The sequence below is a fragment of the Oncorhynchus kisutch genome, linkage group LG12 (genome assembly GCF_002021735.2).
Source record: "Oncorhynchus kisutch isolate 150728-3 linkage group LG12, Okis_V2, whole genome shotgun sequence".
Lineage (NCBI taxonomy): Eukaryota > Metazoa > Chordata > Actinopteri > Salmoniformes > Salmonidae > Oncorhynchus > Oncorhynchus kisutch.
Genome location: NC_034185.2, coordinates 24,473,435 through 24,545,523, shown reverse-complemented (window position 1 = coordinate 24,545,523; position 72,089 = coordinate 24,473,435). Strand labels below are relative to the sequence as shown.

The 72,089-nt window shown below is 42.0% G+C and overlaps 2 protein-coding genes across 4 annotated transcripts in view; both read left to right on the top strand.

Moving 5' to 3' along the window:
• cited2 (Cbp/p300-interacting transactivator, with Glu/Asp-rich carboxy-terminal domain, 2) overlaps nucleotides 1–4,070 on the top strand; it is a 9,654-nt gene extending 5,584 nt beyond the window's left edge. The window contains exons 1-2 of one of the 2 annotated variants that reach the window (XM_020496543.2): nucleotides 763–1,138; nucleotides 1,424–4,070. In XM_020496543.2, the coding sequence (XP_020352132.1) occupies nucleotides 1,432–2,172 (741 nt within the window). In that variant the 5' untranslated portion in view covers nucleotides 763–1,138; nucleotides 1,424–1,431 and the 3' untranslated portion in view covers nucleotides 2,173–4,070. Of the gene's footprint in view, nucleotides 1–762; nucleotides 1,139–1,423 lie in introns of those variants that run through there. The other variant, XM_031837181.1, reaches the window with a different exon arrangement.
• Nucleotides 4,071–16,306: 12,236 nt separating this feature from the next.
• txlnba (taxilin beta a) lies at nucleotides 16,307–49,606 on the top strand. Of its 2 annotated transcripts, none has more exons than XM_020496541.2 (10): nucleotides 16,307–16,435; nucleotides 25,084–25,419; nucleotides 27,185–27,276; nucleotides 27,906–28,076; nucleotides 34,660–34,854; nucleotides 45,283–45,402; nucleotides 45,717–45,791; nucleotides 47,944–48,036; nucleotides 48,247–48,342; nucleotides 48,425–49,606. In XM_020496541.2, exons 2-10 carry the CDS (start codon nucleotides 25,098–25,100, stop codon nucleotides 49,256–49,258), a joined length of 1,998 nt encoding a protein of 665 aa, XP_020352130.1. In that variant the 5' UTR covers nucleotides 16,307–16,435; nucleotides 25,084–25,097; the 3' UTR covers nucleotides 49,259–49,606. The 2 variants fall into 2 exon arrangements, with proteins under 2 accessions (XP_020352130.1, XP_020352131.1); XM_020496542.2 differs by lacking the exon at nucleotides 16,307–16,435 and adding an exon at nucleotides 21,761–21,808.
• The last annotated feature ends 22,483 nt before the right edge of the window (nucleotides 49,607–72,089 follow it).

The window sequence follows — 72,089 nt, the reverse complement described above, 5'->3', positions numbered from 1 at the left end:
ATGAGCTGTCCTCCACTCAGCAGCCGCATGTGCTTTGTACCCTCAGGAGAAGCAACAGGATATGTTTTTGTGCACAGCAGTGAGCATAGTCAGGTTTGAGGCAAAAACAGTACATTGGTTGAGGTGATCAGGTTTGTTTACAGAGCACTGAGCATGAGTTTGGCTGATCAAAACATCGGTGACAACCGCTAGGAGCAGGGCGCACGTACCGCACGCCTGCAGAGGCGTTTGGATATTCATAAAACATGGAACCAGTAAAGGCTCCAAAAGCATTGGATTGTTTCCACTGTTACAACTGTATTCATGTCTCTCAACATGTCAGAAATGTCAAATACTGATTTAAAAACGCTTATTAATACAAATTAAATCTACACTGTTAAAGTGTTGTATTCTGTATACTTATAGCCTACCTTAACAGAGCATCTCATTGTCATTCTTAACATTATGATTCAGGATAGTTGATTCTGTAATTATAATTATGAAGGTTGATAAACTCGTGGATAACACATCCACGCGTATCCTAATTATATAGTTTTATGAATTGGTACATGTATAGATCCTGAACAGTTTTAGGAGTCAATAGATAGCCTAATAATCTGTCCATTTGGTCATTTTCTCACCTCTTTGCGCAAAATTGGGGAACAGCTTCTATGCATGTTGAACTTTCCAAAGCTGTGAAAAGTGAGTTCATGTTTTCCCACTCTTGCCTAAAACAGAAATAGCTGCAATGAGGTAATGTGCCTCGATGTTTCTGCTGTGAACGCGGGAGGCGATTGGTGCGGGAGGGTGGCGAAGGCTCTGCTCCACATTTTTTGCGATCCTGAATCCAGACTTTCGTCTCGTCAGATTCAAGATTTGGCTCGCTCCGCCCATGACTGGTTGTATAGTATATCAGCACTGGGCGAGGGCGCTTGAAACAGTTTTTTATTTTTTTCTGAGTTTAGGTTGAAAGTACGCTATCTTGGTTTTCAGAATGCACAGTGTTCACTGAGTTGGGACTACATATCTCATAAACTGGACTGATATAGCTACTCGTGTTGTGCTGACAGCGGAACCACATCCAAGGGATCCAGTCAAGTTTTGTGTATGGACAACAGCCTAGGAGTGACCTGCGGGAAATTTATACACTGAAAAAAAAGTAATTACAATATCACGGAGACATTTGATACAACCTTGAAGCTATGTTATTATTGTGAACCAGTCTGCAGTTACATTTTATACATAGTGTTTAATATTAATGTTTTGCATGGGAAGTATGCTTCTAAATACTTTCTCATTTGATCATTTGAAGGCTTTAACAGCCAGACTATTTACTGGGTGATAATCCTTTCCACTTTCATTGTGCGTAATTTATTGGATAAGCTAATGATGTTTGTCTTATCCTGTCGATGCAAATGTAATTTTATTTTTTTATTTGTGACAGCTTGGGGAATGGTAGACCGCATGATGGCAATGAACCATGGACGATTCCCTGAAGCTATTAATGGTCTCCACCATCACCACCCAGCACGCAGAATGGGCATGGGGCAGTTCTCGAACCCATTACACCATCAGCAACAACAACAGCAGCAGCAGCAGCAACAGCAACAGCAGCATGGCTACACTACTGGTATTATGGGAGATCATTTGCACTACGGAGGGGGAAATGTAACATCTAACCACGGAATTAGACATTCTGTGGGTTCGGGGAATGTAAATGTAAACGCTGGACACCCAAACGGCAACATGCCTCCCGGTGCGCGCTATAGCTCTCAATTTGTGGGACCCACCGCCGCCGTCCCCACTCAAGGACAGCTCGCGGCAAGTATGCAGTTACAAAAGCTCAACACGCAATACTACAGCCACCATACACATCCCTCTCATCATCATTATATGCATGAGTTGCATCCTGCGAGTCATCAACTTAACGGGACAGGACAACAGTTCAGAGATGGCAACGCGAAACACAGCACGTCCAGTTTGCCTCCACAGGCGCACCATTTGCCTGCTGCAATACTGCCCCCCAACGTCATTGACACGGACTTTATTGATGAGGAGGTCTTGATGTCTCTGGTCATTGAGATGGGCCTGGACCGAATAAAGGAGCTACCCGAGCTGTGGTTAGGACAGAACGAGTTTGATTTCATGACAGACTTCGTATGTAAGCAACAGCCAAGCCGAGTGAGTTGTTAAATCTCAGCAAGTGGACTTATACAGTCACCTACTCAAACAGACTTTAAAGCATTCCTGTTTGTCTCTTAAACTCAAGCATTCGAGAGAGCTCTGCAATATACCAATGGAGAACCATTCAAACATGTAGGCTATACTAGATAAATTCCTCTAATATTTGGAAGGTAATAGGCTTACACTGCAGACATCATGGAAATCAGTTTGTTTGAGTAGGAATACACTACAATCTCAATCGAGTCTGTCAGAAGGAAAATCCTCAAATCCATGAAATGCATCATTGCCTAATTTAACAACTGAACATGGGAAATCAAGAAAACCTACCCGAGTAGAGCTGTCTGCTTATTTGAATAGTCCTCAAAGAAAATAGAGATGTACAATGGTGTGCTTGGTATATTTATTTTCCTGCCTCATTCAAACATTTTGGATGACAGAAGATGTTGAATTATTATGAATTGCAAATGAACCATATTCTAAATGATCTAAGTGGTTAAGAAACATGCTTCTAGACAAGTGCTGTGTCATTGTTCCCTACAATAATATACTGTAAAATTTTGTTGCGATATACTTATCAGATATCTGTAATGTAAAATGATTTGTCTATCATGGAAGAGAACTGCAACTTGTGTTTTTTTCTCTTCTCCCCTGCAAATGTCTTTCTAACATTGCTTGTATCCCAGCCAGGATGCGTTGTGAGTGAACTTGGCTGTCTTGGTTATTGTAAAGGTTAATTGTAGGAGAGATGTGGATCCTTCAATAACAGGGGGAGTGATGTGTTGAGGTGTGGGTATTGTCCACATGCTTAAATGGGACCTGTCTGGTAGAAAGAGTGAGACAAAATATTGTCTTTGGAAAAAGGATACTCCTTAACTGAATACCCGGCCCCCTCCCCCCTTCTCTTTCCTTTGTGGACAATAAATGGTGTGGAATGTTATCAAGGTAGAGAGTATAATTTCACAGGATGTTTTCTTCCTCATCAGTTCTGAGAATTGACACCACTGTGCTTATTTAGTGTATGCGATACATGGCAATACTACTGTGTTGAAGCTTTCCAGGAAAGTTGGACAGTATTTTTGTAATTTATTCTATTTTAATTTGCAAACATGAATAAAGCAGCTGAAGTGCATTACTGAAGTGAACATGGTGTGATTGTGGGTGTTGGCATCCGTTCCATGTGTTTTCAATTTGTGGGGTTTGTTGTTGCATACTTTTGCATAGTGGCAGGACAAAAAACAACTATCCTTTTACATTCAGAATTCAGTTTGGTTCACATGGGCCCAAAGTTGTAGTTAGGGAAAGGGGGATACCTAGTCAGTTGTGCAACTGAATGCATTCAACTGAAATGTGCCTTCTGCATTTAACCAAACTCCTCTGAATCAGAGAAGTGCGGGGGGCTGCCTTAATCGACATCCACGTCTTCGGTGCCCGGTTAGTGTTGTTGTGAGGAAATACTACACTCTTAGGTTCTAGATAACACCTTTTTTTCTAAGAGTCTAGTTCTGAGACTAACCACTAATGATGCATACAGCCTAAAAATACCCAACCACCTAACAATTCTAGTACTTATTACATAGGTATTACAAAGAAGTCTAGTGATTTGCATCCCTGTGATTGAAACTATGCATGCATAGACATACAGTGCAATGAGAGTTTCACTTTGTCCTTGAAACTAAGATAACACACCTGTGTTATTTATTATTTACAATGATACGACTGCAGATTTTGGACAATGATCTAATGTGATACTGTTTTTAGTTATGCTTGATATGCCATGTAAGAAGGCACTGCCATTGAATGCTGATTGTAAAAGGTCGGTCTTATTGTCAAGCTAGTTAATAAGTACACTCCTATTGTTTTCACCAAACTGTAAATAAGATTTTTTTTAATTAAAAGATTTAACACTTTCCTTGGATGACAATGAACTATGAAATGACATTTAGACTTTTCAGTCCATAATACCTGTTTCTATGGATCCTTAATGGTGCGAGAGAGAGAGGAACCAAACACATACAAACGTCCTCCAGTGATTTTTAAACTTTCACTGTTGAAAAGCGATATAAATACACTAAAGCACACACACACTACAGGGTAAAAAAATATATATTTTGAGCAAAATGGTATTTTAGACACAACTGCAAACTTCAAGGAGTTGGTTTGATGGGAAGTGCTTGAGGAACCATTTAGGAGCAACAGAGAACCCCCCCCCCCCCACTTGTGCTATGTCATGACTTACCTGGACCACCTATTGAGATGTGCCTTTTGTTAAGTAAATCAGGTGTTAAATGAGGTGAAAATGAGACTGGAGTGCCACTAGGAAGTACTCAATGAGATTATGGAATGATCCCTGAGATGTTACGCTGCAGGCGTCTAACCTTTACCATGCTAATGTTCGGTGGCTTCATCTGTTGAGCTCTCTCTCACTGTCTGACGAGACCTGAACCGTTTCTCAGCTAAGGCAATTATACTACTGACTGTTCACTCCTAATTTATGTATCTATTACAGGGAGTTAATTTGAAGAGAATTTTAAACATGTCTTAAATCAATAATTGAGACTAATAAAAGTGCAGGGAGATGAGTCCCAGGTGAGATTTTTACTGAATATTGAAGTGGAGACTCATTCATCCCAGAGGCAATCTACCCTGTATTGTCCTTGAGTTTTTTTCCCCATTTCCAAATCAGTCATCCCTTTCATAACAAAGAAAGGATTAGATTCAGAGGACACACTTTTAAAAGAAGCTTGAATTGTTAGCAGGGAAAGACTGAATATTTGAAGGGTTATCAGTAAATTGCAATAATTCCTGAAATTGGTGTCATTGACTATAAAAAACTAAATTGACACATCAATACACTAGGTTAGCAATAGAGACACTTGTCTTTGTGAAGTGTGCTGTGCAATCCCTTTAATTATACTGAACAAAAATGTAAACACAACATGCAACAATTTCAAAGATTTTACTGAGTTACAGTTCATAGAAGGAAATCAGTCAATTTAAATCAATTCATTAGGCCCTAATATATGGATTTCACAGGGGCGCAGCCATGGCTGCAGCCAATCAGAGGGATTTTTTCCCCAAAAAAGGGCTTTAATACAAACAGAAATACTCCTCAGCAACCCCCCCACCCCCACCCCACACCCCTCCTTAGATGATCCTTCAGGTGAAGAAGCCAGATGTGGAGGTCCTGGGCTGGCGTGGTTACACATGACCTGTTGTTGTGAGGTCGGTTGGATGTACTGCCAATGACGTTGGATGCGGCTTATGGTTGAGAAATGAACATTAAATTATCTGGCAACAGCTCTGTTAGACATTCCTGCAGTCAGCATGCCAATTGCATGCTCACTGAAAACTGTAGACATCTGTGGCATTGTGCTGTGTGACAAAACTGGACATTTTAGAGTGTCCTTTTATTGACCCCCAGCACAAGGTGCACCTGTGTAATGATCATGATGTTTAAAGTATTCTGACCTCTTGACTTTTTCCACATTTTGTTACGTTACAGCCTTATTCTAAAATTGATTAAATCGTTTTTAGCAAATGTATTACTAATGAAAAACTGAAATATTACATTTACATAAGTATTCAGACCCTTTACTCAGTACTTTGTTGAAGCACCTTTGGCAGCAATTACAGCCTTGAGTATTCTTGGGTAGGACACTACAAGCTTGGCACACCTGTATTTGGTGAGTTTCTCCCATTCTTCTCTGCAGATCTGCTCAAGCTCTGTCAGGTTGGATGGGCAGATATTTTCAGTTCTCTCCAGAGATGTTCGATCGGGTTCAAGTCTGAGCTCTGGCTGGGCCACTCAAGGACATTCAGAGACTTGTCCCGAAGCCACTCCTGCATTGTCTTGGCTGTGTGCTTAGGGTTGTTGTGCTGTTGGAAGGTGAACATTTACCCCAGTCTGAGGTGCATTTTCATCAAGGATCTCTCTGTACTTTGCTCCATTCATCTTTCTCTCAATCCTGACTCGTCTCCCCGTCCCTGCAGCTGAAAAACATCCCCAAAGCTTGATGCTGCCACCAACATTCTTTACTGTAAGGATGGTTCCAGGTTTCCTCCAGACATGACGCTTGGCATTCAGGCCAAATAGTTCAATCTTGGTTTCAACAAACCAGAGAATCTTGTTTCTCATGGTCTGAGAGTCTTTATGTGCCTTTTACTGAGGAGTGGCTTCCATCTGGCCACTCTACCATAAAGGCCTGATTGGTGGAGTGCTCCAGAGATGGTTGTCCTTCTGGAAGGTCCTCCCACCTCCACAGAGGGACTCTAGAGCTCTGTCAGAGTGTCCTTTGGGTTCTTGGTCACCTCCCGGACTAAGGTCCTTCTCCCCTGATTGCTCAATTTGGCCGGGCGGCCAGCTCTAGGAAGAGTCTCCCACTCTGCAGAAATGGAATTTGAACTTCTTCCATTTAAGAATGATGGAGGCCACTGCGTTCTTGGGGAGCTTCAATGCTGCAGACATTTTTTGGTATACTTCTCCAGATCTGTGCTTCGACAAAAATCTTGTCTCAGAGCTCTATGGACAATTCCTTCGACCTCATGGCTTGGTTTTTGCTCTGACATGCACTGTCAACTGTGGGACCTTAAATAGACAGGTGTGTGCCTTTCCACATCATGTCCAATCAATTGAATTTACCAAAGGTGGACTCTAATCAAGTCGTAGAAACATCTGAAGAATGATCAATGAAAACAGGATGCACCTGAGCTCAGTTTTGAGTCTCATAGCAAAGGGTCTGAATACTTATCTAAATAAGATATATCTGTTTTTTATATTAATACATTTGCAAAAAATTCTAAAAACCTGTTTTCACTTTGTCATTATGGGGTATTGTGTGTAGATTGATGGGAATTTTATGTTATTTGATCCATTTTAGAATAAGGCTGTAAAGTAACAAAACGTGGAAAAAGTCAAGGGGACTGAAAACATTTTCCGAATGCACTGTATATTAATTTCACTCAGACAAAATTATATGCTCTATTGGCTCCCAACATTCCAGATGTACCTCAATATACCTCAGCTTCAGCCCGACCATGATTCTTCATATAGACACAGATCTGTCTTAGGGACAGTTGGCAGGGATGTATTACAGTGAAGAGGAGTATCATTATGCCAAAAACCATAGCTATTGCTCTGCTGGTCAGTCTGTGTGCCATTAACACCTTGTCGAGTGTGCAAACAATTTGATGAATGATTTGTATGTTTACAATTTCTAGTAGAAGGAATACAATTACCTGTCCTTAAAAAAGGTTAAATGCTTTGTGATTAATTTTGCTCACAGGCGTGCACAGATTTTTTGTTGAAGACTTAATCCCAACATTTAAAGAACCAATCTGTACTTTCAACACCCTAACCCTGCCACTGTTTGGAAATTGATGGATTATGCTGGGTACAAATAGAATTAAAGGCAACCCAGAGGGATCTGCACTATCTAAGGTACTCTCTCTCGCCCTGGAGGCATAGTGCTCAGGAGGAGCACTATGCCTCTTCTTCTTTCCATCCCAAGGTGAGAGAGAGTACCTTGGATAGTGCAGATCCCTCTGGGTTGCCTTTAATTCTATTTGTACCCAGCACCAGCAATATTTAATGTATTGTATCTCCACTGGTCTTAGATGTGGCAAATATGTACATGCTTTTTCATCTTTGGGATTTTTATACTGTGTATCTCTCTTGGATCAATGTCAATCTACATTCTGTTTCTGAGGCATCATGTTGGAGAGGAGTCACGTTGCAGTGGAGTTATACATTCAAAATACACATGTAGAACTGCATAACAGGGCCACTTTCATCTTGCACATACAAGATACACTGTCAAGGAAGTCAGTGGAGTGTATCTCTCCAACTTATCTTTCTTTAATGACATGTTCAGGTTCAGGTTCTCTGGAGTGTTAAAGCAGGAGAGTGTCTTGGTTCCCAATGAATCTGATATGAGAGGAGGAGGAGAGGAGCAGCTAGGGCCTGTAATGCTGTAGGAGACAGAAACAGAATGTAGATTGACATTGATCAAGAGAGATACACAGTATAAAATCCCCAAAGATGAAAAAGCATGTACATATTTGCCACATCTAAGACCAGTGGAGATACAATACATGAAATACCAGATCAAACATATAGTCAGCTTTCATGGTCAGATCATCTGATTGTTGGTCTACAGTATGTTTGATTTAAACAAGCAATTGCTTTCTGTCCCAAAGTTTTTCTGAAATCACACCACAAAGCTTTCTTTGCGCTTCACTTACAAATTCACTGCACATACTGCAGGACTCCAACTCAACTCCATGAAAAGGAAAGAGTCACCTTGGGTCAAATTAAAGCAATGCTTTAGATCTCTGTTGCTTATGTAACATGCACTCAGGGTATCCTACCTTTTATAACAGCTACTGCAGCACTGGAATATGAGTTGGCAAGACGGAGCAGGTCCACAGTTGACTACGGAATGTTTGATTGTGCCAATTATACTGGTGCCTAGCAGTAAGTAATCTTGTCATATAGTGTCAGTCGGAGCAAAGCGAAGATGAAAGGAACCTTCTGAAAAGTACATGGAAGACATAATAGATTTTGTTAATGAATAAACTAACCACAGATACTTAATAGTTTCTCGTCTATTACAGAGACTTTTGGCATAAATAAATAATGTATAATATTTATTTATAGCATATTCATTTGTTTCTGGGCTCCCTATACATTGAATCAGTTTAATATAACAAACGCCTTTGATCAATCTGACAGAAAGATGGTTAAGTGTGATGTTAAATCTATACTGAACAAAAATATAAATGCAACATGCAACAATTTCAACAATTTTACAGAGTTACAGTTCACAAGGAAATCAGTCAATTGAAATAAATATATTAGGCCTTAATCTATGGGCCGGGGAGCCAGGCCCAGACAAGCAGAATGAGTTTTTCCACAAAAAAGGGCTTTATAACAGACAGAAATACTCCGCAATTTCATCAGCTGTTTGGGTGACTGGTCTCAGACAATCCTGCTGGTGAAGAAGCCGGAATCAGAGGTCCTGGTCTGCGGTTGTGAGGCCAGTGTCTAACGACATTAGAGGCAGCTTATGGTAGAGAAATTAACATTACATTCTCTGGCAACAGCTGTGGTGGACATTCCTGATGTCAGCATGCCAATTGCACACTCCCTCAACTTGAAACATCTGTGGCATTGTGTTGTGTGACAAAACGGCACATTTTAAAGTGGACGTTTATTGTCCCTAGTGCACCTGTGGAATGATCATGTGTAACAATATTGCTTCCGTCCCTCTCCTCGCCCCTACCTGGGCTCCTCTGCACACATCGACAACAGTCACCCTCGAAGCATCGTTACTTATCGCTCCACAAAAGCCACGGACCTTGCAGAGCAAGGGAAACAACTACTTCAAGGTCTCAGAGCGAGTGATGTCACTGATTGAAACACTATTAGCACCCACCCCGCTAACTAGTTAGTCATTTCACACTGGTTACACATGCTGTTAATCAGCTATTTGATATTCCACCCCTGTCAGGTGGATGGATTATCTTGGCAAAGGAGAAATGCTCATTAACAGCGATGTAAACAAATTTGTGCACAACATTTGAGAGAAATAAGCTTTTTTGTGCACATGGGCAATTTCTGGGATCTTTTTTTCAGCTTATGAAACATGGGACCAACACTTTACATATTGAATTATACTTTTGTTCAGTATAGATGAAAAGCTACAACCAAGGTTAATTTGCTGTCTACCAATACATCATCCAATACATCTTTTCTTTGAGGTGGAGGACATTATAAACAATTGAGCTGTAAGCACTCATTGATATAATTAAGCCTTGAGCGCAATGTAAAAATCTCTCTCTCTCTCTCTTTCTCTCTCTCTCTGTGTGTTGTAATTAGTGAGACATTTATAAAGTACTCAATCCATGGAGGACATTGAGAGTTATATTTCCCATTATACAGACTGATGGCCTCCCTAAGATCAGTATTGCTATAGCAATTATCTCGCATTAGCAAGTACATGTGAATGCTGGCTAGGTAGATTTTCTGATGCTCTCTGCTGATGGCTACAGTGCATTCAGAAAGTATTCAGATCCTTCCACATTTTGTTAAGTTACAGCCTTATTCTAAAATGGATTAAATAGCTTTTTGTCCCTCATCAATCTACACACGATACCCCATAATGACAAAGCAAAAACAGGTTTTTAGAAATCTTTGCTAATAAAAAAAAATCTGAAATATCACATTTTCATAAGTATTCAGACCCTTTACTCAGTACATTGTTGAAGCTTCTTTGGCAGAAATTACAGCCTTGAGTCATCTTGGGTATGATGGAGGTGTCATAACTTTCCCTCCTAAGTGAGGATCAGACTCGACTCCACCACCAGCCCCGACTCCACCACCAGAGAGGAAGGGGGGGAAGTTGGCCAGTTTTATGACTGTCGTAAATACCTTGCAGGAACTCTCTCTCCCACTCTGCAGGAATGGAATTTTAAAATCCCTTTGTTACAACAGAGAGAGACTTTGCAGTACTGTAACATCAAAAGGTTGAACTTTGAGACAATATTCCCAACACAAAGAATGTGGGAATTGGTCGGGAGGGAGTTAAAGAACAATTATGTCAGATCAGTTGTTGTTGTGTGATATTATTAAGGACGGTATAACCAAATAACGGTAACTCTATAAATGTATATGTCCCAGTTACATCTAAATGTTGTGGAACTTATATGATTAAATATGAAACTATTTGTGAGAAGATGAAATGTGATTTTAGCCTTCTAAATGAGATAATTGTTTTTCATGTAAAGTTTTACCCAGTCAGTAAGCACGCACATGTGAGCACAGACCTTGTGGCAGCGTGATGGAACCGCCCTCCAAGACAAGGGCATAAAAGGACAGCTAACAAAATTTACATTAGACCAGAGAACGTGAGGACCATTCACATGTAGAAATGGTTGGAATCTCTACAGACCAGTATACGGACGGTAAGCCGGACGTTTAAAATGGTTAGACTCTACATTAGACAAGCGTGCCCGATGAAAGGTACGAATGGTTAGAAACTCTGAAACTTTCAACAGAGAAGAACATTTCTACCAGACCAGACAGCGTGAAGAGGTGGCTACACTGCTGAGAAATGGTTTAAAACTAAAGACCAGTCGAACTACAGCGCGAGCGGGATATGGCAAAATGGTTTGAAACTACAATACCAGAAAATGGTAAGACCCTCTGAAACTCTCTCTCAAAGAAGAAGAAGGCTACACAGGAACATTCAGTCTGCAGCTGTTAGCCTAGGAAACTCGAACTAAGACGAGAGACAAAGAACAATTTCCTCTCACCATTATAGGTATCTCTAGGGTATCTATTCTAAACAAACAGAGTGAAGGACGAGTCCCGCTGAATACCACGTGGAACACCTCTGGAAGATCTCTTCTAACAGAAACTCATAGACCAACCTACTACAACTACAAAGGACATGGTGACCTCTGGTGGACAACCAGAGACTTACACAACCAGAGAATTTCTGTTGACTGACTCCACAGACTGATCGGGCATTTTCAACAGAGAGAGACGACAAAGACGTACAAGCATAAATATGTGTTGCAATCCTAAATCCAAATGAGCGGTTGTTAGGGTGCTAAATATCCACATTTACGATGAGCATATTATACAACTGCATGTATGATAGCTGAATTCCTTTGTCTCTCCTCCTCCTGCACTTTTGTCCCCCACCCCCTTTCGTTGTGTAACCAGACATCATATTGGGTTAGTCCACTAGGGACTTTTCATTGCATTATGTTAATATTTAATACTATACTGGGTGTGTGTTTATGTATTCCTGTGTGATTATTTCATTAGTTAGTAAATAAACAATTAAGCCAATTTGTGGAAGCTGATTCATCATGGAGACTAGGGTTCATGCAGATTTATAGGAATATTACAACATTCAGACTGAAATAGGAGCAAATGATTGATGGATGACGGGAGAGTATATCGAGATATTCTAATATTTTTGTTAATTCGGGAAACGGTAACTCGTTAAAAAAAACTTTCCCCGTGGTGCCGCAGATTACTACTTAATTAATTGTTATATGATTAATTTAATCTCGTAATAATTGAATGTGGTATGTAATTATTCAATGAATAGCCATCATCGCATTAATGATAGCAACGTCACGACAGAGGCCACTTGCCTAGTTAAATAAAGGTTGAAGAAAATAAATAAATAAATGACGCTACAAGCTTGGCAAGCTTGGTATTTGGGGAGTTTCTCCCATTCTTCTCTGCTGATCCGCTCAAGCTCTGTCAGGTTGGATGGAGAGCATCACTGCACAGATATGTTCAGGTCTCCCCAGAGATGTTCGATCGGGTTCAAGTCCGGGCTCTCTACAACATAAAATCCATGTTTACGTGTGTATAATGCATATGTTATTGTGTGTTTGTATGCATGTGTCTGTGCCTATGTTTGTGTTGCTTCACAGTACCCGCTGTTCCATAAGGTGTATTTTTATATTCTTTTTAAATCTAATTGCACTGCTTGAATGAGTTACTTGATGTGGAATAGAGTTCCATGTAGTCATGGTTCTATATAGTTCTGTGCGCCTACCATAGTCTGTTTAGGACTTGGGGACTGTGAAGAGACCTCTGTTGGTATGTATTGTGGGGTATGCATGGGTGTCTGAGCTGTGTGCCAGTAGTTCAAACAGACAGCTCGGTGCATTCAACATGTCAAAACCTCTCACAAATACAAGTAGTGATGAAGTCAATCTCTCCTCCACTTTGAGCCAGGAGAGACTGACATGCATATTATTAATGTTAGCACTCTAAGGGCCAGCTGTGCTGCCCTGTTCTGAGCCAATTGCAATTTTCCTAAGTCTCTCTTTGTGGCACCTGGCCACACAACTGAACAGTAGTCCAGGTGCAACAAAACTAGGGCCTGTAGGGCCTGCCTTTTTGATAGTGCTGTTAAGAAGGCAGAACAGCGCTTTATTCTGGACAGACTTCTCCCCATCTTAACTACTATTGTATCAATATGTTTTGACCATGACAGTTTACAATCCAGGGTTACTCCTTACAATATTTAGTTCAGGTTTAGGGTTTAGTGAATGATTTGTCCCAAATACAATGATTTTAGTTTTTGAAATATTTAGGACTAACTTATTCCTTGCCACTCATTCTGAAACTAACCGCAGCTCTTTGTTAAGTGTTTGCAGTCACTTCACTTGTTGTAGTAGCTGACGTGTATAGTGTTGAGTCATCCGCATACATATACACACTGGCTTTACTCAAAGCCAGTGTGGCATATCGTTAGTAAAAACTGAAAAAAGTAAGGGTCCTAGACAGCTACCCTGGAGAATTCTTGATTCTACCTGGATTGTGTTGGATGGGTTTCCATTAAAGAACACCCTCTGTGTTACTGTTCTTAGTAAAAGGGGCTTTACATTTGCTTCCTCCAGAATTGAAGTCTGTTTGTTAAGCATAGCCACCTCATTCCTGTAGTCCTCCGCTAGCAAACAACTGCCGCATTGGAACTCCGGATTGTCAATATTGTCACGGACAAGTACGTAAAAAACACTGCGTCTACAGCGCTGGAAACGTTTGTTAGTTATTCCAGGTGAAGCGGGTTCCATTGCAACCTAGTTAGCTAGCTAGCTGGCTAGTTGCTAGCACGTGTTGACACAGGTATCTGAGTTCTTGAGTTCCAAAGTTTTCAGTGTTGAGTTTGTGTCTCCCCACAGCAGATTTTGTACCTTTGTTCTCCATTAGATCCGGAGTTCCGTTGTTTTCCACACGTCTTCATTCATAGCTAAATTAAACTTTCAAGAACAATGCAATGCTTCTGAATACTTTCCAAATGCACTGTATATTTAATTTGTGGTCCTTTAGCAGATGCTCTTATCCAGAGCGACTTACACTTACTGCATTCATCTTAAGATAGCTAGGCGGGACAACCACATGTCAGTCATAGGAAGTAAGTGTTCCCTCAATAAAGTAGTTATCAGCAAAGTCAGAGCTAGTAGGGGGGAAACATTCAAGTGGGAGTGTGAGTTCACGAAAGGCTTTAAAAATATATATGTTGGGTTGGGGTGCAGGGTTTGAGCATAGCCTGAACGTAGGGTACTAGCGAAGTAGGATACTGTGCAGTACAACAGACAAGCCATGGCTTTCACTATCAACCTCAACATACTGTCAAACTGCTGAGATAGTGCCCCATCCCCCCACCCCAATCCTGGCCACCTCAATCATGTTCTGAATAATTAGATTTAGGATTCTAATCCCAGTCCAGCAGTAGGATTCAACATATTCTTCTGCTCAGTCAATCCACATCAATCAGATTAATCTGAGTTGCCATTTAGCCAGTCTTTGAATTTGACCATATAGAGGATTCGGGGTCAGTAGCTACATACAGTTTATTTTAAATATACAGGTCAGTGCTGGCCTATGAAATAGATGGTGCAGAGGCAAAGCTTCCACATGAAATCCATGAAATGAAATAATTAACATTTATGACTTGGCAAGAAGTAGAAGTAGTGTTGCAGCTGGTGGTAAATCAGGGCGCCAACGCAGTTACAAAATGCACTCTGGAGCAGTTAAATGCTCATCATCGGGAGTCATTCCATAAAAGTTTTTAATTAAAAAGAGGTCATTTAGATGGCCCAGTGCCATTTTGGCTGCCTCCTGTAAATGTTGATAGCTGATGTCCATCATATATTCCATTGGATTAAATGTATACACATTTTTATGAGTCCTACAAACAGCTCTATTAAATACTTCTATTTAACATGAGACATGGCCGTTTTTACAGTGGTCGAAACACAACATAAGCTTTAACTAGGGCCAGGGGAGGAGGTTATCATGACCACATGATACACTACATGACCACAATTATGTGCTCATCGAACATCTCATTCCAAAATCATGTGCATTAAAAATCAAGATGCTGGAACATTGCTGCGGGGAATTACTTCCATTCAGCCACAAGATCATTAGTTAGGTCGGCCACCGATGTTGGGTGATTAGGCCTGGCTCGCAGTCGCTGTTCTGATTCATCCCAAAGGTGTTCGATGGGTTTGAGGTTAGGGCTCTGTGCAGGCCAGTCAAGTTCTTCCACAGCAATCTTGACAAACCATTTCTGTATGGACCTCGCTTTGTACATGGGGGTATTCTCATGCTGAAACAAGAAAGGGCCTTCCCCAAACTGTTGTCACAAAGTTGGAAGCACAGAATTGTCTAGAATGTCATTGTTTGCTGGAGCGTTAAGATTTCCCTTCACTGGAACTAAGGGGCCTAGCCGAACCATGAAAAACAGACCCAGACCAGTATTCCTCCTCCACCAAACGTTATAGTTGGCACTATGCATTCGGGCAGGTATCATTCTCCTGTCATCTGCCAAACCCATATTCATTGGTCAGACGGTGAAGCGTGATTCATCATTCCAGAGAATGCATTTCTAATGCAGTCCAATGGCGGTTGCTTGGCCATGTAAACCTATTTCATGAAGCTCCCGACGAACAGCTCTTGTGCTGACTTTGCTTCCAGAGGCAGTTTGGAACTCGGTAGTGAGTGTTGCAACCGAGGACAGACAATTCAGTACTCGGCTGTCCCCTTCTGTGAACTTGTGTGGCCTACCACTTCACGTCTATGCCGTTGTTGCTCCTAGGTGTTCCACTTCACAATAATAGCACTTATAGTTGACTGGGGTAGCTCTAGCAAGGCGAAATTTGACAAACTAACTTGTTAGAAAGGTGGCACCCTATGACGGTGCCATGTTGAAAGTCACTGAGCTCTTCAGTAAGGCCATTCTATTGCCAATGTTTGTCTATGGTGATTGCGTGGCTGTGTGCTCGATGTTAAACACCTATCAGCAATGAGTGTGGCTGAAATAGCCGAATCCACTCATTTGAAGGCGTGTCCAAATACTTTTGTATATATAGAAAAACTGGGCCCTACTTATGAGCCATCTAGGTGACATGGTAAGGAAAAACTCTAAACAAGAGCTATAATAACCAGACAATCCAAACTTGCATGGTAAAACTGCACCAAACCTTTCTTTAAAAACAGCCCCTGGAGATTCCAGGAAGGACAGGCAAGGGTGGGCCTTTGAGCTGCCCTCCAGCAAAGCCTGATCAGAAAGGCTATTATTGTGGCCCCTCATACGCTGACAGCTTCTCCACTTGATGTGAGCAGAGTTGAGTTGCAGGAAGTTATTTTGAGGGACTTGCCTATCACAGCTGTTGCCTCAGTCACCAGAGTCCTGTTGGACCCTCTTCACTTTTCTCTTTCAATCCCCTGGACCTGGTAAGTGGATTTCCCAAACACTTTTACACACTGTTCAGGTACAGAAATTCTATGTAACTTTTCTTTGAGCTATGTCTATCTGCCCTGTTTAGTTCTGATGATTAGTAAAACACTGCTTCATGATGTGTGGTGACAAAGTTGATGAGTTGTCTTTGGCTTTACCTTCGGATCATAGTGACAAATGTGTTGTGCTCGTGTGACCTGTGTAACCTATGTAGTGTAAGCTAACTATTCTGTATCATTATGGTGAATTGAGTTGGTGGTGAAGTATTCTCCTGTGTTAGTTTGGTCTGAAGTCACACTGAATTATTCAGTGTTTTTTGATTTGTGTTGTTTATTCAACATTATCAGAGGAGGTTATGATCTATTCGAAATCATCAACTGAAACACATTCTCTTTAAAAATATATATGTCATCTCATCAGATGTATTATCAGCTAACAAAGAATGAATGTAGACATTTAGAACATAATGTCAACGGTGTTTTTCACACTTCTACATTAAAAGTGCCGTCATCGACATCAACAGATACGTGGCTGGAATAACAAATAGCTTGACCATATTTAGAGGCTCCTAAAATAGAGTGAGGCCTCAGAACAGGTGCCGTGTGCCTGCCCGCTGGAAGTAGGGAGGGTGGGAGAGGGAAAGGGGCTGCAGGGGGGGGGGGGGGGGGGGGACTAGGGCTAATTTTATCCTGATAAGCAGGGAGCAGTCATGTAGCAATAGAGCTGAGGGATAAACAACCTCTGGATGCTTTAAATTAATTCTGTATTAAATCAAATAGAGAAGTGGGAAGGGAGGCTGCTGGGCCTGAGGTCTATTTGTGACAGGGCAGATTTAAATCCTCACATTGGTATTGTTTCCTGACTCCTGACAGGCTATTGGGTTATGTGCTATTTTTCACCACCCACAGTGATTTGTTCCACATGCATCAGACTGAAAGTTACTTTACTGAGAATTAATACTATACCTAGTATTCAGTCTAAGAGAAGCTTAAACATCAGATTAAATATTACAAAATTAAAATGTACATTACAAAATGTACATTTTTTAGTTTTCTTTCAGAAAATGTTCATCTTTTAGATTAACAAAGAGATATTGCAGTTTGGAGATTTTGTTTTAGATTTAGGCAAGTGGTACACAGGTCACCATTGCTGTTGATTCTAAGCAATATTGTGCTGCTATTTTTATTGACTTGGCCAAAGCTTTACATATGGTAAACCATTCCATTCTTCTAAGGAGTATTGGTGTCTCTGAGGGGTCTTTGGCCTGGTTTGCTAACTACCTCTCTCAAAGAGTGCAGTGTATAAAGTCAGAACATCTGCTGTCTCAGTCATAGCCTGTCACCAATGGAGTACCCCAAGGCTCAATCCTAGGCCCCACGCTCTTCTCAATTTACATCAACAACATAGCTCTGAACCTTGTTCAGAGAACCTTGTTCTGAACACCTCCAAAACAAAGCTTATGTGGTTTGGTAAGAAGAATGCCCCTCTTCCCACCGGTGTGATTACTACCGCTGAGGGTTTAGAGCTTATACAAATACTTGGGAGTATGGCTAGACGGTACACTGTCCTTCTCTAAGCACACATCAAAACTGCAGGCTAAGGTTAAATCTAGACTTGGTTTCCTCTATGGTAATCGCTCCTCTTTTACCCCAGCTGCCAAACTAACCCTGATTTAGATGACCATCCTACCCATACTAGATTACTGAGACATAGTTGATAGATTGGCAGGTAAAGGTGCTCTCGAGCGGCTAGATGTTCTTTACCATTCGACCATCAGATTTGCCACCAATGCTGCTTATAGGACACATCATACCAGTCGCAAAAGACCCACTGTATACCCATCGCAAGACCCACTGGTTGATGCCTATTCTAAAACCCTCTAGGGCCTCACTCCCCCCTATATGAGATACCTACTGCAGCCCTCATCCTCCACATAAAACACCCGTTCTGCCAGTCACATTCTGTTAAAGGTCCCCAAGGCACACACATCCCTGGGTTGCTCCTCTTTTCAGTTCGCTGCAGCTAGCGACTGGAACAAGCTGCAAAAAACACTAAAACTGGACTCAATCATGGACACTCTTACTGACAGTTGTGGCTGCTTCGCGTGATGTATTGTTGTCTGTGCCCAATAATGTTTGTACCATGTTTTGTGCTGATGCCATTTCTTGCTACCATGTTGTTGTCATGTTGTGTTGCTACCATGCTGTGTTGTCATGTGTTGCTGCCGTGCTATGTTGTTGTCTTAGGTCTCTCTTTATGTAGCTTTATGTAGTGTTGTGATGTGTGTTTTGTCCTATAAAAAAATATATATATCTCTGCCCCCGTCCCCGCAGGAGGCTTTTGCCTTTTGATAGGACATCATTGGGCAGCAGGGTAGCCTAGTGGTTAGAGCGTTGGACTACTGGAAGGTTGCAAGTTCAAATCCCCGAGCTGATAATGGGTGTTTTATGTGGAGGATGAGGGCCGCAGTAGGTATCTCAGATAGGGGGGAGTGAGGCCCTAGAGGGTTTTAGAATAGGCATCAACCAGTGGGTCTTGCGACGGGTATACAGTGGGTCTTGCGACTGGTATGATGTGTCCTATAAGGAGCATTGGTGGCAAATCTGATGGCCGAATGGTAAAGAACATCTAGCCGCTTGAGAGCACCTTTACCTGCCAAATCTGTCGTTCTGCCCCTGAACAGGCAGTTAACCCACTAGGCCTTCATTGAAAATAAGAATTTGTTCTTAACTGACTTGCCTAGTTAAATAAAGGTAAAAAAATATATATACATATATAAAATTGTAAATAAGAACTTGTTCTTAACTGAATTGCCTAGTTAAATAAAGGTAAAAAAATATATATACATATATAAAATTGTAAATAAGAACTTGTTCTTAACTGACTTGCCTAGTTAAATAAAGGTAAAAAAATATATATACATATATAAAATTGTAAATAAGAACTTGTTCTTAACTGACTTGCCTAGTTAAATAAAGGTAAAAAAATATATATACATATATAAAATTGTAAATAAGAACTTGTTCTTAACTGAATTGCCTAGTTAAATAAAGGTAAAAAAAATATATATACATATATAAAATTGTAAATAAGAACTTGTTCTTAACTGAATTGCCTAGTTAAATAAAAGTTCTATAAAAAATGTCATAAAAAAACACAGATAGTGGTCACCCACACCCGCCTACAATTGCTAATAACCCATCAGCAACCGCTCGACTATATGTGTTCAAGTGAAAATCTGAGGCCCACACCCATGCCGGACCTGCAAATATAGAAAATGTGCACAGTCAAGGGGTGCAGAATTTGTTGTTGCTGCCTGATTTAGAAATGTTTCTGCTTATAATTTCTGACATTTTGGTTGGCTATTTGATAGTCAACTTGTCTATAATTATATATATAGCTTATCTTTTGTCATTATATGTTGCCATAGAATGAATTCTTCAATCTAGTTGACTTAGGTAAAGTTTTCTCTGTCATCGTTCGCGGATGAGTTTGTAAGCTAAAAGAATGCTGTGAAAACCACCCAACATGTTTCTGATAAGGTTTCAGTTTAGCTTTGATGCATATTTCACATGGTTGAAATCAGCTTTTATGATAAAGACAGCACCAACTGGGCAATGCATTCTCTCATGATGCAGAAATAAAGAAATCATATTCCTCCACTCCTGTTCCCAAGTCCAAATGTAGCCTACATTTGGTGCATCATTTTACTGCAAGAAATGCTAAATTCTGCATGAGTTATTATTACATTACATTTCCTTACATAAACCATACCAAACCATCTTTGGTATGGTGTCCCAATATTATTTGAATTGGGGAAGTGTGATCATAATCATTAGGATATTTTAGCGATCCTCAGTAGATGACATCCTAAATGTCCCCAGCCTTAAGATGTGATGTAAACAGCAAACTTGCACTTTTGATATGCGTTTTTAGGCTATGGATGAGAAAGTTAACTTGTTCCAAACATTTAGCTCTGTTGTATGCTGCTTTGCGATCTATTAACAGCAAGGGCTGCATTAAATAGGCTCAATATTTCGTTATGATGCATTTGGCAATTATCAATTTATTCGCATTAAACGTGAAAGTGTATACATGTACGCCCTTTATATATACAGTTGAAGTCGGAAGTTTACATACACCTTAGCAAAAAATACATTTAAACTCACATTTGAACTTCACAATTCCTGACATTTAATCCTAGTAAATATTCCCTGTTTTAGGTCTCTTAAGAATATGAAATGTCAGAATAATAATTGAGAGAATGATTTATTTCAGCTTTAATTTCTTTCATCACATTCCCAGTGGGTCAGAAGTTTACATACACTCAATTAGTATTTGGTAGCATTACCTTTAAATTGTTTAACTTGGGTCAAACATTTCGGGTAGCCTTCCACAAGCTTCCCACAATAAGTTGGGTGAATTTTGGCCCATTCCTCCTGACAGAGCTGGTGGAACTGAGTCAGGTTTGTAGGCCTCCTTGCTCGCGCACGCTTTTTCAGTTCTGCCCACAATTTTCTATAGGATTGAGGTCAGGGCTTTGTGATGGCATCTCCAATACCTTGACTTTGTTGTCCTTAAGCCATTTTGCCACAACTTTGGAAGTATGCTTGGGGTCATTGTCCATTTGGAAGACTAATTTGCGACCAAGCTTTAACTTCCTGACTGATGTTTTGAGATGTTGCCTCAATATATCCACATCATTTTCCTACATCATAATTCCATCTATTTTGTGAAGTGCACCAGTCCCTCCTGCAGCAAAGCACCCCCCCACAGCATGAGGCTGCCACCCCTGTGCTTCACGGTTGGAATGGTGTTCTTCGGCTTGCAAGCCTCCCACTTTTTCCTCCAAACATAATGATGGACATTATGGCCAAACTATTTTATTTTTGTTTCATCAGACCAGAGGACATTTCTCCAAAAAGTACGATCTTTGTCCCATGTGCAGTTGCAAACAGTAGTCTGGCTTTTCTATGGCGGTTTTGGAGCAGTGGCTTCTTCCTTGCTGAGCGGCCTTTCAGGTTATGTCGATATAGGACTCGTTTTACTGTGGATAGAGATACTTTTGTACCTGTTTCCTCAAGCATCTTCACAAGGTCCTTTGCTGTTGTTCTAGGATTGATTTGCACTTTTCGCACCAAAGTACATTCAACTCTAGGAGACAGAACACGTCTCCTTCCTGCACTGTATGACGGCTGCGTGGTCCCATGGTGTTTATACTTGCGTACTATTGTTTGTACAGATGAACGTGGTACCTTCAGGTGTTTGGAAATTGCTCCCAAGGATGAACCAGACTTGTGGAGGTCTACACTTGGCTGATTTCTTTTGATTTTCCCATGATGTCAAGCAAAGAGGCACTGAGTTTGAAGGTAGGCCTTAAAATACATCCACAGGTACACCTCTAATTGAGTCAAATGATGTCAATTAGCCTATCAGAAGCTTCTAAACCCATGACATAATTTTTTTACATTTTCCAAGCTGTTTAAACGTACATTCAACTTAGTGTATGTAAACTTCTGACCCAATGGAATTGTGATAAATAATGTGAAATAATGAAATAATGAAATAATAGTGAAATAATCTGTCTGTAAATAATTGTTGGAAAAATACTTGTGTCATGCACAAAATAGATGTCCTAACCGACTTGCCAAAACTATAGTTTGTTAACAAGAAATTTGTGGAGTGGTTTTAATGACTCCAACCTAAGTGTATGTCAACTTCCGACATCAACTGTAGGCTATGCACTTCATTAAATTGATCGATGTCATGCCTGCTCCCGCTCCCCCTTCCTGGCACTCGAGGGTGCCAGGCTGCCCATCATTTTACGCACGTCACCTTCTTAACGTGCATCAGCGCTTCATTGGACTCACCTGTACTCCTTCACGTTTTGATTGCCTTCCCTATATCTGTCTGTTCCTCTGTTTCATACCCGTGTCTGCATGAATGTTTTTTATGTCCAGAAGCTCTCCTGTCCTGCTTCATATATGTTTATTAATTAAATGTTCACTCCCTATACTTGCTTCTCGTCTCCAAGTGCCTGTCCTCACAGAATGCTGACACCACAAGTTGAAGCATCATGGAGTTTTAGTTTTTGTTTATATTGGTAACGTCGGGTTCGAGTGCCGCTGCCGATGGAGCCGGGGGGCCTCAGTTGGCTCGTCGGGCTTCCACGCCTTAGCTGGTTCGAGAGGTTTCCTTGCCTCGGTTGCCTCGGCAGGTTCCCATCCCACATCATGCCTCAGCCGGCTCGTCAGGCTTTCACGCCTCAGCCGGATCATCAGCCTCCCATGCCTCAGTCGGCTCATTGGGCTTCTACGCCTTGCCCAGGTATCACGCCTGCCCCCGCTCCCCCTCCCTGGCGCTCAAAGGGGCGCCCATCATTACGCACACCTGTCACCTTAATTACGTGCAATAGCGCTTCATTGGAATCACCTGTACTCCTTCACATTTTGATTGCCTTCCTTATATCTGTCTGTTCCTCTGTTTCATCCGTGTCAGCATTAATGTCGTTATGTTTTTCATGTCCAGATGCTCTTCTGTCCTATTTTATGTCTGTTTATTAATTAAATGTTCACTCCCTGTACTTGCTTCTCATCTCCAAGCATCTGTCCTTATCATCAAATCAGTTATTGTTTTCATGCTCAAACCGTGAGCAATAGGCTACCTGTCAAACACAGCCATTTCTCTCAAAACACAGGGATGTCGATTGGCACGGGGCTAGTACTATCAGAGGACTTTGGAGTTTGCCAGAAAAACAGTAGCTTATTCTGGTTAGTCAATGCCAGATTTCAGTTTTCATTTAACCAATCTAAACAGTATGCTACTGTTCCCTTGACATGCCATAGGCCTATTTGAAGTCCCGTCTTGTGACTATCAGATTTGTTTAGCGCCTCACAATCATGACACATAACATAGCTGGCAAGGCTATCATCCTCTTTTACCACTTCACCAACTGTTTTACAAACATGACTTTTCTGGCCCTCCCTTCTCATTATTTTCAACTCTCCTTTCTCAGCTTTTGTCTTATTGAATTAAACTTGGACAATGTCCGTTTTGCCTGCAATTGACGTTAAGTTTTTCTGCCCGTTCCCAAAAGCATTATTTGGAGATTGTCTGTGTAGGCTATTTGATGTGTTTACAGCCCTAAAGTTTAGGCTTATGCACTAATACCAGATAGCCTAAAATGGTGAAAAAAAAGCCTCAATGAATCCTATATAAATTGCACAATAATTATACATTTATGGATTTTTTTAAAGGCATTGCTTCTCTTTATTCAAACCTGAATGACCCTAAAACCGTCCGCCCTGCAGATATGAGTCATCCCGTGCATCACTATTACACAGGTACCTTTTTAGTGTAGTTAGTATTATTAGTATAGTTGTCAGTTTGTTTGTTAGTTTTCTAATGTGTCTCCGTATCTGCCACATAGGTAGTAGTACACTACCTTACCAAAATTATGTGGACACCTGCTCATCGAACATCTAATTCCAAAATCATGGGCCTTAATATGGGGATGGTCCTCCCTTTACTGCTATAGCAGCCTGCACTCTTCTGGGAAGGCTTTCCGCTAGATGTTGGAACATTGCTGCAGGGACTTTCGGTTTCCATTCAGCCACAAGAGCATTAGGGAGGTCGGCCACTGATGTTGGGCGACTAGGCCTGGCTCACAGTCTGCGTTCCAATTCATCCCAAAGGTGTTCGATGGGGTTGAGGTCAGGGCTCTGTGCAGGCCAGTCAAGTTCTTCCACACCGACCTTGACAAACCATTCTGTATGGACCTCACTTTGTGCACGGGGGCATTGTCATGCTGAAACAGGAAAGGGCCTTTCCCAAACTGTTGTCACAAAGTTAGAAGCACAGAATCTTCTAGAATGTCATTGCTGTAATGTTAAGATTTCCCTTTACTGGAACTATGGGGCTTAGCCCAAACCGTGAAAAACAGCCCCAGCCCATTATTCCTCCTCCACCAAACTTTACTGTTGGCACTATGATTTGGGCAGGTAGTGTTCTCCAGGCATCCGCCAAACCCAGATTTGTCTCTCAGACTGCCAGATCGTGAAGTGTGATTCATCACTCCAGAGAACGTGTTTCCACTTCTCCAGAGTCCAATGGCTGCAAACTTTACACCACTCCAGCTGACACTTGGCATTGTGCATGGTTATCTTAAGCTGCTCGGCCATGGAAACCCATTTCATGAAGCTCCCGACCAATGGTTCTTGTGCGGATGTTGCTTCTAAGGGCAGTTTGTAACTCGGTAGTGAGTGTTGCAGACGATTTTTACATGTTGAGTTCACTCGGTGGTCCCATTTTGTGAGCTTGTGTGAGCCGTTGTTGCTCCTAGATGTTTCCACTTCAATAATAACACTTACAGTTGACGGGGGCAGCTCTACCAGTGCAGCAATTTGGCGAACTGACTTGTTGTAAAGGTGGCATCCTATGAGAGTGCCAGGTTGAAAGTCACTGAGCTCTTCAGTAAGGCCATTCTATTGCCAATGTTTGTCTATGGAGATTTCATGGCTGTGTGCTCGATTTTATACACCTGTCAGCCACGAGTGTGGCTTAAATATCCACTAATTTGAAGTGGTGTCCACAGACTTTTGTATATATAGGACATCTAACATCCTATATCTCTGTCCCCTCTCAGCCACATCTGTGAGAATGGAGATCAACGTCCAGTCTGTTGCAGAGGTCATCCCAGCCCAGACCAGTGTGACTCCACCACCGTCCCCAGTCACAGCAGAGACCCCGGTCCCTCTACCCCAGGAGGGCCAGCACATGGACCCCATGGAGGAGTTTGGTCGTCGGCTGGACGAAATTATCAACACCTATGGCTCCGCAGCCAGCCTGATAGAGAAACAGTGCATCATCCTGGAAACGGATAAGGTGGAAGAGGAGGCAAGCGGAGAGGAAGCTGATGAAGTCACATCCGCCAAGAACACCAGCACGGGCAAGGATGCAAAGAAGTTGCTGAAAGGCTTAGGTAGGTGGATTTAGGGAGGTCAATGTTTTGTTTTCCTCATGCATTACTTGGATTGTGCAGTTTTGTTTTTAAAGACAACATTAACACTTTGATATATATATAGAAAACATAGTCAAGTCCCACAACCTTACATTCAGCAGCAGAATGGTTTTGTATTTCAACACAGCTATGTTATAATCTGTTGTTGTCCGACAACAGTATCTGTGAGCGCAAAGACGGGGCAGTGCGCTAATGAGATAGACCAGAGGAGGTATTCTAGTTACCACTCAACAAGCATTCAATTGACAGAACATGTGTTAAAAGAAATGATTGGACACATAATGATGTATATCGCTCTTAAGAATAGTTTTCATTGACTTCAAATATATACTGAACAAAAATATGAACGCAACATGCGACAATTTCAAAGATTTTACTGTTACAGTTCATTTAAGGACATCAATCATTGAAAATAAAATCATTAGGCCCTAATCTATGGATTTCACATTACTGGAAATATAGATATGCATCTGTTGATTACAGATACCTTAAACAAATGGGCCTCACAATGGGCCTCAGGATATCGTTGCTGCATCTTTGTGCATTTAAATTGGTGGACATTCCTGCAGTCAGCATGCCTATTGCACGCTCCCTCAAATCTTGTGACATTGTGTTGTGTGACAAACCTGACAATTTTAGAGTGGCCTTCTACTGTCCCCGGCACAAGGTGCACCTGTGTTATGATCATGCAGTTCAATCAGCTTCTTGATATGCCACACCTGTCCAGTGGATGGATTATCTTGGCAAAGGGGAAATGCTCACTAACAGGGATGTAAACAAATGTGTGCACAAAATTTGAAAGAAATAAGCTTTTGTATGGAACATTTCTGAGATATTTTATTTCTGTCATGAAACATGGGACCAACACTTTACATGTGTTTATATTTTTGTTCACTATAAATGGGGTGGCAGGTAGCCTAGCAGTTAGAGTGTTGGGCCAGTAACTGAAAGGTTGCTCGTTTGAATCCCTGAGCTGACAAGGTTAAAAATGTGTCAATGTGCACTTAAGCAAGGCACTTAACCTTAATTGCTCAGGAGTCGCTGTTAATAATGGAAGACCATGGCCATGACCCTACTCTCAGGGGGAGTTGGGATATGCAACAAACAAAAAAAATCTAATTCACACATGCGTATAGTACACACTTGTAAATGTTTGAAATAGAACAAATATAAGCATCCACCAAATTATTATTATATAGTCAGAGGATGCATTCCTTCATCTTCTTTTGAATCTAAGACTTACTGTATAAGTGGGCAAGATCATTTAAAATCATGACTGCTTATCCACAAATGAACAAGCAGACATGTTAAGTGTCATGTTATTGTATCTCAACATCCATCCAGGTTGTGCCCCATGTTCAGACTGTGTTTTGAGGACAGGTTACACAAGTTATGGGGAGAGGCCTGCTTCAGAGCAACACAAAGTGTATTTTCTAACCAATAGCAGATGTTGGAGATAGTTTCTTTGCCTCAACATGAAACCAGGCCAGCAACAGAGGGTAATACAAATCTTGGTTCCGCATTTTCAGCCATTTGATTTGATTTGCCTTTCCAAAGACATAGGTGTCAAGATGCAAGAGCTTTCATGCAGGGGAAATTGCTTCAGAAAAGTATTTATTTTGAAACCATTTATAGAATGATCCCTGTTGGCCTTTTTTCATCTTTGTTTTTCTAGTGCCTGTCCAAATGGAAACAAACACTACATGATTTCTCTCTATCCACACAGGAAAGGAGGGCACGCTTCTAATGCAAAGTTTGAACAAGCTGTGCACGCCAGAAGAGAAACTGGATGCTCTACTCAAGAAGTATGCCGAACTGGTGAGTGTTCTCTTCTCCCCTCTATCAGCACACCAGAGAGTAGAGTCCTTCAGCACAGCAGGAACCAGCAGCAATAAAACAGACCAGGGAAAGTTGAAAGGAAACAAATAAAAGCACACATGAATCAACAGGGAAAACAGAGAGTGCCTAGTGAGATCTTGAAAGTGGTTCAGTCTCGTACCGTGATGACCTAAATATTCTGCGCCTCTGGCTGCAAAGGCGAATATGAACGCAAAGGCCATATTCCATAATAAGACAGCTAGCTACAACATGGCTCTGTAATTCCTCAACAAGGCAACATCAGGAACACTAGGCATTATGAATAATATTACCAAAGACATCGCCTACCAGTCTGCTTCATGTGTAGTAATTGGACAGTTCCTAGATTTACAGTGCATAGTATCACCAGGAAAAAGAAAGAGACAAACCTAAAGAGATGTCGAGATGAAACAAATATATACCCATCCACCCACCCAGCCATACCAAATCCTCTTAGGACATGTTTTTATTATTTTAGTCACCCAGTCGGTTGTTAGCCAAAAGCAGCTTAGACAGCCCAAGTCTGAACAGAGGGCAGAGGCTGAAAGGCAGTGCAATGTATATGGCACATCTGTCTGCATGGTCCACAGCTGGAGGAGCGTCGTGGGGAACAGAAGCAGCTGAGGTTCCTTCAGAAGAAGCAGGGCCACATGGGGAAGGAGAGGGACCAGCTCCAGTATGAGCACAGCAGAGCCATCCTGGCCCACAGCAAACTAGAGGGCCTCTGCAAGGAACTCCAGAGGCACAACAAGACCCTCAAGGTGGGTGATAACTGTTCGGCTCCATCACTACACTAATCTACTCGACATTATGGGTTCAAGACCCTGAAGGTGGGTTGATGCTCACTGCTAGCTCTAAAATAACTCAAGAAATCTGTCATTAATTTTGAAGTTTTCACAGAGATCTTAGTCTCTAATATCTAACTAAGATGTTTGGTGCAGTATTTCTCAGGTGAACAAAATTTGCATGAAAATTAGTTGTATGATGACAACAAACACTTAATTGACGAATCCCTACTGTTGACCAATGACAGATGAAATGGTGTAGACTTTGGCTCCAAACTTCAGCTTGCCTTGAGAATATTTTTTGTGTGTATGAACAGCCAAAAACCCTTACCATAGACCAAAATGAACAAAAATGCTACAAAATGTTGTCTTAATATACAGTACCAGTCAAAGGTTTGGACAGACCTACTCATTCAAGGGTATTTCTTTATTTGTACTATTTTCTACATTGTAGAATAATAGTGAAGACATCAACACTATGAAATAACATACAGTGCCTTGCGAAAGTATTCGTCCCCCTTGAACTTTGCGACCTTTTGCCACATTTCAGGCTTCAAACATAAAGATATAAAACTTTTATTTTTTTGTGAAGAATCAACAACAAGTGGGACACAATCATGAAGTGGTACGACATTTATTGGATATTTCAAACTTTTTTAACAAATCAAAAACTGAAAAATTGGGCGTGCAAAATTATTCAGCCCCTTTACTTTCAGTGCAGCAAACTCTCTCCAGAAGTTCAGTGAGGATCTCTGAATGATCCAATGTTGACCTAAATGACTAATGATGATAAATACAATCCACCTGTGTGTAATCAAGTCTCCGTATAAATGCACCTGCACTGTGATAGTCTCAGAGGTCCGTTAAAAGCGCAGAGCATCATGAAGAACAAGGAACACACCAGGCAGGTCCGAGATACTGTTGTGAAGAAGTTTAAAGCCGGATTTGGATACAAAAAGATTTCCCAAGCTTTAAACATCCCAAGGAGCACTGTGCAAGCGATAATATTGAAATGGAAGGAGTATCAGACCACTGCAAATCTACCAAGACCTGGCCGTCCCTCTAAACTTTCAGCTCATACAAGGAGAAGACTGATCAGAGATGCAGCCAAGAGGCCCATGATCACTCTCGATGAACTGCAGAGATCTACAGCTGAGGTGGGAGACTCTGTCCATAGGACAACAATCAGTTGTATATTGCACAAATCTGGCCTTTATGGAAGAGTGGCAAGAAGAAAGCCATTTCTTAAAGATATCCATAAAAAGTGTTGTTTAAAGTTTGCCACAAGCCACCTGGGAGACACACCAAACATGTGGAAGAAGGTGCTCTGGTCAGATGAAACCAAAATTGAACTTTTTGGCAACAATGCAAAACGTTATGTGTGGCGTAAAAGCAACACAGCTCATCACCCTGAACACACCATCCCCACTGTCAAACATGGTGGTGGCAGCATCATGGTTTGGGCCTGCTTATCTTCAGCAGGGACAGGGAAGATGGTTAAAATTGATGGGAAGATGGATGGAGCCAAATACAGGACCATTCTGGAAGAAAACCTGATGTAGTCTGCAAAAGACCTGAGACTGGGACGGAGATTTGTCTTCCAACAAGACAATGATCCAAAACATAAAGCAAAATCTACAATGTTCAAAAATAAACATATCCAGGTGAATGAATGGCCAAGTCAAAGTCCAGACCTGAATCCAATCGAGAATCTGTGGAAAGAACTGAAACTGTGGCGCTACAAAGTATTAACTTAAGGGGGCTGAATAATTTTGCACGCCCAATTTTTCAGTTTTTGATTTGTTAAAATTTTGAAATATCCAATAAATGTCGTTCCACTTCATGATTGTGTCCCACTTGTTGTTGATTCTTCACAAAAAAATACAGTTTTATATCTTTATGTTTGAAGCCTGAAATGTGGCAAAAGGTCGCAAAGTTCAAGGGGGACGAATACTTTCGCAAGGCACTGTATGTAGAATCATGTAGTAAGCAATAAAGTGTTAAACAAATAAAAATATATTTTATATTTGAGATTCTTCAAAGTAGAAAATTCTACTTAACCCCAGTGTCATGGCTAAATTCCCAATCTGGCCTTCATACCATCATGGCCACCGAATCATCCCCAGCTTACAATTAGCTCTTTCATCCCCCCTACTTTCCCTGTAACCATTCCCCAGGTCGTTGCTGTAAATGAGAATGTGTTCTCAGTCAACTTACCTGGTAAAATAAATAAATAAAGCAACTCTTTGCCTTGATGACTGCTTTGCACACTCTTGATATTCTCAACCAGCTTCACATGGAATGCTTTTCCAACAGTCTTAAAGGAGTTCTCATATATGCTGAGCACTTATTGACTGTTTATCCTTCACTCTGCAGTCCAACTCATCCCAAACTTTCTCAATTGAGTTGAGGTCGGGTGATTGTGGAGGCCAGGTCATCTGATGCAGCACTCCATCACTCTCCTTACAGGTCAAATAGCCCTTACACAGCCTGGAGGTGTGTTGGGTCATTGTCCTGTTTAAAGACAAATGATAGTCCCACTAAGCGCAAACTAGATGGGATGGCGTATTGCTGCAGAATGCTGTGGTAGCCATGCTGGTTAAATGTGCCTTGAAATCTAAATAAATCACAGACAGTGTGACCAGCAAAGCACCCCCACACCATCACACCTCCTCCTTCATGCTTCACGGTGGGAACCACACATGCAGAGATCATCCATTCACCTACTCTGCGTCTCACAAAGACACAGCAGTTGGAACCAAAAAACTCAAATTTGGACTCTTCAGACAAAAGGACAGATTTCCACCGGTCTAATGTCCATTGCTTGTGTTTCTTGGCCCAAGCAAGTCCCTTCTTCTTATTGGTGTCCTTTAGTAGTATTTTCTTTGCTGCAATTCGACCATGAAGGCCTGATTCAGGCAGTCTCCTCTGAGCAGTTGATGTTGAGATGTGTCTGTTACTTGAACTATGTGAAGCATTTATTTTGGCTGAAATCTGAGGCCCAGTTAACTCTAATGAACGTATCCTCTGCAGCAGAGGTAACTCTGGGTCTTCTGTTCCTGTGTCGGTCCTCATGAGAGTCAGTCTCATCATAGCGCTTGATGGTTTTTGCGACTGCACTTGAAGAAACGCAAAGATTTCTTGACATTTTCCAGGATTGACTGACCTTCATGTCTTAAAGTAATGATGGACTGTCGTTTCTCTGTCATTATGTTCTTGCCATAATATCGACTTGGTCTTTTTCCAAATATGGCTATCTTCTGTATACCACCCCTACCTTGTTACAACACAAATGATTGGCTCAAAAGCATTAAATTAACTTTTAACAAGGCACACCTGTTAATTGAAATGCATTCCAGGTGATGACCTCATAAAGCTGTTTGAGAGAATGCCAAGAGTGTGCAAAGCTGTCATTTAATATATATATATATTTCACCTTTATTTAACCAGGTAGGCCAGTTGAGAACAAGTTCCCATTTACAACTGCGACCTGGCCAAGATTAAGCAAAGCAGTGCGACACAAACAACACAGAGTTACACATGGAATAAACAAATGTACAGTCAATAACACAATATAAAAGTCTATATACAGTGTGTGCAAATTAAGTAAGATTAGGGAGGTAAGGCAATAAATAGGCCGTAGTGGCGAAATAATTACAATTGATCTATTAAATACTGGAGTGATAGATGTGCAGAAGATGAATGTGCAAGTAGAGATACTTGGGTGCAAAAGAGCAAAACAAATAAATAACAATATGGGGATGAGGTAGATGGGTGGGCTATTGACAGATGGGCTATGTACAGGTGCAATGATCTGTAAGCTGCTCTGACAGCTGATGCTTAAAGTTAGTGAGGGAGATATGAGTCTCCAGCTTCAGTGATTTTTGCAATTCGTTCCAGTCATTGGCAGCAGACAACTGGAAGGTAAGGTGGCCAGTTGGCTTTGGGGATGACCAGTGAACTATACCTGCTGGAGCGTGTGCTACGGGTGGGTGCTGCTATGGTGACCAGTGAGCTGAAATAAGGCGGGGCTTTACCTATAAAAGACTTATAGATGGCCTGGAGCCAGTTGGTTTGGCGATGAATATGAAGCGAGGGCCAGACAACGAGAGCATACAGGTCGCAGTGGTGGGTAGTATATGGGGCTTTGGTGACAAAACGGATGGCACTGTGAACGACTACATCTAATTTGCTGAGTACAGTGTTGGAGGCTATTTTGTAAATGACATTGCCAAAGTCAAGGATCGGTAAGATAGTCAGTTTTACGAGGGTATGTTTGGCAGCATGTGTGAAGGATGCTTTGTTGCGAAATAGGAAGCCAATTCTAATTTTGGATTGGAGAGTTTTAATGTGAGTCTGGAAGGAGAGTTTACAGTCTAACCAGACACCTGGGTATTTGTAGTTGTCCACATATTCTAAGTCAGAACCGTCCAGAGTAGTGATAATAGACTAGGCGGGCAGGTGCGCGCAACGATCAGTTGAAGAGCATGCATTTAGTTTTACTTGCATTTAAGAAAAGTTGGAGGCCACGGAAGGAGAGTTGTATGGCATTGAAGCTCGTCTGGAGGATTGTTAACACAGTGTCCAAAGAAGGGCCAGTGTAGGTCATCAAGGCAAAGGGTGGCTACTTTGAAGAATCTCAAATATATTTTGATTTGTTTAACACTTTTTGGTAACAACATGATTTCATATATGTTATTTCATAGTTTTGATGTCTTCACTATTAATCTACAATGTAGAAAATAGTCCAAAAGAAAGAAAAACAACATTGAATGAGTAGGTGTGTCCAAACTGTTGACTGGTACTGTATGTACAAACTGTTCCGAACTGTTTCGGGTGGGAACCATACGGATTCCTTTAGTTGACTCCAATACACAGCAGGGGAGCAGAGCAACAATCTACCAGCCTCTTACTGTATGTTTAATCAACTGATCTATTGATGTCTCACTGTTGGTAGCTGTGAGTATTGAAACTCAAATAGACTTGATGAGTGAAATAGGACATCAAATGCAGGAGAGAGAAAATGTTACTGTCAATGCTTGTCAACTATACTTACTGTCCACTGTACATTTGATTTTGTTTCTTAAACTACTGGTATTTTCATTCTAAAAGTTAGATGGCTAAAGGGGCCACTTCCAAAAGGCCTGGACTCTCTTCCCTTAGTCAGAGTGCTCTCAATGTGAGAGGGTCATAGCTCAATTAGCCCTTACATGCTTGAGTGTCCTGTTACATCTATAAATAATAGATTGACAAAAGTTTAGTCATCCCATTATAAGCAGTTTGTCTGTAAGGTTTCAAAGAAAGTCCATGACCAATAGCACTACCTAATTTGGCCACATGCTTAAGCAAAGGTCACAGGTTTAGCATAATCAAAGATGTATATTGTGTTGCCACTGCTGTTAGTCCTTTTAATGTGAAACCTCTTCAGCTAAATCTCCGGTTTTGATTAAGTTTATCCCTTAATTCGGCATCACTGAACCCAGTGTTCACGTATTCTTTGATTCACAGCCAACAGTTATGTACACAGTATGATTAAATGGGCATTTTATTTGTTTATGAATCATTTATAAATCACCCTATTGGTCATTAATGGCATAATGCTCAATGATCTGTAAGCAAATGGACATTTTTCACTGGATCAGTATCCTGTCTATTGTGTACCACTTACACAACCTCTGGGACGTATTTCATCTCCTGTTCTTCTCCCCTGGGGAGGTAATTGGACACCCAGTCTCTCTACACTTGGAGGACCTCTGTTGTCTCTCACTGCCACACTGCGCTGTGTGTATGTGTTAGTGTGTGTGTGATTCACACTCAGGCCTTGGGAGGAGACCCCTCAGACACAGGGCACCGGTGTCGTGGCTCTCTGACAAGAGGGATGGTCTCATTGGTCTTTTGTGACATCTGCCCTTCGACTATAAATCAAAGGCAAGAGAAAAAGGCTCAGAGGCACAAGCAGAGGATGGGCGCGGCCCTCCCCTGATGGGCTAAAGCTCTAAAGCCTTGACACATCCATCTCTTTCCTTCTAACATCTTCACATTTCAATGTCTAAAGGAAATCAGGGTGGAAGCAGAGTTAGGGTTATCATTTGACTATTGGGTATAACCGATTGATATGCAGCAATCATTATGCAAAAATGAACATTGTTAGTACATGCAAAGTGAATCAAAATGTGCCGATTTGAATGGGAATGTGACAGCTGTTGAAAGTGGAACATCATGTCTTGTCATCTGGTAGCAGAGTCTGAGGAGGAGTGGCGTTAATGTGCTTTGCTACTTCAGTGGTAGGAGCTCTGTCTTTGAGCACTTAGCTGCAGGTTGAATTGAGTTACATTTCCCATGTGGGAGCTTACGCCTGTGTCATTTGTAAAATAAACAGCCATGTCTTAATATAGAAACTCTGGCAATGCTTGGCTTGCTTCTCAGTAAGCTGAGTCTGGAAACTGGCATTTCACAAACCTGACCCCAGCAACTTTATGAGAGGGTTGTGCTGGAGGTTGACTAAAGTCTGAATGTCTCTCTCTCTCTCCCTCTCCCTCTCCCCCTCCCTCTCCCTCAGGAGGAGACCCTTGCGCGTTGTCGTGAGGATGAGGAGAAGCGCAGAGAGATCACCACTCACTTCCAGAGCACGCTGACAGACATCCAGGCTCAGATCGAGCAGCACAGTAACCGCAACAACAAGCTGTGTTCGGAGAACACCAACCTGGCAGACAAACTCAAACACATCATCAGCCAGTATGAGCAGAGAGAGGAGGTACACGACAGGGACACTTAACCTCACTGTTACATGTCTGTATATCTGTACACCCTCATCCCCGGACTACAAACCCCATGCATGCAGGCTCCAGTCAGAGAGTCATTTGATAACCAAAGACGTTATTGATGATGATTCATCTACAGGAAATTAACACTTGTATGTAATGTTGAGTGAGATAGCTGTGACAAAAGAGTTGAGTCAGATAAAGACACTCAGAGACACTTAGAAGCATGGCTGGCCGCGGGAAGATGTTTAGAGGTGGGGGTGCTGTAAATATACAGTATGCAGCCCCCTCAGCACCCTTACTTCCCGCTGCTATGCTTAAAGCTATTATTGCTTCCTACTCACATCAATACTTAGAGTTATAGCCAGCAAGGGCTCCTTATTTGTGCTGTATACATGACAAATTCATAGAGTGACACTATAGCATATACAGTATAATCACAAAAAACACACTTAATATGAGGGCACGCACTTAATATGTTGTGAAATCTGTTACGAATGTATTGTAATGTTTTTCAAATGTACAGTAACAGTCAGTTTGGACACCTACTCATTCAAAGGTTTTTCTTTATTTTTACTATTTTCTACATTGTAGAATAATAGTGAAGACATCAAAACTATGAAATAACATATATGGAATAATGTAGTAACCAGACAAATCAAAATATATTTTATATTTGAGATTCTTCAAAGTAGTGACCCTTTACTTAGTAGCAATGCAAATATCATGGTACAGCTGCATGGACACTCAATCATCATGTTACTTCTTAATGGTACGATTATAAACATATATTATGATGAATAGAATCTAAACTTGTGTCTCATTAAATAAGTGTAGCTAGTTATAATTGTAATGGCTCAGCAGATAATAAGAAAAGACTATCAATATTTACCTGGCTAAAAGAGAAGGAATATAATATCTATTGTTTACAGGAAACTCATTCAACAATTTTAGATTGAGTTGTGTGGAAAAAGGACTGGGGTTGCCAAATATACTTCTCCCATGGGGGAAAAATTTCAAAAGGGGTGATGATATTAATGAACAGTTATTTTGATCCAAATGTGAAAATTGTCCAAACAGATCCTCAAGGTAGATGGATGATGTTAAATATGTTATTGGGCCATAAACAGATATGGCTTACTAACCTATAATGTCCATATAATGATGATCCACACTTCTTGAAATGTACACACTAAAGTTTGGGGTCACTTAGAAATGTGAAAAGAAAAGCAATTTTTTTGCCCATTAAAATAACATCAAATAGTTCAGAAAATACAGTGTAGACATTGTAAATGACTATTGTAGCTGGAAAAGGCAGATTTTTTATTAAATATCTACATACGCCCATTATCAGCAAAGGTCACCGTGTTCCAATGGCATGTTTAATTTAACCTTTATTTTACTAGGCAAGTCAGTTAAGAACAAATTCTTATTTTCAATGATGGCCTAGGAACAGTGGGTCAACTGTCTTGTTCAGGGGAAGAATGACAGATTTGTACAGGGGTTTGATCTTGCAACCTTTTGGTTACTAGTCCAACGCTCTAACCACTAGGCTACCTTGCCGTCCCACGTTGTATTAGCTAATCCAAGTTTATCATTTTAAAAGGCTAATTGATCATTAGAAAATCATTTTGCAATTCTGTTAGCACGGCTGAAAACTGTCGTCCTGATTAAAGAAGCAATACAACTGGCCTTCTTTAGACTAGTTGAGTATCTGGAGCATCAGCATTTGTGGGTTCGATTACAGGTTCAAAATGGCAAGAAACAAATAACTTTCTTCTGAAATCCGTCAGTCTATTCTTGTTCTGAGAAATGAAGGCCATTTCATGCGAGAAATTGCCAAGAAAGTAAAGACCCCAAACTTTTAAAAAGTAGTGTATATAATAATTTATCAACCCTACAAAAAAGACTCTATTATTATGGTGGGAGATTATAATACGGTTTTAAATACCTCTATGGACTGTAAAGGAAATCACACTACAAACTATCACCCTCAGGCACTTAAAACTTCTTCGGGATCGGTGTCCCATCCACGGGGCAGTTGAGCTAACATAGGTTTATGCGATTAGCATGAGGTTGTAAGTAACAAGACATTTCCCAGGACATAGACATATCTGATATTGGCGAAAAGCTTACATTCTTGTTCATCTAACTGCAACATCCAATTTACAATAGCTATTACAGTAAAATAATACCATGCTATTGTTTGAGGAGAGTGCACAATTTTGAACATGAAAAGTTATTATTAATACACAAATTAGGCAGATTTGGGCAGTCTTGACACAAAACTTTGAACAGAAATGCAATGATTCATTGGATCAGTCTAAAAACGTTGCACAAACACTGTTGCCATCTAGTGGACAGAATTAACATTGCATCTGGGCTGGAATACTACATTATGTCCTTTCTCTTGCATTTCAAAGATGATGTTACAAAAAAAATAAAAGAACGGTTGTTTTTTTCATTGTATAATCTTTTACCAGATCTATTGTGTTATATTCTGTTACATTCCTTTCACAATTCCACAAACTTCAAAGTGTTTCCTTTCAAATAGTACCAAGAATATGCATATCCTTGCTTTAGGGCTTGAGCTACAGGCAGTTAGATTTGGGTATGTAATTTTAGGTAAAAATTGAGAAAAAGGGTCAAATCCTTAAAAGGTTTTTAAGGAAATCAGATATACATGGCGGAGGCTTAATCAAGCTAGTTGTCTTGATTACTTTCTTATGTCATTCTCTCTGGCACCAAAAGTTTAAAAAGTGTTGATATGGGACAGAGTGCGGTAGGACCATCACATAATTGCATATTACTCTATTACTCTCATATTACTCTTACAGAATTTCCACGTTGGTGAGGATATTGTAAATTTAATCACAGCCTACTGGATGATCATTTGTTTTTCACTAGGACAGAATAATTTATAACTGACTTTTTCCGACATACATAGGTACAGCAGATCCCCTTATTGTATGGTACACTTTTAAATGTGCCTTCAGAGGCAATGCAATTCAGTACTCATCTATAAGACAAAAGCAATTTAGGTCAAAAGAGTCCAAATTAACAAAGGGAATTGAAGGACTAACAGTAAAGATAGATAGCAATAAAAACTGAATCATTGAGGCGCAGAGTAAGTTAGAGGAAAAACAAAAATAAATGGAGGAACTTATTCAAGAAATGTCCAGTTTAATATATTATGAAAAATTAGGGGAACTGGATGGAATATGGGGATAAATGCACAAAATATTTTTTCAATCTTCAACATAGAAATGCTACCAAAAACATATTACTGAAACTTGTTACGGAACAATATTTTGAAAGAGAAAGTAAAGTACTTTAAGCGTATGTTTTTGTTTCAGTCTCCTCCATCTCCACTAACCGAAGCTAATTGTAAAAAAATGTTTCCTATTAATAATGTTACATTTACATCTGTTCAGAAAGACTCATGTGAAGGCCAAATTACAGAGGAGGAACTTCTTGATGCAATTAAAGACTTTATGTCCGGGAAAACTCCAGGGCTGGATGGCATACCAGTAGAGGTATACTTTTTTAATATACTCAGATGACAATTATTAGCATGTTATAACCACTCCTATATAAATGGTAGTAAATCGGACACTCAACAAGGTCTGATTTCATTATTACTGAAACAGGATCCAATTAGTATATATAAACCTCCAGTCCATTAAAAAAATTGGAGGCCTCTTACACTTCAGTGTTGTGATGAAAACATTTTGCTAAATGCTTAGCCCATAGAATTAAAATGGTTCTGTCAGATATTATTCATCCTAATCAGACAGGTTTTTACATGGACGATACGTTGGAGATAATATAAGACAATAACTGGAAACAGTAGAACACAATGAAATATCTGGGGAACCAGGCCTGGTTTTCATTGCTGACTTTGAAAAATCTTTTGATAAAGTACGACTTGAGTTTATATATAAATGCCTGGAATATTTTAATTTTGGAGAATCTCTTATAAAATTGGTTAAAGTTAGGTATAGTAACCCTAGGTGTAAAATATTAAATAATGGCTCCATCTCAGAAAGTTTTAAACTGTCAAGAGGAGTAAAACAAGGTTGTCCATTATTGGCATATCTATTTATTATTGCCATCTAAATGTTAGCTGTTAAAATTAGATCCAACAATAATATTGAGGGATCAAAAATCCACAATTAGAATCCCTGATAAGTGTCCTATATTACATATTGGATCACAAAAAAATGCTACCTATACATTATTGTGTAGTTTACCAATTTAATGGTCTGACGGGGATGTGGACATACTCGGTATACATATCCCGAAAGAAAGAAAGGATCTCACTACAATCAATTTTAATATAAAGTCAGCAAAAATAGATAAGATCTTGCTACCATGGAGAGGAAAATACCTGTCTATTTGTGGAAAAATCACCCTGATTAATTCTTTAGTCATGTCACAGTTTACCTATTTGCTTATGGTTTTGCCTACACCTAGAGACCTGCTTTTGAAATTATATGAGCAAAAAATATTCAATTTTATTTGGAATTGCAATCCAGACAAAATTAAAATATGAATTCAGAAATAATTAAATATTAAAGCATTAGACCACTCACCAAAGGCATCAGTCCAAAAGTTATACTTAAATCCAAAATGGTTCTCTGGTAAATTAGTAAGAATGTCTCACCCTGTCACATGCCCTCTCAGGTCTCTAGGTCACCTGGCTGCTCGTTAGGGTGCAAACCTGTCATCAGCATTAGGGGCATAATGACACTGACACAATGATGTTGTTGTTTCTGTTCCTGTTTCATGTCGGTGCGCTGTTTGTGTTTCTTGTTTTGTTCATTTATTAATTAAATGGTTTCACTCCTTGAACTTGCATCCCGACTCTCAGCGCACTCGTTACACACAACATGTTTCAAGAATAGCCATTATCCCTTTATTCAGATTACAACCGCTCACTTTTGGTTATTTCAAAACATCTCCAAAATATTGTTATTTTTTAAACAAGCCATAGAAAGTTGGTTGCAATTTCAGTTTAATCCACCTGAAAAGGCAGAACAAATAATACAACAAATATTGTGGTTAAACTCAAATATACTAATTGATAAAACACCTTTATTTTGTTATTTTATTTTGTTACTGTCGATGTGTAGCTCGTTTTTGGTCACAGGTCCAGGAATGGCTGAATAATTGCAATACTTACCTAGCGCTAACGCTGCAGATAGCAGTACTTGGTGATTTGAAAAGTCATAGTCAATAGTCAAAAGTCATAGTCAATAATATAATAATTATTTTAACAAAATGTTTATCTTTAATTTACAATCTTCAGAAACTATGAGAATAGAAAGGTTCAGTACTTTGTGAAGCATCACAGCACAATTGAAAAATATATGGCAAATAGAAATCGCACTGGGTGGGCCTCAGAAATAGAGGAAGGCCAGGACTAAAAACAAACAAAATAGAACTTTGTCAAATAGATTGTGTCTATAAAATGTTTATAGTATGTATATGCTGGAAGTAGAAGCCTAACTGTTATTGTTTATTAGTTTACTCCAATTGGGGGAGCGGTGGTTGGGTTTACGGGGAATAAAAAAGGAAGGTATATTCCAAAAAATGTATATATATGTATATATATGTGTATATGTATGAATGTTATATATATATATATATATATATGTGGGTATGTGCATGTACAGTTGAAGTCGGAAGTTGACATACACTTAGGTTGGAGTCATTAAAACTTGTTTTTCAACTCCTCCACAAACTTCTTGTTAACAAACTATAGTTTTGGAAAGACAGCTGGGACATCTACTTTGGGCATGACACAAGTAATTTGATCAACAATTGTTTACAGACAGATTATTTCACTTATAATTCACTGTATCACAATTCCAGTGGGTCAGAAGTTTACATACAGTAAGTTGACTGTGCCTTTAAACAGCTTGGAAAATTCCAGAAAATTATGTCATGGCTTTAGAAGCTTCTGATAGGCTAATTGACATCATTTGAGTGAATTGGAGGTGTACCTGTGGATGTTTTTCAAGGCCTACCTTCAAACTCAGTGCCTCTTTGCTTGACATCATGGGAAAATCAAAAGAAATCAGCCAAGACCTCATAAAAAACTGTAGACCTTCACAAGTCTGGTTCATCCTTGGAAGCAATTTCCAAACGCCTGAAGGTACCACGTTCATCTGTACAAACAATAGTAGTAGTAAGTATTAACACCATCAGACAGCCATCATGCCGCTCAGAAAGGAGACACGATCTGTCTCCTAGAGATGAACATACTTTGGTGCGAAAAGTGCAAATCAATCCCAGAACAGCAGCAAAGGACCTTGTGAAGATGCTGGAGGAAACAGGTACAAAAGAATCTCTATCCACAGTAAAAATGAGTCCTATATCGACATAACCTGAAAGGCTGCTCATCAAGGAAGAAGCCACTGCTCAAAAACCGTGATTAAAAAAGCCAGACTACAGTTTGCAACTGCACATGGGGACAAAGATGAAACTTGTTGGAGAAATGGTAAGTAGGGGTGGTATAGAGAAGATAGCCCTATTTGGTAAAAGACCAAGTCCATATTATGGCAAATAGTCCATCATTACTTTAAGACATGAAGTCAATCCGGAAAATATCAAGAACTTTGAAAGTTTCTTCAAGTGCAGTCGCAAAAACCATCAAGTGCTATATGATGAAACTGACTCTCATGAGGACCTTCACAGGAAAGGAAGATGCAGAGTTACCTCTGCTGCTGATGATAGGTTCATTCGATTTACCAGCCTCAGAAATGGCAGCCCAAATAAATGCTTCACAGAGTTCAAGTAATAGACACATCAATATCAACTGTTCAGAGGAGACGGTGTGAATCAGGCCTTCATGGTCGAATTGCTGCAAAGAAAACACTACTAAAGGTCACCAATAAGAAGAAGGGACTTGCTTGGGCCAAGAAACACAAGCAATGGACATTAGACCAGTGGAAATCTGTCTTTTTGTCTGAAGAGTCCAAATTTGAGATTTTTGGTTCCAACCACCATGTCTTTGTGAGACGCAGAGTAGGTGAACAGATGATCTCCGCATGTGTGGTTCCCACCGTGAAGCAAGAAGGAGGAGGTGTGGAGGTGTGGGGGTGCTTTGCTGGTCACACTGTCGGTGATTTTATCAGACCTCAGGATAAGACCCAGATGCAGACAATTCAAAATAATAAAAGTTTATTACAAAAACAGGGGGCAGGCAAATAACAGGTCAACAATCGAACCTCAGGATAAGACCCAGATGCAGACAGTTCGGAGCAACAGAAGTTTATTACAAAAACAGGGGGCAGGCAAACGACAGGTCAATGGCAGGCAGAGGTCAGTAATCCAGGGCAGTGTCACAAGGTACAGAACAGCAGGCAGGCTCGGGGTCAGGACAGGCAGAATGGTCGACGAACTGGCAACAGACAAACAGAGAGCACAGGTATGAATATACAGGGGATAATGGAGCAGGTGGGCGACACCTGGAGGGTTTGGAGACACCCACAAAGACAGGTGAAACAGATCAAGGTGTGTCAGATTTATTTAGAATTCAAGGCACACTTAATCAGCATGGCTACCACAGCATTCTGCAGCGATACGCCATCCCATCTGGTTTGCGCTTAGTGGGACTATTTGTTTTTCAACAGGACAATGACCCAAAACACACCTCCAGGCTGTGTAAAGGCTATTTAACCAAGAAAGAGAGTGATGCAGTGCTGCATCAGATGACCTGGCCTCCTCAATCACCCGACCTCAACCCAAATTAGATGGTTTGGGTTGAGATGGACGGCAGAGTGAAAGAAAAGCAGCCAACAAGTGCTCAGGATATGTGGGAACTCCTTCAAAAGCATTCCTCATGAAGCTGGTTGAGAGAATGCCAAGAGTGTGAAAAGCTGTCATCAAGGCAAAGGGTGGCTACTTTGACGAATCTAAAATATATTTTGATTTGATTAACACTTTTTTGGTTACTACATGATTAATTTGTGTTATTTCATGATGTCTTCAATATTATTCTACAATGTAGAAAATAGTACAAAAAAAGAAAAACCCTTGAATGAGTAGGTGTGTCCAAACTTTTGATTGGTACTGTATAACTGCCTTAATTTGGACCTTAGGAAGAGTAGCTGCTGCCTTTTTGGGATCCATAATAAATACAATACAGGACAAGCTGCTGCTGCTGCTTTTGCTGCTCACATACACAGATGGGAATGGTGTATAAAAACCATCATGATTTAAATGTCCTATTTATTTGTTGTTGTTTTTTTACTGGTGGAGTTTCTAGTAATTTGTCTCAAGTGCCATCTGCTGGTTGTAGTCAGCATAAACACTTAAGAGGCAGCGTGCCAGAAAGAGATGTGATTATTTGACATCCAAATAACATCTAATGTGTCCTATTAAAATAAGTGATTAGAACCACACATAGCAATGATGAACAAGCCATTCTGACATCAGCAGTTGCATAAAATGGACACAAGTTGACATTTGATAGTTGGCTAAATGCTGAGATGGATTCATTTCCAGATGGACATTAAATGTTCTCGTTTTGGCAGAGAAATTGTGGATTATTCCACACTGTTTACACATATGGCTATTTCCCATAGTAAAGAAAATACACTGAAAAAAAATATAAACGCAACATGTAAAATGTTGGTCCCATGTTTCATGAGCTGAAAAAATGTATCCCATAATTGCTCCATACACACAAAAAGCTTATTTGTTATTTATGTCCCTGTTAATGAGCATTTATCCTTTGACAAAATAATCCATCCACCTAATCAAGCTGATTAAAACAGAATGATCATTACACAGGTGCACCTTGTGCGAGGGACAATAAAAGGCCACTTTAAAATGTGCAGTTTTGTCACAACACAAAGCCACAGCGCTGGTTTCAAGTTTTGAGGGAATGTGCAATTGGCATGCTGACTGCAAGAATGTCCACCAGCGCTGTTGCCAGATAATTTAATGTTAATTTCTCTACCCTGCCTCCCGGGTGGTGCAGTGGTCTAAGGCACTGCATCACAGTGCTAGCTGTGCCACCAGAGATTCTGGATTTGAGCCCAGGCTCTGTTGCAGCTGGCACGCGACCGGGAGGCCCATGGAGCAGTGCACAATTGGCCCAGCTACGTCTGGGTTAGGGAGGGTTTGGCCAGCAGGGATATCCTTGTCTCATAGCGCACTAGCGACTCCTGTGTTGGGCTGGGCACAGTGCACTGACCAGGTCGCCAGGTGTACGGTGTTTCCTCTGACACATTGGTGTGGCTGGCTTCCGGGTTGGCTGGCTTGTGCATTGTGTCAAGAAGCAGTGGGGCTAGGTTGGGTCGTGTTTTTGAGGACGTATGGCTCTCGACCTTCGCCTCTCCCGAGTCTGTACAGGAGTTGCAGCGATGAGACAAGACTGTAACTACCAATTGGATACCATGAAATTGGGGGAAAAAATATAACAAATCTCTACTCTAAGCTGCCTCCAATGTTGTTTTAGAAAATTTTGAAGTACGTCCATCCGGCCTCACAACTGCAGACCACATGTAACTATACCAGCCCAGGACCTCCACATCCGGCTTCTTCACCTGTGGGATTGTCTGAGGGGGTTGTGGAGGGGAGCTGAGGAGTATTTTTGTCTGTAATAAAACCCTTTTGTGGGGAAAAATCAATTCTGATTCGCTGGGCCTGGCTCCCCAATGGGTGGGCCTGAATGCCAAGTGGTCCCCCATGGCTGCACCCCTGCATACTCATGTGAAGTCCATAGATTAGGGCCTAATTTATTCATTTCAATTGACTGATTTCCTTAAATGAACTGTAACTCAGTCACATTTTTTAATTGTTATATTTTTGTGCAGTATAGATTAGTCTCATGCGTAAAAATACATAATATCTATAGAAACAATTGTTTATCCCAATTGAACTAATCTGGGGTCAGTTTTCTTATCAGAATTTGTGCCCTGATAATAATAATCCCTTTATGAGAGGGTTGTATAAAAAAGTATGAAAATATATGCACTCACTACTGTAAGTCGCTCTGGATAAGAGTGTCTGCTAAAATGACAAATGTAAATGTAATCCTGCAAAAGACAATACGTAAAAAATATATATAATAAAGCTTTTGCATTTGTCCTCCTGTTAATTGTGAAACTGTAATTCAAGTCCCAGGTTTTATGAGTTCTCCACCCACTATTTTGTCTGTTTTCTCAGGCATCATAAAACGTGTCTGAACTTTCCAATGAAATACTGTGCGCAAACAACAATGGCCTTAATTACTTTTCAAGGCACATGTTAATGACAATTTCTCATAGACAGACAGGATGGCAGTGGTGGTTTTAGAGAAATGTATCCTAATGGATGGATTCATAACCTGTACAGAATGTCTTAGAAGCCCTTCTTAAAACTAAGTGTCTAATCTAGTGTGTCATCTCACCTTGTCTATCACTCAGAGCTTGGAGAAGATCTTCAAGCACCACGACCTGCAGCAGAAGCTGTCTGATACCAAACTGGAGCAAGCTAATGCACAGCTGCAGGAGGCCGAGGAGAAGCACAAGAGAGAAAAGGAATACGTGAGTCACTGTACTTACATTTTTTGTCATTTAGCAGACACTGTTAGCCAGAGTAAGTGCATACATTTTCAGACTGGTCCCCCATGGGAATCAAACCCACAATGCTGGCATTTCAAGTGCAATGTGCTACCAACTGAGCCACAAAGGAGCACAACTTTTACTGACCTTACCCACAAAGTACTGTGAAGCAATGTAAATATAGTTGAGTAACTTTTGTCTAATAAACAGTATTAAGTTTAAAACCAATCATGTTTGTTGTGCATTTGATGCTCACAGAAATGAGTATTGTAACCATCCACTGTCTCTGTTGTTAGCTACTTAGGGAGGCAATTGACAAAACAAAGAAATGCTACACATTGAAGGAGCAAGAGTTGCAGTTGAAGAAAAAGGTAAATTTGTGCTTTACGTGTGTTTTGTTTTTAACCAGTTACTGGTACATGCAGCTGAGTGGAAACTACAAGCTAAACTTCTGAGAGAGCAAGAGACTGTCATGCAGGCTCAGGTGAATATATCCAATGTGGTGCCAAACACCCTTATTCACTACATTTATTTCAGGGCTAAGTCTATGAAAGGCAAGTCCAATCCTACCATTAAGGTCCTCTGGATTGCTCCATGTGTGTTAAAGACAACTAATATTTCAGTATATACTCTATTAAGTTCATTTGGATCTATAGTAATGTTTTTCAATATCCTCACCATGGCAAAAGTGACCATCAAAAATTAGATTCTCCTCTCATAACTAGGCTATATGGCTTGATGTACTTGGTACTTGATATGAAAGGAAAATTTGTCAGCTGTACTGTACAGAGCAGCCATAATTCCCATGATAGCAGCAGGCAAGAGAAACTCCCTCTTCCTGAACCAACAGGATGACACAGCATCATGGGAATATTAAAAAATGTGATGCAATGCCACACAGTACCACATACTCCAGTATCATTGATCATTCAATTATAAAATTATGATACAATTGCAATTGCTATGTTTATTGGATTTGGCACAATTATTGTATGGTGCAAGCAAATTATACAATGAAATTAGTTGGTCTGACGCACAAAGATAAATGCTTCCCTGCTGGATTCAGAAATTATAGCTGACAGTTGATATGGTTATAATTAATTGCAGAGAAACCTTGCCATTATTTAAAGCCTTGTGTTTTCTCAGTAGAAACATTACCCTGACTCCCAAATGACAAAGTAACAATAAAACAAATTATGTTAATACTGCATTTCAGTACCTATATAATCATAACAAAAGGCGAGACCCAGATGCAGACACAGGAGGCAGATGATGCAGACACATGAGGCAGTATTTATTAATCCAATAGGGGAAGGCAAGAGAATGGTCGTGGACAGACAAAAGGGTCAAAACCAGTTCAGAGTCCAAAAGGTACCGAAGGGCAGGCAGAATAAAGGTCAGGGCAGGCAGGATGATCAGGCAGGCTGGAAAGTAGTCCAGAGTCAGGCAGGGGTCAAAACCTGGAAGACTATCAAAGGAGAATAGTAAAAGGAGTACGGGAAAAACACTGTTTGACTTGACTAACATACAAGACGAACTGGCACAGAGAGACAGGAAACACAGGGATAAATATACTGGGGGAAATAAGCGACACCTGGAGGGGGTGGAAACAATCACAGGAACAGGCGAAACAGATCAGGGCGTGACAATATGATTCATCATGTATTTGTACCAGGCCATGTCATATTTCCAATCCAATTAACTAGGAATGTCAACCTTATTTGTCTCTACGATACCAGGCATAGATTTAGATCACACAAGGAAACGGCCAAAGCAGTGCAGCCAGCAAGAAAAATCTATTCGAAAGACGTGAGGCAGAAACTGATCTGTATCAAGTGAGCTTTTCTGAAATACAACACATAACCAAGCAAATGCCTTTCCTCTTTTATAGCGCATGTCAAATCAGTTGTTTGCTTTTGTTCCAAAACAGTAACTCTCAAATAAAGACGGTTGATCTCAACGGGGTGGCTAGCAGATAGACAGGTTTGAATACGGGAGACTGGCGGTGTGTGCGATGTGGTTTCCCCTGAGGGCCTCCGGAGATTAGCCTGTTAACTCTAGCTGGACCGACTGCCACTGAAAAATGTATAGAGCCGCTCATTAACATAGCTCTGCCAACACTGAGCAGAGGACTGCTAAAGGGAAGCCCAGGGAGGCCGCCTGGCCAGCTGAGTGTAGAGCATTCACACCGAGGGCCCTAGGACTTGGAATGCAATGCTCTGTAATTAGGCCCTGAAGCAATGAAGAAACCAGGCAAGGCATACCAACAATGCGTGGCCTTGTTTGTCAGGGAAAATATACATATTTGAGTCCGTCGTGAATGACTAAATGTTTGGTGAAACCGGCTGGCTCTTCCTCTCACCACACCTCATCTCCCTCTAAAGTATAACAAATTTGTTTCTGGGTCAAATAAGGTTCAAAGCATAGATCTGATTGTTCATGAGGTGAATAGATGCATATGAATGCTACATGTGAAATCAATTTCTGGAGTTCTCTCCTGACTGTCCCTCTGTTTTTCTGCAGCTTGCTCTGTACTCCCAGAAGTTTGAAGAGTTCCAGACTACGTTGTCTAAGAGCAACGATGTGTACGCCAGCTTCAAAAATGAAATGGAGAAGGTATGTGGCATCCTTAAAATAAAATCATCCTTCCTTTAAATATACTGTTTATTTTTAGGGCCAAGTGCATGGAGGTAATATAAGGTCGACATAATTCTGAAATGAGAAAACAGCTTTATGTTGGAGAGACTGTTTTCTATATTAATCATATTCAGAATGATGGTTACATTTTCAGATACGTTTTAACCCAACAAACATTTTGCTTCATAGATGACAAAGAAGATGAAAAAACTTGATAAAGAGTCGAATGTTTGGAAGACCAGATTTGAGAGCACTAACAAGGCTCTCTCGGAGATGATTGAAGAGGTAAGTACTCATCTATAACACATGCAATAGTGTTAGACTTTTTTCAAATGCACTACAACAAGTTAGACTCTCTTTTCCACAGAGGACTGTAAAGGAGAATGAGTATGAGATGTTCGTCGTGAAGATTGACAAGCTGGAGAGGCTCTGCCGAGCACTCCAGGATGAGAGGAAGATCCTGTACTCCAAGATCAAAGGCATTCGCCAAACACCTGACGCCACCGAGGGGACACCCAAGGACGAGACACAGGAGGTGGCCACTGAACCAGTCCACAGCCTCATGGACATAGTTGAGGAGCCAGAGATGACAGAGGAGATGGCCCGTCTGAGGGCTGAGCAGAACAGGCTGGCGGAGTTCGCAGCCTCCCTACTGGCCCCGTCTACAGGAGACGATGATGATGATGATGATGACTCTGACAGTGAGGAAGAGCCAGAGTCTACAGAACCTGCTGAGGCCCAGAAGATCCCTGAACCAACAAAGGCCCCAGTACAGGTAGTGGTAGAGGCACCAGCACATGCAGAGGAACCAGAACCAACATATGCAGATACACCAGCGCAGGCTCCAGCACAGGTAGAGGCACTAGCGCAGGCTCCAGCACAAGTGGAGGCACCAGCACAGGCTCCAGCACAAGTAGAGGCACCAGCACAGGCTCCAGAAGAGGCAGAGGCACCAGCACAAGTAGAGGATCCAGCAGAGGCTCCAGCACAGGCTCCAACACAGGTAGAGGCTCCAGCACAGGCAGAGGCACCAGCACAAGCTCCAGCACAGGCTCCAGCACAAGTAGAGGTACCAGCACAGGTGGAGGCACCAGCACAGGCAGAGATGGCTGCCCCAGTCCAGCCAGAGACCCCAAAACAGCCAGAGCCCTCTGCCAAAAAGCAGACGCCAAAAAAGGAGAATGCAAATAAGACTAGCTGAACCGACGAATGTGTCATTTTGTGAGCGTTAGAACTATAGTCCCTGTGCCTCGTCTTATGGTTGAGTTGAGATATCCAATCCAGCTTGGTTTGTCTATATACTATTTTATCTGAAGTGGTGTGCAGTAAAAGTATGTTTAAGTCGTATACCAGATGAGGACAGACAGAGATTTACTGCATAACCAAAGAATAGGTAGAAAGGTTATACAGGACAATGTACCCTCAAAACTTTCCAATGCCGAATGTTGCCTTGCGCAAACAGCATCAGAACAGTCACTGTCTTTTTTGAATTTTTCCATCTGAACCCCTATAATGTAACTTCAATAAATATCTCATTGTAGACCATGTAGACATGCCTGTGCTCTTTGGAATGTATTGCATAGACCCATCACACTGTTTTACGCAATATACATCTCATATCCAACCTTATATGACCAAATATTGCAAGATGGACCCATACATCTAGATAAAGGCCTGATATTGATTCCAAGTCCCTTTTTATTTTGACTAATGTCTTATCTATATGGATTGTTAACTATTTGCTTAAAAGTTAACTGGCCAGTCATTTGCAATGATTTAGAGATGGATCCTTACAGTAGTTTCCATGGCAACACTCCCCCCATCCGGTGCACATTTCCTTTTTTAACACAATCTGTATCAGACAGTCTCTATCCACAAAGTGGGTTGTTCTGGCCTGGCAGTGGTCGGTCTGTGTTCTGGCAAAATAACTGAGTTACACAAACTCTCCTCCACCAAGGACACAACAGGACATTAGACTGACAGGCACTGAGTCGCCATAGCAACGCCATCTGCGACTCCGTTGAGGACAGCACTAATGTATGAGTGATAATAATAGTGCAGAGGACCCTGGGTTTTTAATAAATACAGATCAGTGTTGAGTGCCACAGGGAAAACAAATTAGACCTGCTACCGATCCCTGTGAATATCATGTTTATGTTCTGGATTGTATTACTGGTTGAGCAGATTGCACACCAAAAATGGAAAACAATTTATACTGTTATGAACTAGAGTAAAGGACAAAAGGACCTAGCTGTCACTTAATGGAGAAACTGACAATGTCATAAAGTATCATCATATTACCACCAACCTATGGGAATCATCAGTCAGCAGGCAGAAAGAGACCCTGCAAACCTACAAATTGGTAGGGAAACAGGCTCCACGTAATTCCAAAACCTGTTTCAAGAAGAGTATGGCAGAGGTTCTTCAAAGCTTTCCGGTCACAGTTATATTTCACTTCATTGTTGTGGCCACCAGATGGGGCCTTAGAAACCCATTCAAAATTTCACCAAAACCCTCATACTGACATTCCTCTCATTTTTTAATCCCATGCTGGATTGATACAGTATGTCTAGAAACCCTCACATCAACTTTAACAGTTTTAGGAAAATGTTGGTGGAATAAATTCATTGCATACCTCATATTTTAGGAGAGCTTGCACTTCCATACAGTCAGAATCTTAGAGATTAATGTATCAACCATACAATTCATTTTAGCCTGAAGATTAAAATAGGTATCCACTTTTTTTACAGCCCCAGATACCACATGTTCATGTTGCCCATACCAAATATCTAGTCCTAACATTTTTTATAACCTTTATTTAACTACGCAAGTCAGATAAGAACACATTCTTAATTACAATGACGTTAACTGCCTTGTTCAGGGGTAGAACGTCATATTTTTACGTTGCCAGCCGGGGATTCGATCTAGCAACCTTTCGGTTACTGGCCCAACGGCTCTCAGGCTGGCCCCCTTTTCCTGACTTTAGATATCAGATAAAAGATATCCCCTAAACCAGCTTCATCAGCAGATCAGCAGCTTCATCAGCAGCTTCATCAGCAACTTCATCAGCAACTTCATCAGCAGTTATTGACAGTGAAGTGAGAGCAGGGAGTCTGGGTTCGGTTCACTCACATGGAAACTGAACGAGACAGTGGAACATGGGCTGCGTTCAGTACGTGTTTACGTTCTGGGATGTTCGATTGAACGAGAAAGTTGCTGTACTGAACGACCAGTTGAAAAAAGTGCAAGGGGTTGGCTTGTCGAACGCTGTCAGCATGGCCATTGCCCTTTAAATACGTCTTGCATTGCTTCTAGCCACAACCACCAAACAGGAGCAAACTTCCCTCAAAATCTTTTCAATCATTTACAAGAACGTTTTGGGGAAACGTGTTGTTCTGAACAAACCGTTTCGCAACGTAGCAAACGTTCAAGCGAACTGAACGCACCTATGGATGAAGTCTTAATTAAACAGCACACTCGGAAATGTCCGACTTCAAGACAACTGGGAACTCGCAGAAAAAAAACATCTCCGACTGGGGGAAAACATCGTTTTGAACGGTCATCCAATTTGGAAATCCATCTCCTAAACACAGGTATCAAGAGCTTCGACTTTCCGACCTGACTGACGTCAGAATTGTACCTTCTTTTTTTTAGTTCCCAGTTGTCCTGAAAGCACCAACCAGTATGACATTTTACATTACACCGTACGTCTTCGCGGATTAGAGATTTACATTTTCCCCAAAATCTGCCAAATTGCAATACCGGGAAGTCCCAGGAAATACCGTAAAAAATAGAGGTGTCAATTTAACGTTTAAACCAAGATACGGTCACTCAAATGTTCTCTTATGTCGCTGCTTCACATTGCCTTCTTGGCTGCGCAACTGTGTAAAGATTTCACAGCAAGTGAAACTGTGATTTAGTAATGATAGAGTAACTTTGATCGCAAATGACATTGTGAATTTCAAAAGGCCGTTCAACATTCAGAGCGTTATGTTCCTCAATTAATTAATCACATTTCACCAGTAGGCCAAGGATATCTCGACACAGAGCGCACCCCGGGAAGGCCACAGCATTGTCGATTCATACAAACCTTGTAACGGCATTTAAACAAAAGTAAAATGGCCAAAGTTCCTAAACTTGCTAGATAACCTCCAACGAATGACATATCTACTATTTGGTTATACAGATAGTATATCAGATCATGAATAACGGGGAGATGGAAAGCAAATTGTTTAAATATCAAGGTATCTTAACGGGGACTAACTCGTAAAATAAATATCCATATATACTCTCATATAGTTTGTTGATCACACATTCTCCACCGGAGCTCTCATATCGGCAACAATACGAGCGCAGAGAAGCAGGGGACATGTTATAGCGGTGTTTTGACATGCATAGCCCAGACGTGCTTTGATAATGCAACCTATGGATTACAGAATAAAGTTACGAATTTTCATGCGAGACAGGAGTCAAGATTTAGCGTTTCAGTGGGATTGGGACGATAGGAAAATAGCCTAGGGTATATATATGGCTACTACGTGAGTCAATAGATAAATAATACACTTGATTTAGGCTACATTATTGCATGCTAAATGTTTCTAATCAGTGATAGATGAGAAAACAAATAAATAAGCTACCACTTCCACTTGTCCAGCCAGTGATCAATTAACCAAATATGCAGACAGATATTCTATTAAACAAAATCGATTGATTGGTTGATTATCAGACAAGTCACGCTTTTGGTCGGGAGCAGGACAGGCTACAACGCGAGTGAAGAGCAAAAGTCACTTGTATAACAAGCTAGCTAAATGTTCTGATCAGCTAATAGGTGAGCAAACTACAATAAAGATGATCATTAGCACTCACCTCAACACAGCTAACATTTCCCCAGCCTAATTGTTACCAAATATCCAAACGGAGATTCAGTGAAAACGAAGATCTGACGTTGATTGATTTATCTAGAGTCCCCCACGCTTGTCTCAAAGCAGTGTGATGGTGCTGTCCCAATCAAAAGGATGCTGAAATTACACTGAACAAAAATATTAAACGCAACATGCAACCATTTTAAAGATTTTACTGAGTTACAGTTCATATAAGGAAATCAGTCAATTTAAATACATTCATTAGGCCCTAATCTATAGATTTCACATGACTGGGAATACAGATATACATATTTATTTATTTATTTTATTTCAACTTTATTTAACCAGGTAGGCTAGTTATTAAGAACAAGTTCTCATTTGCAACTGTGACCTGGCCAAGATAAAGCAAAGCAGTGTGACACAGACAACAACACAGAATTACACATGGAGTAAACAATAAACAAACCAATAGCACAATAAACAAGTCAATGACACTGTAGAAAAAATTATGTCTATATACAGTGTGTGCAAAAGGCATGAGGTAGGCAATAAATAGGCCATAGGAGTGAATAATTACAATTTAGCAGATTAACACTTGAGTGATAAATGAGCAGATGATGATGTGCAAGTAGAGATATTGGTGTGCAAAAGAGCAGAAAAGTAAATAAAACAAAAACAGTATGGGGATGAGGTAGGTAGATTGGGTGGGCTATTTACAGATGGACTATGTACAGCTGCAGCGATCGGTTAGCTGCTCAGATAGTTGATGTTTAAAGTTGGTGAGGGAAATAAAAGTCTCCAACTTCAGCGATTTTTGCAATTCATTCCAGTCACTGGCAGCAGAGAACTGGAAGGAAAGGCGGCCAAATGAGGTGTTGGCTTTGGGGATGATCAGTGAGATATACCTGCTGGAACATGTGCTACGGGTGGGTGTTGTTATTGTGACCAGTGAACTGAGATAAGGCGGAGCTTTTCCTAGCATAGACTTATAGATGACCTGGAGCAAGTGGGTCTGGCGATGAATATGTAGCGAGGGCCAGCCGACTAGAGCATACAGGTCGCAGTGGAGGGTGGTATAATGTGATTTGGTAGCAAAACGGATGGCACTGTGATAAACTGCATCCAGTTTGCTGAGTAGAGTGTTGGAAGCTATTTTGCAGATGACATTGCCGAAGTCAAGGATTGGTAGGATAGTCAGTTTTACTAGGGTAAGTTTGGCAGCGTCAGTGAAGGAGGCTTTGTTGCGAAATAGAAAGCCGATTCTAGATTTGACTTTGGATTGGAGATGTTTCATATGAGTCTGGAAGGAGAGTTTACAGTCTAGCCAGACACCTAGGTATTTATAGTTGTCCACATATTCTAGGTCGGAACCGTCCAGGGTGGTGATGCTAGTCGGGCGCGCAGGTGCGGGCAACGAACGGTTGAAAAGCATGCATTTGGTTTTACTAGTGTTTAAGAGCAGTTGGAGGCCACGTGTTGTATGGCATTGAAGCTCGTTTGGAGGTTAGTTAGCACAGTGTCCAAGGAAGGGCCAGAAGTATACAGAATGGTGTCGTCTGCGTAGAGGTGGATCAGGGAATTCCCCGCAGCAAGAGCGACATCATTGATATATACAGAGAAAGGAGTCGGCCCGAGAATTGAACCCTGTGGTACCCCCATGGAGACATGCCAGAGGTCCAGACAACATGCCATCCGATTTGACACACTGAAGTCTGTCTGCAAAGTAGTTGGTGAACCAGGCGGGGCAGTCATTAGAAAAACCAAGGCTATTGAGTCTGCCGATAAGAATACGGTGATTGACAGAGTCGAAAGCCTTGTCCAGGTCGATGAAGACGGCTGCACAGTACTGTCTTTTATCGATGCCGGTTATGATATCGTTTAGGACCTTGAGCGTGGCTGAGGTGCACCCGTGACCGGCTCGGAAGCCAGATTGCACAGCGGAGAAGGTACAGTGGGATTTGAAATGGTCAGTGATCTGTTTATTAACTTGGCTTTCGAAGACTTTAGATAGGCAGGGCAGGATGGATATAGGTCTGTAACAGTTTGGGTCTAGGGTGTCACCCCCTTTGAAGAGGGGGATGATCGCGGCAGCTTTCCAATCTTTAGGGATCTTGGATGATATGAAAGAGAGTTTGAACAGGCTGGTAATAGGGGTTGCAACAATGGCTGCAGATAGTTTTAGAAAGAGAGGGTCCAGATTGTCTAGATTTGTACGGGTCCAGGTTTCGCAGCCCTTTCAGAACATCTGCTGTCTGGATTTGGGTGAAAGAGAAGCTGGGGAGGCTTGGGCGAGTAGCTGCGGGGGAGGTGGAGCTGTTGGCCGGGGTTGGAGTAGCCAGGAAGAAGGCATGGCCAGCCATTGAGAAATGCTTATTGAAATTTTCATTATCAGTGGTGACCGTGTTACCTAGCCTCAGTGCAGTGTGCAGCTGGGAGGAGGTGCTCTTGTTCCCCATGGACTTTACAGTGTCCCAAAACTTTTTGGAGTTAGAGCTACAGGATGCAAATTTCTGCTTGACTACCCCGCGGCTTCCCTGTCTCATCTATTGTTGCCCCCTGGACCCTATGATCACTTGGCTACATAGCTGATGCCCGCTGGACTGTCCATTAATCACAGTACTCCATTCTGTTTTACTTTACACTGCGTTTAAAGTTAGTAGCCCGGGGCTAGTAGAAGCGTCTGCTCCCACGTCCGACGGAGGCCGGTTGAAGGTACAGTGGATGGAGTATTCGTCGGCAGACCTGTCGTGGTGGTGTGGCAAGGCGCCGTGTCGACTAAGGATCCAAGTCAGATGGCGAAAGAGGTATTGTAGTTGTAGTAATTTAGTTTTCTATCTGGGAGATGCGCCTGGCTCACGGCTAACGGATGCTAGCTTCGGGCAGGGGCGTTAGCCACTATAGGCACTCGGTAGCAGCGGTGATCCGGTGCCAAGGTCCAGAGCTTACGGCAAGGATCCGGTGGAGTAGTGTGTTCTAGCCGTGTTTGGGTGGAGTCCGGGTGAACAACTGAGTAGGCCGGGAGGTGAGCCTCAGGGATAGCGTCGGTACTGGGTAACTCGGTGGGTGCTAGCTAGCTGTGAAGATCAGGAGAATGGTCCAGGGATTACGGCAGGAATCCGGCGTTGTAGTGGAGACAGTCCGTTACTGGTAGGCTGGCAAGTATTATCCAAGCTAAAAAAAAAGGGCTGGTACCTGTGCAGAAGGTAAAGGCCGCTAGCAGTGGCTAACAATGACTAAATAGCTTGTAGCTAATTAGCTTCTGATGGCTAGGTGGTTCTTGCTATAAGGTCTAGAAATTGAAAATAATAGCGGATCCGTATCACATTGGGTGAGGCAGGTTACCGGAAAGTGAACTAAAATGGAGAAGAGATAGATGAAAAATACAAAAGTACACGAGAGGACAAACAAAACACGTCTACACTGCTACGCCATCTTGGATGGTATGTTGGTCACAGGGGCGTGGATCAGAAAACCAGTCAGTATCTGGTGTGACCACCATTTGCCTCATGCATCGCCACACATGTGCTTCACATAGAGTTGATCAGGCTGTTGATTGTGGCCTGTGGAATGTTATCCCACTTCTCTTCAATGGCTGTGTGAAGTTGCTGGATATTGGCTGGAACTGGAACACGCTGTCGTACACGTAAATCCAGAGCATCCCAAACATGCTCAACGGGTGACATGTCTGGTGAGTATGCAGGTCATGGAAGAACTGTGACAATTTCAGCTTCCAGGAATTGTGCACAGATCATAAAATGCCATTGTGTTTGTTGTCAGTAGCTTATGCCCGCTGTCACAAACCCAGCTTGTAGCCCTTATTAACAAAGAGGGAGACAACATGGAGATAAGGAATAACAAAACATATATTTATTAAATAAAGTAAACCATATACAATTAACAATGGTGAGTGTAGTCATTAGTGTAAGTGAGTGGTTGCGTGCATAGATGGTGAAAATGAGGGGTGTTGAGAGGTGCAGAAACAAACAAGCCAGAACCAAAAATACAGTGTGTCTGCGTGGAGAGAGTCTCCTCAATGAATGAGGGAAAGGTGCATTTATACCCGGGACACAGCTGAGCCCAGGCGTGTCCCATTTCGCTGATGACCCTCCCAGATCCGCCCACCTACATCCTATTAAGGAAAACAAGAGCAAAGAGAAAGAATTCCGCAAACAGAGTGGGAGGGGCGTCACACTGCCCATACCATAACCCCACTGGCACACTGTTCACAATGTTGACATCAGCAAACCGCTCGCCCACACACAACGCCATACACACTGTCTGCCATCTGACCGGTACAGTTGAAACCGGGATTCATCCATGAAGAGCACCCTGTTGTGTATTTTGTGGAATTGCATTAGTGAGGCATTGGGAAAATGTTGTAATTTCCCAGGTCTTGTAATTGTATTTTTTCAGGAAATGTGAAGTGGTCCCGGGACAGTCCCAGGATACCAGCTACCCGTGTTAATCCCTATCACAGAATCTTGTCCCGCTATTGAACGGACAAGTTTACTGTTTCTAACGCAAGAAAGAGGACAGCCCTCTTGTCAGATATCCCTTTTATTTTGGAAGATTGTAAAATATGACCTTTTTTTCCCAAGACAGAATAAATATTTTGTGTCAGGTGATAAAACATGCTTTGTTTAGTTACTTTTTCCTCAACTTGTTTCTCCAACTTTATAGCAAGTCAAGATAGGGTACACTAGCTCAAAGTCAGGCTAGGTTGAAGATGCCACTTTAGCTAGCAACCTCCGCCAAATAATAATCAAAAACAAACATCATTCCCATCACAATAAACTTCAACAGGAGGCAACAGTCATAATATAATTGGCTTAACAGCCATGGTGTATTATTTAACATTACTATTAAAATAGTACTCACTCTTAGGAATGGATAACTGTTAACAAGTTATACACCAAATTCAAACCTTTAAAAACACATTCCTAATATTGAGTTGCACCCCCTCTTTTGCAGTCAGAACAGCCTCATGGACTCCACAAGGTGTTGAAAGCATTCCATAAGAATGCTGGCCCATGTTGTACTTCAATGCAGTTCAATGAAGTTGTCAAGTTGTCTGGATGTCCTGGGTGGTGGACCATTCTTGATACACACGGGAAACTGTTGAGCGTGAAATACCCCAGTAGCGTTGCAGTTCTTGACACAAACCGTTGCGCCTGGCACCTACTACCATACCCCATTCAAATGCATTTCAATCTTTGTCTTGACCATTTCCCCCTCTGAATGGCATACATACACAATCCATGTCTCAATTATCTCAAGGCTTAGAAATCCTTCTTTAACCTCTCTGGGATTGTTCGGGATGCTAGCTCCCCACCTCGCCAACAGCCAGTGAAGTTGCAGGGCGCCAAATTCAAAACAACAGAAATCTCATAATTAAAATTCCTCAACCATACAAGTATTTTACACAATTTTAAAGATACACTTCTCGTTAATCCAACCACAGAGTCCGATTTCAAAAAGGGTTTTCGGCGAAAGCAGAACATATTATTATGTTAGGTCAGCAACTAGTCACAGAAAGCATTCAGCCATTTTCCAACCAAAGAGAGGTGTCACAAAAAGCAGAAATATAGATCAAATTAATCACTAACCTTTGACGGCCTTCATAAGATGACACTCCCAGGACTCAATGTTACACAATACATGTATGTTTTGTTCGATCAAGATCATATTTATATCCAAAACCTCAGTTTACATTGGCGCCATGTTCAGAAATGCCTCCAAAACATCCAGAGAAATTGCAGAGAGCCACATCAAATAACAGAAATACCCATCATAAACTTTGATGAAAGATACATGTTTTATATAGAAAGACAAGCTTGTTCTTAATGCAACCGCTGTGTCAGATTTCAAAAAAGCTTTACGGCAAAAGCACAATATTCAATAATCTGAGAACAGCGTTCAGCGACAAAAGCAAGCCATACAGTTACCCGCCAAATTGTGGAGTCAACAAAAGTCATAAATAGCATTATAAATCTTTACTTACCTTTGCTGATCTTCGTCGGAATGGACTCCCACTTCCACAAGAAATGTTAGTTTTGTTCGATTACGTCCATATTTATGTCCAAATACCTCTGTTTTGTTCGCGCGTTTAGTTCACTATTCCAAAGGCACAATGTGCGAGCGCAGAATCCAGATGAAAATTCAAAAGAGTTCCATTACAGTTTGTATAAACATGTCAAACGATGTTTACAATCAATCCTTAGGGTCTTTTTACAATAAATCTTCAATAATATTCCAACCGGACAATAGCGTATTCATTACAGAGGAAAAAGAAGGAACGGCGCGCCCGCATGACCGCGCAGTAACCAACTGATTGGTCTCAGCCTAGTCCACTTGTTGAAACAGCTCTTATTCGACACCCTTCCTCAATCTTTCTAAAGGTGGTTGACATCTGCTGGAAGCCTTGTGAAGTGCAATCTGGCCCCATAGACACAGCATATTGGATAGGCAATCACTTAAATGAAACTACAAACCTTAGATTTCCCACTTCCTGGTTGTATTTGTCTCAGGTTTTCGCCTGCCATATGAGTTCTGTTATACTCACAGACATCATTCAAACAGTTTTAGAAATTTCAAAGTGTTTTTTATCCAACACCACTAATAATATAAATATATTAGCATCTGGGACAGAGTAGCAGGCAGTTTACTCTGGGCACCTTATTCATCAATGCTACTCAATACTGCCCCCCTGTCACCAAGAAGTTTTTAACCTGTCTCCTCCCCTTCATCTAAACTGATTAACATGGATTTAACAAGTTACGTCAATAAGGGATCATAGTTTTCACCTGGATTCACCTGGTCAGTCTATGTCATGGAAAGAGCAGGTGTCCTTATTAATGATTTGTACACTCAGTGTGCAGTGCCTTCAGAATGTATTCAGACCCCTACACCTTTTCAACATTTTGTTACATTACAGCCTTATTCCAAAATGGATTAAAATAAAATCTACACACAATACCCCATAATGACAAAGCAAAAACAGGTTTTTAGAAATGTTCAAAAATGTATTAAAAATAAAAAACAGAAACACCTTATTTACATAAGTACTCAGACCCTTTGCTATGAGACTCGAAATTGAGCTCAGGTGCATCCTTGTTTCCATTGATCATCCTTCAGGTGTTTCTCCAACTTGATTGGAGTCTTCCTGTGGTAAAGTTAATTGATTGTTCATGATTTGGAAAGTCGCACACACACACCTGTCAATATAAGGCCCCACAGTTGATAGTGCATGTCAGAGCAAAAATCAAGCCATGAGGTCGAAGTAATTGCCGTAGAGCTCAGAGACAGGATTGTGTCGACGCACAGATCTGGGGAAGGGTACCAAAACATTTCTGCAACATTGAAGGTCCCCAAGAACACAGTGGCCTCCATCATTCTTAAATGGAAGAAGTTTGGAACCACCAAGACTCTTCCTAGAGCTTGCTGCCCAGCCAAACAGAACAATCGAGGGAGAAGGGTCTCGGTAAGGGGGGTGTCCAAGAACCTGGTGGTCACTGACAGAGCTCCTCTGTGGAGATGGGATAACCTTCCAGAAGGACAACCATCTCTGCAGCACTCCCCCAATCAGGCCTTTATGATAGATTAGCCAGACAGAAGCCACTCCTCAGTAAAAGGCACATGACAATCTGCTTGGAGTTTGCCAAAAGGTGCCTAAAGACTATCAGACTATGAGAAACAAGATTATCTGGTCTGATGAAACCAAGATTAAACTTCTTGGCCTGAATGCCAAGCTTAACGTCTGAAGGAAACCTGGTACCATCTCTACTGTGAAACAAGGTGGTGGCAGCATCATGATGTGGGAATATTTTTCAGCGGCAGGGAATGGGAGACTAGTCAAGATAAAGATAAATATGAACGGAGCAAAGTACAGAGAGACCCTTGATGAAAACCTGCTCCAGAGCGCTCAGGACCTCAGACTGAGGCGAAGGTTCACCTTCCAGCAGGATAACGACCCTAAGCACACAGGCAAGACAACGCAGGAGTGGCTTCAGGACAAGTCTCTGAATTTCCTTGAGTGGCCCAGCCAGAGCCCGGACTTGAACCCGATCGCACATCTCTGGAGAGACCTGAAAATAGCTGTGCAGCAACGCTCCCCATCCAACCTGACAGAGTTTGAGACGATCTGCAGAGAAGAATGGGAGAAACTCCCCAAATAATTAAAGGTATTTACAAAGCCCTTTTTACATCAGCTGATGTCACAAAGCGCTATACAGAAACCCAGCCTAAAACCCCAAACAGCCAAGCAATGCAGATGTAGAAGCACGGTGGCTAGGAAAAACTCCCTAGAACGGCAGGAACCTAGGAAGAAACCTAGAGAGGAACCAGGCTCAGAGGGGTGGCCAGTACTCTTCTGGATGTGCCCGGTGGAGATTATAACAGTACATGGCCAAGATGTTCAAATGTTCATAGATGACCAGCAGGGTCAAATAATAATAATAATGACAGTGGTTGTAGATGGTGCAACAGGTCAGCACCTCAGGAGTATATGTCAGTTGGCTTTTCATAGCTGAGTATTCAGAGTTTGAGACAGCAGGTGTGGTAGAGAGAGAGAGTCAAAAACAGCAGGTCCGGCACAAGGTAGCACATCCGGTGAACATGTCAGGGTTCCATAGCCGCAGGCAGAACAGACAAGATTCTAGCAGCTATATTTAGCACTAACTGAAGTTTATTTAGTGCTTTATCCGGGTAGCCGGAAAGTAGAACATTGCAGTAGTCTAATCTAGAAGTGACAAAAGCATGGATTAGCTTTTCTGCATAATTTTAGGACAACATTTCTGATTGTTTTCAATGTTACAGAGATGGAAAAAAGCTGTCCTTGAAATATTCAATGTTTGTCAAACGAGAGATCAGGAACCAGAGTAACGCCGAGGTCTTTCAGTTTTATTTGAGACGACTGTACAACCAAGATTAATTGTCTGTCAGGTTTCAGGTAAGACCCAACTGCAGACTGTGTATAAGTACATTTTTAAAATTGTAACAAGAGGGGTAGGCAAACGACAGGTCAAGGCAAGCAGGGGTCGATAATCCAGAGTAGGAGCAAAAGTACAGGACCGCAGGCAGGCTCAGTCAGAGTGGTCAGGCAGGTAGGCTTGGAGTCAAAACCAGGAGGGCGAGAAACGCGAGACTGGAAAAAGCAGGCGCCGAGACACAAAACACTTGAACAAACAAGACGAACTGGCACAGACAGACAGAAAACATAGGTATAAAAAAACAGGATATAAGTGGGGAAGAAGGGCAGAACCTGGAGGGGGTGGAGACAAGCACAAGGACAGGGGAAACAGATCAGGGCGTGACATTGTCAGATCCAACAAAGATCTCTGTTTCTTGGGACCTAGAACTAGCATCTCTGTTTTGTCCAAGTTTAAAAGTAAAACATTTGCCGCCATCCACTTCCTTGTCTGAAACACAGGCTTCCAGGAAGGGTAATTTTGGGGCTTTACCATGTTTCATAGAAATGTACAGCTGTGTATCATCCACATAGTAGTGAAAGTTAACATTATGTTTCCGAATGACATCACCAAGATGTAAAAACAATAGTGGTCCTAAAACGAAACCTTGAGAAACACCGAAACTTACAATTGATTTGTCAGAGGACATACCATCCACAGAGACAAGCTGATATCTTTCCGACATATAAGATCTAAACCAGGCCAGAACTTGTCCATGTTGACCAATTAGGGTTTCCAATCTCCCCAAAAGAATGTGGCACTAAGGTCTAGGAGCACAACAACAGATGCAGAGTTTTGGTCTGACGCCATTAAAAGGTAATTTACCACCTTCATGAGTGCAGTCTCAGTGCTATGATGGGGTCTAAAACCAGACTGAAGCCTTTTGTATAGATTGTTTGTCTTCAGGAAGGCAGTGAGATGCTGCTTTTTATTAACATTTGAGAGGAATGTGAGATACGATATACGCTGATAGTTAAAAAAATAAAAAATGCAGATGTAGAAGCACGGTGGCTAGGAAAAACTCCCTAGAACGGCAGGAACCTAGGAAGAAACCTAGAGAGGAACCAGGCTCAGAGGGGTGGCCAGTACTCTTCTGGATGTGCCCGGTGGAGATTATAACAGTACATGGCCAAGATGTTCAAATGTTCATAGATGACCAGCAGGGTCAAATAATAATAATAATGACAGTGGTTGTAGATGGTGCAACAGGTCAGCACCTCAGGAGTATATGTCAGTTGGCTTTTCATAGCTGAGTATTCAGAGTTTGAGACAGCAGGTGTGGTAGAGAGAGAGAGTCAAAAACAGCAGGTCCGGCACAAGGTAGCACATCCGGTGAACATGTCAGGGTTCCATAGCCGCAGGCAGAACAGACAAGATTCTAGCAGCTATATTTAGCACTAACTGAAGTTTATTTAGTGCTTTATCCGGGTAGCCGGAAAGTAGAACATTGCAGTAGTCTAATCTAGAAGTGACAAAAGCATGGATTAGCTTTTCTGCATAATTTTAGGACAACATTTCTGATTGTTTTCAATGTTACAGAGATGGAAAAAAGCTGTCCTTGAAATATTCAATGTTTGTCAAACGAGAGATCAGGAACCAGAGTAACGCCGAGGTCTTTCAGTTTTATTTGAGACGACTGTACAACCAAGATTAATTGTCTGTCAGGTTTCATCCACTTCCTTGTCTGAAACACAGGCTTCCAGGAAGGGTAATTTTGGGGCTTTACCATGTTTCATAGAAATGTACAGCTGTGTATCATCCGCATAGTAGTGAAAGTTAACATTATGTTTCCGAATGACATCACCAAGATGTAAAAACAATAGTGGTCCTAAAACGAAACCTTGAGAAACACCGAAACTTACAATTGATTTGTCAGAGGACATACCATCCACAGAGACAAGCTGATATCTTTCCGACATATAAGATCTAAACCAGGCCAGAACTTGTCCATGTTGACCAATTAGGGTTTCCAATCTCCCCAAAAGAATGTGGCACTAAGGTCTAGGAGCACAACAACAGATGCAGAGTTTTGGTCTGACGCCATTAAAAGGTAATTTACCACCTTCATGAGTGCAGTCTCAGTGCTATGATGGGGTCTAAAACCAGACTGAAGCCTTTTGTATAGATTGTTTGTCTTCAGGAAGGCAGTGAGATGCTGCTTTTTATTAACATTTGAGAGGAATGTGAGATACGATATACGCTGATAGTTAAAAAAATAAAAAATTCTGGGTTAAGGTTTGGCTTTTTCAAGAGAGGCTTTATTACTGCCACTTTTAGTTCCTCAGGTAGGTGGTTAACCTATTTTTGTACTCTGACGTCCTTGGGTAGGTGGAGGAATTCTAGGAATCTTTGGACGGCTTTTGATTATCCTTGGTTGGGGTCTATGCACATTATTTGTTGCGATTGCAAACGTAATAAAATGGTGGTCCAATAGGTCAGGATTATGAGGAAAGGTATTAAGATCCACAATATTTATTCCACGGGACAAAACTAGGTCCACGGTATGACTGTGGCAGTGAGTAGGTCCGGAGACATGTTGGACATCGATGATGCCTCTGAAAGCCTTTTGGAGAGGGTCTGTGGACTTTTCCATGCAAATATTAAAGTCACCAAAAATTTGAATATTATCTGCCATGACTACAAGGTTCGATAGGAATTCAGGGAACTCAGTAAGGAACGCTGTATACAGCCCAGGAAGCCTGTAAACAGTATCTATAAAAAGTGATTGAGTCGGCTGCATAGATTTCATGACTAGAAGCTCAAAAGACAAAAATACTATTTTTTTTTGTGAAAATTGAAATTTGCTATCAGAAATATTAGCAACACCTCCGCCTTTGCGGAATGTGTGGGGGATATGGTCACTATTGTAACCAGGAGGAGGGGCCTAATTTAACACAGTAAATTCATCAAGCTTAAGTTTGTTTCAATCAGGCCAATCACATCAAGATTATGATTAGTGATTAGTTCATTGACTATAACTGCCTTGGAAGTGAGGGATCAAACATTAAGTTGCCCTATTTTGAGATGTGAGATATCACAATCTCTTTCAATAATGATAGGAAAGGAGGTCTTTATTCCAGTGAGATTGCTAAAGCGAACACCACCATGTTTAGTCTTGCCCAACCTAGATCAAGGCACAGACACGGTCTCAATGGGGATACAGACTATGCTAGTGGCAGACTCCACTAAGCTGGCAGGCTGGCTGACAACCTGCTACCTGGCATGCACCCTATGTCACTGTGGAGCAAGAGGTGTCTCATTCTAAATTTTAAAATAGGGAACAGTTGTCTAACTTTTTTTTTGCTTTGGGGAGGGTTGTGTTTTTTTTAATCTCCCTGATTTACATTCATCCTTTGCAGATAGTTTTAAAAAAATTGGGCAAAGGGGAGGGTGGTATCTTTTTTCTCTGGTTTCCATTTGACCATTTGCAGGTTTTACTACATAATTTATTCCATCCTAGGCAAATTTCCTCATCTGCTTGCCTTGTATGAGCCTTCCCTATAAAAGTGTTTTGGTACATCCTTATGCACTATACTTTTCCGCACACTAACTATACCACAGATCAATATAGCCCACCAGTCTAACTTCTGTATCTTTCCTGCCCTCTTTCCACCATTCATCAGTGGTATAAAAAGTACTTACGTAAAAATACTTTAAAGTAGGACCTCCCGAGTGGTGCAGCGGTCTAAGGCACTGCGGTGCTTGAGGCATCACTACAGACCTGGGTTTGATTCCAGGCTGTGTCACAACTGGTCATGACCGGATGTCCCATAGGGCGGCACACAATTGGCCCAGCGTCACCTGGGTTAGGGGAGGGTTTGGCCCGGGGGGCTTTACTTGGCTCATTGCGCTCTAGCAACTCCTTGTGGCAGGCTAGGTGCCTGCAGGCTGACTTCGGTCGTCAGTTGAACGGTGCAACTGGCTCCCTGGTTAAGCGAGTGGGTGTTAAAAAGTGTGGTTTGGCGGGTCATGTTTCGAAGGAAGCATGACTCGACCTTTGCCTCTCCTGAGCTTGTTGGGGAGTTGCAGCGATGAGACAAGATCGTAATCACGAAAAAGGGGTAACATTTTATTATTTTTATTATAAGACACAGTGGCAAAATAAATTCCACCACACCTTTGTTTCATCACAATACCGGAGAGCAACATCTGTCCGGTGAAGTCCACAAAGCATTTTGCATGTAACAAACAGTTTCATGACCTATATCATGGTCAAGCAAGTTAATGTTTCGGACTACTAAACAACCATTGGCTTAGAAACATGGTGAGTTACCACAAGTGGAAAATAAAACAGGTGCTGCCTGCACTATTCCAGCAACATTTCAACATCATCAAATCACCTGCACTTAGTTTTATACGGTGACAACTTTAAGATACCAAAAACAATCGAATCAAAGTAAGCTAAATATGATGTGGCTGTCGATGGTGCTGATTTGTGTGTGCGTGCGTGCAAGTAGAAAAAACAATGAGATGCAACATTTGTGTAAATAACGTTCCCTGTATGTGTTAACTCTTGGGGTGCCTTATTCCCCTCTACATTCTGCTTTTGATGTGATGTGATTGGTGTCAAGTCAAATCCAAACTGGCTTCCCATGACACTTTTTTTCAGGACCATTCACATTTGAGCTCACTCAGTTTAGCCAACACTGATTGGCAATTATTATTATTATTAAATTATCAAGGGAGGTGAAATGCTCTCGCCTCCCTTGCATTCAATGCTACGGGCGGCAACGATGTCATACTCTTTAAGACCAGACAGCCTCAGATAAGTGGGCTAAACATACTGAGAAAGAGGGGCGCTGTTTCGCTCGCTCGGGTGCTTTCTCCAGTGAGATACATTCCGCCTCTTGCGATTTTAAGTAAAATTATGAAACACAGAGAGACGAAAGATGCATTTAAAAAAAAAACATTTTTAACATGTATTTTTCCCTTCCCTTGGCATCCATGAATACACGCCGATACACACATACAGTACCCAAGACGACTCAAAGCTGAAATTGCCGCCAAAGTTGGTTCTACAAAGTATTGACTCAGGGGTGTCAATACTTATGGAAATTAGATATTTCTGTATTTCATTTCAATAAATACTTTCTGAATGCCCAGTTATTCAGGAAAGCTTAAAGTTGCACTGCCTCCTCTCCGATCCAAGTAGCTATTTTTCACTCACCTAGAACGCTTCAATATAGCCTAAATATAAAATGTATTAACTTTTTATGTGTGGCATAAACACAACCAGTCAAAGTTTTAATCTGATTAGGCTACTTCAAGGCTAACTGCACATGTTCGTCCAAAATATAATTCTAGCATCCAAACTGTGCACCACCACGCCATTTGATAAATGCAAATAAACATCTGTTCAGTGTGCAAATTACAGGGGGCCAAAGGGGGCTCAAACCCCAGAAGGAAACATGAGCTCCCCAAAATGCAACATAAGACAAACTTTGGGGAGGGTCTCTATTGAACCATTCCCTTATTTGTTTAAAATGCCATTTTGTACTGATAGTGGTAAATATGAAAAGGAAAGCTTATTCCAAATGAAACGAACACCCCCACCTCTCTATCATAGTTTAAACCAGCGACAGTTGGTTCAGGCAGAGAGAGGGAGGCAAAGCAAAAGCCCTGTCTCTGCCCAAAATCTATCTATGTTAGGCATGCAAGGAATTTTTGGGAAATGTGTCAAATTTAGTCAAGATAAACATGAATTGTTATTTTGATATGTGAGGCTTATTTGATCGAATAGAAGTATCATAATGCTTAGATTGTTACGAGTGTACTTGAATGAGAGCGACCAGGCTCCACGTATTTGCTGACCCGTGACCCACTGACTCCGCCCCCAGTTAGAGGGGAATAAGGCACCCCAAGAGTTAACACATACAGGGAACTTTATTTACACACCCTGACGAAAATGAAAATTGGGGATATACATTTTAATTTTTTTAGTGCTCTCTTTCATGATCCTTTAAGCTGGATTTGTGCCTTTGCTGACACCTCAGCAGGTAGCCTGGAGGGTAGAAGCGTTGGGCCAGTAACTGAAAGGTTGCTGGTTTGAATCCCTGAGCTGACAAGGTAAAAATATTTTGATCTGTCCCTGAGCAAGGCAGTCAAGCCAATACACCCCGGGTGCCGATGATGTAAATGTCGATTAAGGCAGCCCACCCCACCTCTCTGATTCAGAAATGGTTGGGTTAAATCAAAATCAAATACAATTTTATTAGTCACATGCGCCGAATACAACAGGTATTTCAACCTTACAGTGAAATGCTTAATTACAAGCCCCTAACCGACAGGGCAGTTAAAAAAAAATATGGATAAGAATAAGAGATAAATAGTAAGAAGTAATTAAAGAGTAGCAGTAAAAAAATAACAGCATATACAGGGGGGTGCCGGTACAGAGTCAATGTGCGGGGGCACCGGTTAGTTGAGGTAGTATGTACATGTAGGTAGAGTTAATTAAAGTGACTATGCATAGATGACAACAGAGAGTGGCAGTGGTGTGGAGAGGAGGGGGGGGGGGGCTTGGTAGCTTGACATGTGGTAGCAGAGAGAACAGCCTATGACTAGGGTCTTTGACAATTTTTGGGGCCTTCCTTTGACACCGCCTGGTATAGAGGTCCTGGATTGCAGGAAGCTTGGCCCCAGTGATGTACTGGGCTGTTCGCACTACCCTCTGTAGTGCCTTGCGGTCGGAGGCCGAGCAGTTGCCATACCAGGCAGTGATGCAACCAGTCAGGATGCTCTCGATGGTGCAGCTGTAGAACCTTTTGAGGATCTGAGGACCCATGCCAAATATTTTCAGTCTCCTGAGGGGGAATAGGTTGTGTCGTGCCCGCTTCACGACTCTCATGGTGTGCTTGGACCATGTTAGTTTGTTGGTGATGTGGACACCAAGGAACTTGAAGCTCTCAACCTGCTCCACTGCAACCCCGTCGATGAGAATGGGGGCGTGCTCGGTCCTCTTTTTCCTGTAGTCCTCAATCATCTCCTTTGTCTTGATCTCGTTGAGGGAGAGGTTATTGTCCTTGCACCACCCGGCCAGGTCTCTGACCTCCTCCCTATAGGCTGTCTCGTTGTTATACCCCCATCTAACAATGGTGTTAGAATCATGCCTGGCCATGCAGTCATGAGTGTACAGGGAGTACAGGAGGGGGCTGAGCATGCACCCCTGAGGGGCCCATGTTGAGGATCAGTGTGGCAGTGTTACGGCTTTCTTCCGTTGAAGGAGAGTCGGACCAAAATGCAGCGTGGTTAATTCGATACATGTTTAATGAAGACAAAACACGATCAATACAAAAACAATAAACGGAACGTGAAAACCTATACAGCCTATCTGGTGAATACAAAACACTGAGACAGGAACAATCACCCACAAACACACAGTGAAAACCAGGCTACCTAAATATGGTTCCCAATCAGAGACAACGAGAATCACCTGACTGATTGAGAACCGCCTCAGGCAGCCATAGACTATGCTAGAAAACCCTACTCAACCACAATCCCAATACCTACTAAAACCCCAATACAAAAACACACCACAAAATAAACCCATGTCACACCCTGGCCTGACCAAATAAATATAGAAAACACAAAATACTAAGACCAGGGCGTGACAGAACCCCCCCCCCCCCCCCCCCCAAGGTGCGGACTCCCGGCCGCACACTAAAACCCATAGGGTAGGGTCCGGGTGGGCGTCTGTCCACGGTGGCGGCTCCGGCTCGGGACGTGGACCCCACTCCAACCAAGTCTTAGTCCCCCTGTAACGCGTCCTTTGATTGGTGACCCTCGCCGCCGACCTTGGCCTAATAACCCTCACCAAGGACCCCACTGGACTGAGGGGCAGCTCGGGACTGAGGTGGAAGCTCGGGACTGAGGGGAAGCTCGGGACTGAGGGGAAGCTCGGGACTGAGGGGAAGCTCGGGACTGAGGGGAAGCTCAGCACTGAGAGGAAGCCCAGCACTGAGAGGAAGCCCAGCACAGTAGTTGGATCCGGCAGATCCTGGCTGACTGGCGGATCTGGAAGAGTCTGGTTGACTGGCAGATCTGGAAGAGTCTGGTTGACTGGCAGATCTGGAAGAGTCTGGTTGACTGGCAGATCTGGAAGAGTCTGGCTGACTGGCAGATCTGGAAGAGTCTGGCTGACTGGCAGATCTGGAAGAGTCTGGCTGACTGGCAGATCTGGAAGTCTGGCTGACTGGCAGATCTGGAAGAGTCTGGCTGACTGGCAGATCTGGAAGAGTCTGGCTGACTGGCAGATCTGGCTGCTCCCTGTAGACTGGCAGCTCTGGCTGTTCCATGCAGACTGACAGCTCTGGCTGCTCCATGCAGACTGGCAGCCCTGGCTGCTCCATGCAGACGTACAGCTCAGGCTGCTCCATGCAGGCTGGCAGCTCTGGCTGCGCTGAACAGGCAGGAGACTCCAGCAGCGCTGTAGAGGAGGAAGGCTCTGGCAGCGCTGAACAGGTGGGAGGCTCCGGCAGCGCAGGAGAGGAGAAAGGCTCTGGCTGCGCTAAACAGGCGGGAGACTCCAGCAGCGCTGTAGAGGAGGAAGGCTCTGGCTGCGCTAAACAGGCGAGGCGCACTGAAGGCCTAGTGCGTGGTGCTGGAACTGGTGGTACTGGACCGAGGACACGCACAGGAAGCCTGATGCGGGGAGCTGCTACCGGAGGACTGGTGTGTGGAGGTGGCACTGGATAGACCAGACCGTGCAGGCGCACTGGAGCTCTTGAGCACCGAGCCTGCCCAACCTTACCTGGCTCGATGCCCACTCTAGCCCGGCCAATACGAAGAGCTGGTATGTACCGCACCGGGCTATGCACCCGCACTGGAAACACCTTGCGCTCCACAGCATAACATGGTGCCTGCCCGGTCTTTTTAGCCCCCCGGTAAGCACAGGGAGTTTGCGCAGGTCTCTTACCTGACGTAGCCATACTCCCTGTGAGCCCCCCCAATAAATGTTTGGGGCTGACTCTCGGGTTTCCATCCGCGTCGCCGTGCTGCCTCTTCATACCAGCGCCTCTCCGCTTTCACCGCCTCCAGTTCTTCTTTGGGGCGTCGATATTCACCAGGCTGTGCCCAGGGTCCTTTTCCGTCCAATATTTCCTCCCAAGTCCAGAAGTCCTGTGATCGCTGGTCCTCACGATAAACAGGAGGAGTTGGCTCAGGTTTGAACCCGGACTCTGCCGCACTCTCCCTGAGCCCCCCCCCCCCAAGACATTTTTGGGGCTGACTTTCGGGTTTCCTTGCCAACCATGTTCCCTCGTATCGTCGGCTCCTATCTCCGGCTGCCTCTGCTCTCCTAAGTGCCTCCACCTGTTCCCATGGGAGGCGATCTCTTCCAGCCAGTATCTCCTCCCAAGTGTAACAACCTTTGCCATCCAAAACATCTTCCCATGTCCATTCCTCCTTTTGCTGTTTCTGCTGTCGCTGCCTGTCACCACGCTGCTTGGTCCTGTGGTGGGTGATTCTGTTACGGCTTTCTTCCGTTGAAGGAGAGTCGGACCAAAATGCAGCGTGGTTAATTCGATACATGTTTAATGAAGACAAAACACGATCAATACAAAAACAATAAACGGAACGTGAAAACCTATACAGCCTATCTGGTGAATACAAAACACTGAGACAGGAACAATCACCCACAAACACACAGTGAAAACCAGGCTACCTAAATATGGTTCCCAATCAGAGACAACGAGAATCACCTGACTCTGATTGAGAACCGCCTCAGGCAGCCATAGACTATGCTAGAAAACCCTACTCAACCACAATCCCAATACCTACTAAAACCCCAATACAAAAACACACCACAAAATAAACCCATGTCACACCCTGACCTGACCAAATAAATATAGAAAACACAAAATACTAAGACCAGGGCGTGACAGGCAGATGTGTTGTTACCTACCTTTACCACCTGGGGCGGCCCGTCAGGAAGTCCAGGATCCAGTTGCAGAGGGAGGTGTTTAGTCCCAGGGTCCTTAGCTTAGTTTTGAGGGCACTATGGTGTTGAACGCTGATCTGTAGTCAATGAATATAATTCTCACATAGCTGTTCCTTTTGTCCAGGTGGGAAAGGGCAGTGTGGAGTGCAATAGAGACTGCATCATCTGTGGATGTGTTGGGCGGTATGCAAATTGGAGTGGGTCTAGGTTTTCTGGGATGATGGTGTTGATGTGAGCCATGACCAGGCTTTCAAAGCACTTCATGGCTAC

Excerpts from the sequence above, each read along its gene's own strand:
- txlnba (XM_020496541.2), top strand. The coding sequence starts at position 25,098 with ATGGAGATCAACGTCCAGTCTGTTGCAGAGGTCATCCCAGCCCAGACC. Across the intron at positions 45,403-45,716 it reads ACAAGAGAGAAAAGGAATAC|CTACTTAGGGAGGCAATTGA; the intron begins GTGAGTCACTGT and ends CTCTGTTGTTAG. Across the intron at positions 48,037-48,246 it reads TCAAAAATGAAATGGAGAAG|ATGACAAAGAAGATGAAAAA; the intron begins GTATGTGGCATC and ends TTTGCTTCATAG.